The sequence below is a fragment of the Gopherus evgoodei genome, unplaced genomic scaffold (assembly GCF_007399415.2).
Source record: "Gopherus evgoodei ecotype Sinaloan lineage unplaced genomic scaffold, rGopEvg1_v1.p scaffold_33_arrow_ctg1, whole genome shotgun sequence".
Classification (NCBI taxonomy): Eukaryota; Metazoa; Chordata; order Testudines; family Testudinidae; genus Gopherus; species Gopherus evgoodei.
Window position 1 is genome coordinate 25,829 of NW_022060005.1, and position 71,778 is coordinate 97,606.

Consider the following 71,778-nt stretch of genomic DNA (forward strand, 5'->3'; position numbering starts at 1 on the left):
AGGCTCACCTTCAGCTGCTCTGTAGACATACTCTTCAGTGGCTCAACTACTCTCATTCCTTCAATTAGTTCCTGTGTATTAATTTGAATCAGAGGCCTAAGGATTAAAGTACTATTCAATGGGTAGAATTTTAAAAAACGTTCCCCTTTCAGAAGGACCTAAGGATGGGGGAATCTGTGCATCATTGAAAGTCAACGAGATTTATGCTTTTAAGTCAATTAGACAGTTTTGGAAAATTCACCCAATGTGCTTAAGGATGAAAGATGCTGGCATTTTTCAAATATGCCATGAGTAGCATTTCCTCCACACCTACCCGCTGTTTTTTTTAATTGACATCGATTTTGTTGTTGCTGTAGCAAAGAGGTTGTGTCACCAGAAATCATTCACATAATTTATTCTATTTTGATAGCAAATCTATTTAGAGACTGATGCACTGGGTCTTAGGGAATGTGTACACTGCAATGTAAGCCTAAACTCAGACTCAGGCTTGAGGATTTCAGTCTGACAAATGCACATTCAACCACCATTCTACACCTACTGGGAATATAATTAAGCCTTCTTTTGCCATGGCCTCTGAGATCAGGATACTGTTTCATAAGCCCAGGCAAAAGGGATACATCCAGTTGACTTTCCAACCCCAAACTGGTAGCAACAGACCTGTAGGACTCTGGGGTAAAGCAAACTACCTTTGAACAGGAATGGCTTTCCTTATATATGGGTCGTGGTGCTGAAGGGTCTGGGAAACGTGCTAACAAGGCTCCAGAAATGCAGCTTTCCTCATGAGCAAGTTCTGGTCATCCCAGGTCTGTATGACAAGGGGGTCCCACCAGTTTGTGCTCGTGGCCCTGGTCCAGAAGCACCAGTCTACCCAGGGAGCAAGAGCCATGAGAAGCAGCATCCAGGTTCAGTCTGTCAGGTTTGTATCACCCTCCTCCTGCTCCAACAGATGTCTTCTTCTACAGGTCAGAAAATACCCTTGAAATGTCCACCAGCACCTCATGGAAGCTCTGCCCATTGCCTGAAACAGGAGTGAAAGAACAAGCAAGCAAGTGCTTCAAACAGTGACTCCTCCTTTTTGCTGGCTCCAGCTACCAGGCATGTGCAGACTCAAAAGACAACTTGGTCCGATACCTTGGCAGGCTGCAATAGCTTCTGGTAAAGTGCTGTGGGATGGACAGTCAAGTTTTCCCTCAGGGTACCACAAACAAAGGGCGAGAATGGCTACCCACTTGGAAAGTTGCTAGGAAATCTGGCACAGACTGGCTTGACTTAGGTCTGTGTAGTGCAGCGTAGATGCCTGAGTGCTGGTGTGAGGTCCGGGTCCAGAAATTCTAAACCAAGTGTTAATATTCAGTGTGGACACTCAAGCCTAGGTTTACACTCACTGAGCCTATGGGTTCAAGTCCTACAGACCCTAGGCTTACATTGCAGTATAGGCACACGCTTACACTCCTTCTACCCATTGCAAAATGATATGTAGTACAACAAATGGGAACTGCTGTACAGTCTTCCCAGATATAAACTTATGGAGCTTTTGAGAATCCAGGACATCAAGGAGAGAGAAATATTTGAACCAACTACTTTCACCCACAGGTATCTGAGGCCAGTGCCAAGTAGAATGTGGTATTTTCCCAACTCAGAGAGAACAGAGAAATAGATGAAACATGTATCTGAAATCTCAAATGTCACCATGTGGAGTGTAGAGCTCAAGACAGTCAGGTTTCCAATTAAGGCAGTAGCAAGTATCAGCTTTAGCCATGAATGGGGATGTCATCAACCTAAAACATAGCATGTCCACATGTTCTCCAAAGCACTTCCCATTGATTTGAGCTAGGGCCCTACTAGATGTAAACTTTCTTGCTCATTAAGCCAGATGGATTCCTTCACAGATCAAATTTCAGAGTAGCAGCTGTGTTAGTCTGTATCTGCAAAAAGAACAGGAGTACTTGTGGCACCTTAGAGAGTAACAAATTTATTTCAGCATAAGATTTCGTGAGCTACAGCTCACTTCTTTGGATAGGCATTGGAGAAGTGAGCTGTAGCTCACGAAATCTTATGCTGAAATAAATTTGTTAATCTCTAAGGTGCCATAAGTACTCCTGTTCTTCACAGATCAGTGACTCCATCTGAATTCATTTGAGAAACATATATTTACGGATGACTTTTCTCAGGACCTCCTTCACCTCTTTGTTTTGCAGGCTGTAGGTGAGGGGATTGAGCATGGGAGTCAGAACTGTGTAGAAGACAGAGAACACTTTGTTCAGGGCTTTCAGTGTATTGGTTTTTGGTAGCAGATACACAGTCATTAGGGTCCTATAGAAAACTGTAACCACAATGAGGTGAGAGGAGCAGGTGGAAAAGGCCTTCTGCCTCCTGGTGGTGGAAGGGATTCTCAGTATAGTAGCAATGATATAAACATAGGATGTCACAGTTAATAGAAATGGGCAAGGAGAGTCTAGGGAGGTGAGTATTACACTAACCAGTGTGATCATGCTGGTGTCACTGCAGGAGAGTTTTAGCATTGGGGAAAAATCACAAAAGAAATGGTCAATTTCACTGGAGCCACAGAATGTTAATTCTGACATAAAAGACGTTATTATTACACAAAATAGAAATCCAATTATCCAAGAACCCGCTGCTAGTTGGAAGCACAACCTGCCATTCATCAGGGCTGCATAACGTAGGGGCTTGCATATCGCTAAATACCGACCATAAGACATCGCTGCTAGGAGATAACATTATGTAGCTGCCAGAGAACCAAAGCAATAAAGCTGTGCAAAACAGCCACTGACAGAAATGGTTCTGTCTCCAGTCAGGAGACTGACCAGTAACCTGGGCAGGATGGTGGAGGTGTAGCAGGTCTCCAAGCAGGACAAGTTCCCCAAGAAGAAGTACATGGGGGTGTGAAGGTGCTGATCAGCCACAACTAGCGCAAGGATGAGAATGTTCCCAGACATGGTCACAATGTAGATCACCAGGAAAACCAGGAAGAGAAGGACCTGCAGTTCAGGGAGATTCCCGAAACCCAGGAGGATGAATTCTGTGATGACCGTTCGATTGTCCTCTTCTGCTTTGTCTACGAGCTGCATCTAGGTACAAAGAAATGTACTAAAACTCAGAGATGGGACTTTCAAAAGGACAAACATCCCAGCTTTAGCCATGAATGGGAATGTCATCGTCCCAAAACATAGCATCTCCTCACATTCCTCAGAGCAGTTCCCATTGGTGAGAGCTAGGGGCCCTACCAGATGTACACTTTCTTGCTCATTAAGTCAGAAGTTAGATCTCATGGATTTATTCATTTATTCTCTAACAGGGGTCGCCGCTTGTGTAGGGAAAGCCCCTGGCGTGCCGGACCCAGTTTGTTTACCTGCTCCGTCTGTAGGTCTGGCCGATCGAGGCTCCCACTGGCTGCGGATCACTGCTTCGGGTCAATGGGAGCTGCTGGAAGTGGTGCTGGCTGAGGGTCTTACTGGCCATCGCATCCAGCAGCTCCCATTGGCCCAGAGTAGTGATCCACGGCCAGTAGGAGCCGCGATCAGCCAGACCTGCGGAGGGCGCAGGTAAACACACCAGTCCGGAATGCCAGGGGATTTCTCTACACAAGCAGCAACACCTGTTTAAGAAACCCTGCCTGAATCCTTTTGAAAATGGAATTTAGGATCCTCAGTCAGTTAGGTATTGTTGCAACACTAAGCTCAGCAACCCCTAAATAGCTTTAAAAATCTGGGCCTGAGGGCTTTGCTTTATCAGGATCTTAATTCAAGCTATGCAGAACCACAAAGGATCTGCTGTTCCTCAAAGGATGCTAGCCACTGGAATGTTTTAGCCCACACTAAAAATGGTCAGCGGAGCTAAGAGAGAGTAAAGGAATGGCTTTAACAATAACTATCTCACAGTCTTTCCTCACATGAATAAATCCATGAGATCTAACTCTGATCTCACAAACTGTTTTTTGCAATATTAACTTCTGCTGGAGATCCTCCCACTTTACAGCTGCCCAAGTGAGGTTAGAACCAGGAGCTGTAACTTCTGAGTGCATGTTCATCCTACATGCTATGTATTTTTAAGTGGGATAGACAGAGCAGTAGGTCTGGTTGATCTACCTTGTAATCTCAAAGAACATTGCAAAGAGATGATGCAGTGCTCAGTGCCTCCTGACAGCTGCTGAGAGCTCTCAGCTGACATGCCGATCAGTGGAGGAAAGGCTCTGCTGGAGACAACTAGCAGTTACCGGGTCAGGAACATGCACAGAGCTTCCACTTTAAGGGAAAATCCAGAGGGACATTGTAGAAACAACTGAGGAAAGAAGTGAGAATCCATGTGAAAGAGGTGAGTTGTCAGGAAGATAGAAAGGCATTCAACCCCTTTCTAAAGGGCTGGGGGATGGGAGATAAAGGCTATGGTATCGCCCTGGGTACTGTTATGCTCACAGGATACAAACAGTGAAGTTAGATTAAAACATCAAATACTCTCTCTAAAGGTTGCAGTGTAAAATGACATTATTGCATAAAATCCAAAACCCCAGTGTACAAAACCCAAAACCAGAGAGAGAAAAGCAGGCTGCTCTGTAAGGCAGAGACATCAAACTCACCCCACATTGCTCCAGGCTGGCTCTTTTCAGACTGACTTCTGAAAGACACTGATCTCATGCTTCCCTACAGAGCCCCTTGGTCTGCAAGCAGAACCTGGAAAACCCTTAAGAATTTAAAGTGATAGCCTATAACAGTTTTCAATATACCACAGATGCCTTAGAAAGAGAGAAAAAGACACAGGCAAACAGAGAAACAGACAGACAGGCACAGAGAGACATACGCAGACAGGCAGAGAAATTAGACAGATAGAGGGAGATGTGTGAAACAGCTCTATTTAACATTAGAGTTGACTGGAATTTTTTTTCTTCACAGAAATTTTTGACTTTTTGTGAAAAATATTGACAATCAAAATTTTGTGGCTGGAAACTGAAACTTTTTCACCAGAGGCAGAAAGCTTTTGATTTTTGACCCAATATTTTTCAGTTTTTGGCTGAAAAGTTTTTGGGTTTTGGCCAAATTTTTTTTTCAGTAAAAACATGCCATTTTCCAGGGAAAGTAGACAGTTTTCATGAAAAAAATTCATTTAATATGAAAACCCAATTTTACATAAAAAATAATAAAAAACAGTTTTGACAAGAAATTTCCCACAAGCTCTCTTTATCAAAAGAAATGTAACACATCCGAAAAGGCAATATAAAAAAAACCCTCTGTATTCCCGTGTTAGAGAAATAAAGAAACAAAGGAGTAATACACTAGATCAGTAATGTATCACTGTAACCAGTTTCACTCAAATGATCTCTGAAACACCAAGTGAGCTGAAATGTGTCTACGTTATCAGTTAAGTTAGAGAAGGTATATCAAGAAACAGCCTGGTCGTGAGCCACCTGAGGACAAGGTTTTGTTTTCCTTATGGAAGTACAAAGCAGCTGATTTTGCTTGCTACATGAGACACCATTCCCACCCAGTCACTATATCTCATCCACAACATAAAAAGTAGCTTGGAAAACAACAGTGGGCTGAAAAGCAAGGGCAAATTTTCATAGAGAGGAATCAAATGCAGGCAATCAAAGAAACACTGAAACACCTTGTCTGGGACAGGATAGAATGGGAAATGCTCAGAAACCAAGAGAGACAGACACAGACCAACAGATAGAGCCTTTGTAGTTTAATTGTTTTCCTAGTAGTAATCTGCATGGTCTAAGGCCCTAAATCAGCCTTCACTCTGTGAAAATTCCCATATACCCAGAGCAATGGAAGTGTTTTGGTTACAGACTGAGCAAAAAGTGAATAAAGACTCCCAGGATTTTCCCCAATAATTACATCAACTAGATCTGGTTGGAAGTCCCCCATCCCCTTAATGTGAATTGTCAACTTTTCATCAAAAAACCTGAAAACTGAAAAATTTGTGCTGAAAGTTGCTGAAAACCAGAAGAATTCCATCAGAAAACAAAATATGTTTGGGTTTTCTGAAGAAAACTTTTTTTAAAAAAATGGAGGAAAACAGACAGTTTCCATGAGGAACTACATTAAAAAAAAAGGTTCTGGTGGAAAATTTCCACTCAGCCCTAACATTTACCTTTAATTGTGAGTATGAAGGAGTGGTCAATGTACTGGTATGCGAGAAGTGACCAGTGTACCAATGGTGGCCGGTCTGGGGAATCATGATGTAGTTTCCACCATCAATCACTCTCCCGTCCTCATTTTCTTTATGCACTTTCACTTGCTCTCTGTAAAGACCTGTCCATTTTCTTGATGGGTCCTGCGACCCTGCTAGTTCCAGTAAGCAAAACCTTCATTACACTTTCTCTGGTTATTGTGGGCTTTATAGAAGAAACCAGCCTCTCCTGTATGTTGCTGACAGAGGAATGACCCTGGAGACTGCTTGTGGTGATCATATCTAAAGCAATGTGATGGGGGAATTGTTTATTTTTTGCATTTCCAAACAGAGCACTGAACAAGACTAAAGAAAACAACATTCTAACACTACTAAGAATTGTACGCAGTGATTATTGCATCAAGACCACATCAGGTTGAACTAGCTTACTGGACTCACTCAACTATTTGAGATCTAGGCTGGAATTTTTAGTTTAGTCTAAGAGTATTAGGCACCCAACTCCTACTGCATTCAATAGACTCATAGATTTTAGGGTCAGAAGGGACCAATATGATCATCTAGTCTGACCTCCTGCACAAAGCAGGCCACAGAATCCTACCCATCCACTTCTATAACAAACCCCTAACCGATGTCTGAGTTATTGAAGTCTTCAGAATTGTGGTTTGAAGACCTCAAGCTGCAGAGAATACACCAGCAAGTGACCCATGCTCCACGCTGCAGAGGAAGGTGAAAAACCTCCAGAGCCTCTGCCAATGTGCACCAGAGGAAAATTCCTTCCTGACCCCAAATATGGCGATCAGCTAAACCCTGAGCATGTGGGCAAGAGTCACCAGACAGCACTCAGGAAAGAATTCTCTGCAGTAACTCAGATCCCATCCCATCCAACATCCCGTCACAGACCACTGGGCATACTTACCTGCTGATAATCAAAGATCAGTTGCCAAAATTAGGCTATCCCATCATACCATCCCTTCCATAAACTTATCAAGCTTAGTCTTAAAGCCAGATATGCCTTTTGCCCCCACTACTCCCCTTGGAAGGCTGTTCCAGAACTTCATTCCTCTAATGGATAGAAACCTTCATCTAATTTCAAGTCTAAACTTCCTGGTGTCCAGCTTATACCCATTTGTTCTTGTGTCTACATTGGTACTAAGCTTAAATAATTCCTCTCTCTCCCTAATATTAATCCCTCTGATATATTTATAAAGAGCAAGCATATCCCCCCTCAACCTTCTTTTGGTTAGGCTAAACAAGCCAAGCTCTTTGAGTCTCCTTTCATAAGACAGGTTTTCCATTCCTCGGATCATCCTAGTAGCCCGTCTCTGAACCTGTTCCAGTTTGAATTCATCCTTCTTAAACATGGGAGAGCAGAACTGCGCACAGTATTCCAGATGAGGTCTCACCAGTGCCTTATATAACTGTACTAACACCTCCTTATCTTTGCTGGAAATACCTCGCCTGATGCATCCTTAACTGCATTAGCTTTTTTAACGGCCATATCACATTGGCGGCTCATAGTCATCCTGTGATCAACCAATACTCCAAGGTCCTTCTCCTCCTCTGTTGCTTCCAACTGATGTGTCCCCAATTTATAACTAAAATTCTTATTATTAATCTCTAACTGCATGACCTTGCACTTTTCACTATTAAATTTCATCCTATTACTATTACTCCAGTTTACAAGGTCATCCAGATCTTCCTGTATGATATCCCAGTCCTTCTCTGTGTTAGCAATACCTCCCAGCTTTGTGTCATCCGCAAACTTTATTAGCATATTCCCGCTTTTTGTGCCAAGGTCAATAATAAAAAGGTTAAATTAGATTGGTCCCAAAACTGATCCTTGAGGAACTCTACTAGTAACTTCCTTCCAGCCTGACAGTTCACCCTTCAGTACAACCCATTGTAGTCTCCACTTTAACCAGTTCCTTATCCACCTTTCAATTTTCATATTGATCCCTATCTTTTCCTATTTAACTAATAATTCCCCATGTGGAACAGTGTCAAACGCCTTACTTAAATCGAGGTAAATTAGATCTACTGCATTTCCTTTGTCTAATTAATCTGTCACCTTCTCAAAGAAGGAGATCAGGTTGGTTTGGCATCATCTACCTTTTGTAAAACCATGTTGTAATTTGTCCCAATTACCATTGACCTCAATGTCCTTAACTACTTTCCCCTTCAAAAATTTTTACAAGACCTTACATACTACAGATGTCAAACTAACAGGCCTATAGTTACTCGGGTCACTTTTTTTCTCTTTCTTAAAATAGGAACAATGTTAGCAATTCTCCAGTCGTACGGTACAACCCCTGAGTTTACCGATGTATTAAAAATTCTTGCTAATGGGCTTGCAATTTCATGTGCCAGTTCCTTTAATATTCTTGGATGAAGATTATCTGGGCCCTCTGATTTTGTCCCATTAAGATGTTCAAGTTTGGCTTCTACCTCAGATGTGGTAATATCCACCTCCATATCCTCATTCCCATTTGTTATCCTTCCATTATCCCTAAGCTCCTCATTAGCCTTATTAAAGACTGATGCAAAGTATTTGTTTAGATATTGGGCCATGCCTAGGTTATCATTAACCTCCATTCCATCCTCAGTGTTTAGCAGTCCCACTTCTTTCTTTGTTTTCTTCTTTTTTATATGGCTATAGAACCTTTTACTATTGGTTTTAATTCCCTCTGCAAGGTCCAACTCTACATGGCTTTTAGCCTTTCTCACTTTATCCCTACATGTTCTGACCTCACTAAGGTAGCTTTTCTTGCTAACCATCTTCCACTTCTTGTAGGCTTTCTGCTTTGTCTTAATCACCTCTCTGAGATGCTTGCTCATCCAGCTTGGTCTGCAACTCCTGCCTATGGCTTTTTCCCCCTTTCTTGGGATGCAGGCTTCTGATAGTTTCTGCAGCTTCGACTTAAAGTAATTCCAGGCCTTCTCCACATTTAGATCCACAAGTTCTTCAATCCAATCCACTTCCCTAGCTAATTTCCTTAATTCTTTAAAGTTAGCCCTTTTGAAGTAAAAACCCCTAGTCCCAGATCTATTTTTGTTTAAGCGACAGTCAGATCTGGTCTACACTACACAACTATAACTACATCCCTCAGGAATGTGAAAAATCCACATGCATAGGCGATGTAGTTATACTAACCTAACCCCCCGGTGTACACAGCGCTAGGTTGGCGGAAGAGCTTCTCCCATCGACATAGCTATTGCTTCTTGGGAAGATGGATTAACTACACTGATGGGAGAGTTCTCTCCCGTCGACGTAGGAGCATCTTCACTTAAGCGCTACAGTGGCGCAGCTGAGTCGGTGCAGCATTTTATGTGTAGGCCTCCCCTCAGACAGCTAACTCCCACAGGCTTCTCTGAAAATCCCAGACTGTGTTGATAGGAGCACAGACTGTTTCAAGAAAAAGAGAAAACTTAAACATTTTCTAGACTGTCAAGGCTCTTATGTTTGCAGGATTTTTGGTGAAAGGACTCTGAGAATGCTCCATAGTTGCCTTGATAATCAATGGTAGACAAATATAATCACCACAGCACTTAAAGGAGGATAGGCAGCGTTCTGATGACTTCCTCTTTTTTGTCCATCTCTTTTCATTTAATTTTCTAATTTAGTGCTCCTTTAGGCCACTTTGAAAGTCCCCATTTATGAGCCTATTTAGACTCCCGTAATTGAAAGTCTGGGCCACAGAATTACTTCCCTTAAAGAAATGTCTGTCTAACAATCCCTGTTTGTGTTAATCCATCTCCGAATTTCTCTCTCTCTCTCCACACACCTGTACTCTCTGTCTCTGTCTCTCGCTTTCCCTCAAGGCAAGTACATCAGAAAGAAAAAGAACAAGTTTTGAGCAGAAGGTGTGATTTTGGAGAGAGATAAATGATTAATAGATTCCAAGGCCAGAAGGGACCATTGTGGTCTTTCAGTCTGACCTCAAGTATAATACAGGCCCTAGAACTTCCCCAAAATAATTCCCTGGGCAGATCTTTTAGGAAAAACATCCATCTTGAGTTAAAAATGGTCGGTGAGGGAAAATCCAACACAAATTTTATTAAAGTGTTTCAATGATTAGTTGCCTTCACTGTTAAATATTTATGACTTATTTCTAATTTTATTTTTTAAATGAAGGATCAAAAACTAAAAGAAAGATAAGGAAAAAAATGTATTGAATGATTTTTAATAGCTTCAGAGATTTTGAGGCCAGAAGGAACCATTATGCTAGAAAATTGGAGGGGGTTCAGAGAAGTGCCATGACAATGATTGAAGGGTTGGAAAACATGCCTGATAATGATAGATTGATCTGTATAAGTCTATTTAGATTAACAGAGAAAAGGTTAAGGGTTGGCTGGACCACAGTCTATAAATACATACATGGGGAACAGAAAGGTGTAACAATAACCAATGACTGGAAGTTGAAGCTAGACAAATTCAGACTAGAAAGCAGGTGGAAATTTTTGACAGGGAGGGTAACAGACCATTGGAACAACTTGCCAAAGGTTGTGGTGGAGTCTCCATCACTGGAATTATTTAAACCAAATATTTCTACAAGATCTTCTCCAGTTCAATCACAGCTATTGTATTTGAAGTAGTAATTAATCCACGGAAGTCCTGTGGCCTGCACAATGCAGGAAGTCAGACTAGATCACAATGGTCCCTTCTGGCCTTTAAATCTATAAATCATCTAATTTGATCCTCTCTAGAGCATATCTGCTTATCAGAGACTCCAATATTGTTCTAAAGATTCAAAGAGATGAAGAATGTACCACATTCCACGGGACCTTGTTCAGATCAGCTACAAGAATGATTTGTGAGATGAAAAAGTTACCTTGCAGTAACAGACTTAAAAACCACAAATTATTTAACTTAACACAGAGGAGGTTACGAAACTTAACAAAGAGTTGATTTGGTCACAGTCTGGCTGTACCTACCTGGGGAAGAGATGTCTGATAGCAGAGGGCTCTTTAATCTTATAGACAAGGGCATAACAAGAGACAGTGGCTGGAAGGTGAAGCAAGATAAATACAGACTAGAAAGAAGGTGCACATTTTTAACACTGAAGGCAACTATCCCCTGGGACAATTTACGTAGGGCTGTGGTGGATTCTCCATCACTTGGAGTCTTGAAATAAAGAGCAGAGGTCTCTTTCTAAAAGAACCACTCTAGCTCAATGACAAGTGAGGGGTCTGGTGACGGAATCGTTGGGTAAAATTTCTTTGGCCTGTATTATGCAGGAGGCCAGACTAGATGATCACAATGGACTTTTTCTACTTTCAAAATCTACAAGCTCACTTTTCCCAGGAAAAATGGGTTAAAGGGAAAGTGTGACACTTGCAGGGTCAAGTATCTGGTGAGCAAGTCTGCAAGCAGAAGGTTTGTGAAACCACGGCCATCTCTCCCTCCAGCTCCCCCGCTCAGCTGAGTAGAAAAAAAAGACCCACAGTATAAACCACTGTGACCTCCTTGAGGCACAGACCATTCCGTCTGTCTTCTCTGGAAAGAGACAATTTATTATCAATCTTTTTGGATGTTTTTCTACATTTTCAAATATATCGATTTCAAGTCCAACACAGAATACAAAGCATACAGTGCTCACTTTATATTATTATTTTGTTTACAAATTTTTGCACTGTAAAAAGGATAAAAGAAATAGTATTTTTCAATTCACCTCATACAAGTACTGTAGTGCAATCTCTTTATTGTGAAAATACAACTTATAATTCCATATTTGTTTTTGTTTTTTTACATAACTGCACTAAAAACCAAAACAATGTAAAACTTTAGAGCCCATAAGTCCACTCAGTTCTACTTCTTGTTCAGCCAGTGGCTAAGAGAAACAAGTTTTTCACCTCTAGGGGAGATAATGCGGCCTGCTTCTTATTTACAATGTTACCTGAAAGTGAGACCAGGCATTCCCACAGAACTGCTATAATGTAAAGTGAGCACTCCACACTTTGTATTCTGGGTTGCAATGGAAATCAACATATTTGAAAATGTAGAAAAACATTCAAAAATATTTATAATACATTTAAATTGGTATTCTATGCTTGTTTAACAGTGCGATTAAAACTGCTATTAACCATAACTTTTTTTTTAAATCTAGTTAATTTGTTTTGCATTAATTGCTTGATTTAGCTGCGACTGACAGTCCTAGTTTTTAAATTAAAAAAAAAATAAAAAATTGAAATTGAACCAGACTTGCTGTGTGAGAGTCACAGGGACTTGTGCTCCTCTCATCACACTTTAGGAACTTCTGAGTGCCCCAGTCCCCCAAGGACAAGTCTAGAGAGCAGTCTCACTCTGGCTATGCACCCAGCCCAGCCCGCATTAGCGATGAACTGTGAGATCCTGTAGGTTAAGGACATTAGACAGCCAAAACCCATTAAAATCCGAGCCCTATTGAAAGTTAATGGGGGAACTTGCGGTCCTAAGGCACTTTGAGAACTGCCCCATGCAACTCTGTCGTCTACACGTGGGTCTGTCCAGACGCGCGGGATTGGTTTGGTTCTGTTGAAAGTTGAGCTGACGATAGAATTTTAACTTGCGCAAATTAACATGATGAGAGTCTCAATCTACGTGATGGTGGGGTGACTTCAGAATGACACGGGGGTGGCTGGGTAGCGGAGATCAGAATCTGACCCCAGTGTCTTGTACAGCAGAGCTGCTCGGATAATGGCCAGTGGAAGAGTTTTCCACCTGACTTCATAGCACCAGTTTCAGAAGGGGGAGGTTCTGCTTTGAGCTTTTAGTTCAGTCCATTCGGAGCCAGCCAGATGGTGCCAATAATCCCCACATCGGGGACAGGGTGGAGCTGCCGCACCGTGACTGGATAAAACTTAACTCCATTGCCATCGAGCAGCCTCAGGCTCCAGCTTACCACCAGCTCTGTATTGATCTGTGTGGACAATACATTGAGTGGGTGGCAGCTGTCAAATATTTGAGCAGCATCATAGACTGGGCTGGAGGATGCTCAAAAGGTGTGGGCACTCGTATGGCAGCAGCTGCTACCATGTTTTGGGCCTTTCAGTCACATCTGTGGGGATGACAGGACATCCCGCTTCCTACATAGCTGCAGATCTATCTTTTCCAGCCCCTGAGTTGCTGACACCAACTCTACCATGTGACCCTGAAACGTGGGCTCTGAGGAAGGCTGAAGAGTGGTGAGAGATTTTTTTTTATTCTTGTCATCTTCATCCGGCCACTGGACCGGGACTGTTCCCAGCTCTGCTACTGGACTGCTGGATGATCATGGGAAGTCATGTTACCTCTGTGCCTCAGTTTCCCATCTGTAAAATGGGGATAATGATGTTAAGCTCTTGGAGAGCTGCTGATGAAAAGCCCAATATAAAAACTAGGTCTTTTGATTACTACCAAACTGCAGTAGCCCATAAACTGTGAACCTAGATGAGAATGACAGCTGTCTAAACTGCCAATAACTCCTACCAACAGACATTGCTCCTTCTGTTAGAAAAACTAGGAAACAAAATGTAAAAAAAATAAATTGTTAATGTTGAGTTTAGGTGCCCAGTGGTAGCTTGGGCCCTTCCCAAAGGCTGAATTCAGCAAAATTCTGACTTCTGAGAGCCAGGAAATTCACAGAGGAGATAAATGCCCACAGAACCTTAACTCTGCCCTATTTGTGCAATAACCTAAAATACCCACACCACACATTCCCATTCTGCCTTGTCACTGCAATGGACAAGCGCTTCCTGCCCTGGCCTTATGGGCAAACACTGATCTTACTCTCCTGACAGGATACCACACTTATAAAGTGTAAAGGCCACTTCACACCCTTTTCCAGACACTGAGTTGCTGAAGACAGGGGAGAGTATTGTCACATTAAAAGAAGTAAAGAGTCCTGTGGCATCTTATAGACTAACAGACATATTGGAGCATGAGCTTTCCTGGGTGAATACCCACTTCATCGGATGTGGCAGCACAGGCTTTTCAAGACCACCTGGCTCACTCATGCCATCCCCGATGACAGGGGAAGAAGGGCTGGCAGCCTGACTGGAGTGGCTGAAGACCATGGGTACCAACCTCAGGGCAGACTGTTCAGAAGCAGGGCACAAACCCCTCATTGACTGTGAGGTCTAGACTTGGATTTCACCAACCAAGTATCAAGTGGGACCTCCTCAAGCACTACAACAGCCTTAACATGGAGTCACAGACAGTCCCCTTGGGCACTCAAGTCTGTCTTGCCACCCCAGTAAGCTTGCCTTTGTGATAGATGGTCCCTTACACCAAAAATCACAATAATATTCAGGGAGCTGACCCCTGGCAGGCACAGACTTGGCTTCCCCATGCTAAGGGGAGGTGGCAGTGGGTGCCGTATGGTTCCGGGCACTGCAAGAACATCACAAGGATATACAATAAATTTAAAAGATGGCCAATTCTGAACCAATAAATACCTTTTTCCACGATGTGTGATTAGACTGTAGTCATCAAAGTGGGACTGGATATTTGTATGGCTAACAAGAATAACCAGAGTTATCGTGGCAATGAGAATAATTCCTATTACTCTAAGCAGCAGGTTGTTTTTCTCTGGGAACCAGACAGAGACACAAACACTCAGACACTCTCAGCTATTCTGCTGAAAAAACAAGACAATCATGAATAGATACTAAGGGCATTAGGGTTCAAACCTCCACACACACAATGTGTATCTCCATGCCGGGGAGAGACTGCATATTGTTATCCATTTTTGACCCAAGTGGCTAGTCACAGTTTGGAGCCATAGGGATGTCCCAGTTGGAAGTAAAAATTGATGGAGTCTGATATTTTCTTTGATCCAATCTCATTTATTGAAAAGGAATGTACAAAGTCCGTCTTCTCTGAATGCATGAGAAACCAAGAACAAAAGGAGCAGCTTCTTTGCTTACCACCCCAAGTCTGATTCCCCACCTCGTGCGACCCAAATGCTCACTTTTTCCTGACTTGCACTGGGCTACTGCTTGGCTTCCTTGCTTTTTTCCCTCAGGCTCTCTCTCTCTGTTCTGTGTGTTCTCTCTCCTCTCTCTTCTCTCACACACCAAGCAATGCCCAGCCAAACTCTTCTGCCCACTCAGTCCAAATTCTTGGGCAGGTTCACACACCTCTTTGTCTTAGGAGGGGGAAGGGGCGTCTGATAAACTCATCCTGACAGTTATGTGAATAGAAGCGGGTATTCAACCATCAGTTAAAATAAGTTTTTTAACTCAACCATAACAAGGTTTGGTCCACGTCATAATGACATCCCTCACCTCAGGAGAAGCTCAGACTAGTCACCCAGTCTTGGCCCCACCCTACAATGTCCACAAAACTATTTTTAGCATGTTAGCACAAGCCCTGCTAGCACGAGGCTGCCTACCCAGGCTGAAAGGCTCACCTTTAGCTGCCGTGTAGATAACCTTCAACGGCTCAACTACTGTCATGCCTTCAGTTAGTTCCTGTGTATTAATTTGAATCAGAGGCCTATGGATTAAAGTACTATTTAATGGGTAGAATTTTCAAAAGCACCAGAGTGGCTTCAGAGCCAGAGCTCCTCTTTCAGAAGGACCTAAGGACAGGGGAATCTGTGTCTCATTGAGAGTCAATGAGATTTATGCTTCTAAGTCAGCTAGACATTTTTTGAAACTTTACCCAATGTGCTCCAGGATGAAAGATGCTGGCACTTTTCAAATGTGTCATGAGTATCATTTCCTCCACACCTACCTGCTGCTTTTTTATTTGACATTGATTTTGTTGTTGTTGCTGTTGTAGGAATGAGGTTGTGTCAACAGAAATCATTCACATCATTTATTTTATTTTGATGGCCACTAATCTGTTTTGGGTCTGACGCACTGGGTCTTAGGGAATGTCCACACTGCAATATAAGCCTAAACTCAGACTCAAGCTTGAGGATTTCAATCTGACAAACACACATTCAACCACCATTCTACACCTTTTGAGAAGATAATTAAGCCTCCTTTTTCCATAGCTTCTGTGATCAGGACACTGTTTCATAAGCCCAGGCAAAAGAGGGAACATGGGGTCCCCTAGAATAACCATGGGAACAGTGATTCCACTTATGACATTGTCATTTGGAATAGTGTTCCAGGCTGTCCATGAAGGTAGACGCCTGACTGACAGAAAACCCTGGAATCTTGAACTTTTCCAGGGCAGCCCATGATGGCATTCATAACTTGACCTCTGTGGTCCCCAAGGGCCTGCATACCCATGGAGTAGTACCTTTGCAGTGTCTGTACTCCACCTCCTTGAGTACATACAATCATGGCCCTAGTGAAGTGGGTAAACCCCATTGTCTCCAAGCCAGCACTTACTTTGGAGATATTGTTTATGCCCCCACCTTTGGATAAACCACACACCTAACTGTCTCAAAAACCTCAGCCACTGCTTCACCTTCCAGTCGACTATCCAACCTCAAACTGGTTAGCAATGGACCTGTAGGCTGGGGTATAGTAACCTATTTTTGAATAGGAATGGCTTCCCTTCCATATGTTTCGTGGTGCTGAAGGGTCCGGGCAAGCTGCTAACAAGGCTCCAGAAATGTAGCTTTCTTCATGAGCAAGGTCTGGTCATACCAGGTCTGCGTGACGATGGGGTCCTACCAGTCTGTGCTTCTGGCCCTGCTGCAGAAACACTGGTCTACACAGGGGGCATTAGTGACTCTCCCGAGAGCCATGAGCAGCATCAGCCAGTTTGAGTCTGCCAGGTCTGTATCACACTCATCCTCCTCCAACAGGTGCCTTCATCTGAAGGTCAGAAAATGCCCCTGAAACATCCACCAGCGCCTCATGGAAGCTCTCCCCATTGCCTGAAACAGGAGTGCAAGCACATGCAAGACAAGTTCTTCAAACGCTGACTGTGATGGGTTGGATCACAGAAACCCCCCTGAGAACTGCGACCTGAGTGCCCAGACTACTTCTACCCCTGCTTTCCCTACCAGCTTGGGACTCCACTACACTGTCTTGCTGAGCCAGCCTTTCCCGTCTGCTCCAACAAAGACCCAGGGTCTGAATTACTTGCCCCAAAGTTGCAGGTTCACTTGAAAGCAGCTAACAGAAGTGTGCTTGTCTTTAGTACTCAGATGCCCAAATCTCAATGGGGTCTAGACCCAAATAAATCCATTTTACCCTGTATAAACTTTATGCAGGGTAAACTCATACATTATTCACCCTCTATAACACTGACAGAGAGATATGCACGGTTGTTTGCTCCCCCGGGTATTAATACATAATCAGAGTTAATTAATAAGTAAAAAGTGATTTTATTAAATACAGAAAGTAGGATTTAAGTGATTCCAAGTAGTTACAGATAGAACAAAGTAAGTCACCAAGCAAAATAAAATAAAATGTGCCAATCTATGTCTAATCAAACTGAATACATATAAGATCCACACCAATTCCAGAATGCTCCCTTTTACAGACTAATCTCTTTTTAGCCCGGGTCCAGCAATTGCTCACACACCTTGCAGTCATTGTCATTTGTTCCAGTTTCTTTCACGTATCCTGGGCAGTGGAGAGGCTCTCTCTTTAGCCAGCTGAAGACTTGGCACAGACTGGTTTGACTTAGGGCTGCATAGTAGAGCCTAGATGCCTGAGCACTGGTGTGAGGCCCGAGTCAGGAAATTCTAAACCTAGTGTTAATATTCAGTGTGGACACTCAAGCCTTGGTTTACACTCACTGAGCCTACGGGTTCAAGTCCCACAGACCCTAAGCTTACATTGCTGTATAGGCACACGCTTACACCCCTTCTACCCATTGCAAGATGACACACAGTATAACAAATGGGAAGACCAGTACAATCTTCCCAGATATAAAGTTATGGAGCTTTTGTGAATCCAGGACATCAAAGAGATAGAAAATATTTGAACCAGCTAATTCCACCCAAAGGGATCTGAGGCCAGTGCCAAGTAGAATGTGGCATTTTCCCAACTCAGAGAGAACAGAGAAATAGATGAAACACTTATCTGAAATCTCACATGTCACCATGTGGAGTGTAGAGCACAAGACAGTCAGGTCTCCAATTAAGGCAGTAGCAAGTATCAGCTTTAGACGCAAATGGGAATGTCATCAATCCAAGACATAGTATGTCCTCCCATTCCCCAAAGAAGTGCCTATTGGCATGATCTAGGACCCTACTAGATGTAAACTTTCTTGCTCATTAAGCCAGATAAATTCCTTCACAGATGAGTGACTCCATATGAATTCATTTGAGCAACATATATTAACTGATGACTTTTCTCAGAGCCTCCTTCACCTCTTTGTTTCTTAGGCTGTAGATGAGGGGGTTGAGCATGGGAGTCAGGACTGTGTAGAAGACAGAGAACACTTTGTTCAGGGCTTTCAGTGTATTGGTTTTTGGTAGCAGATACACAGTCATTAGGGTCCCATAGAAAACTGCAACCACAATGAGGTGAGAGGAGCAGGTGGAAAAGGCCTTTTGTCTCACAGTGATGGAAGGGATTCTCAGTATAGTAGCAATGATACAAACATAGGATGTCACAGTTAATAGAAATGGGCAAGGTGCGTTTATGGAGGCGAATATGAAACTAATCAATGTGATCATGCTGGTGTCACTGCAGGAGAGTTTTAGCATTGGAGAAAAATCACAAAAGAAATGGTCAATTTCATTGGGGCCACAGAATGTTAATTGCAACATAAAACACATCATTATTACACAAGATAGAAATCCGCTTATCCAAGACCCCACCACTAGCTGGAGGCACAACCTGTTGTTCATCAGGGCTGCATAATGCAGGGGTTTGCATATCGCTAGATACCGATCATAAGACATCACTGCTAGGAGATAACATTCTGTAGTGATAAAACAAACAAAGCAATGAAACTGTGCAAAACAGCCACTGACAGAAATGGTTCTGTCTCCAGTCAGGAGACTGGCCAGTAACCTGGGCAGGATCGTCAAGATATAGCAGGTCTCCAAGCAGGACAAGTTCCCCAGAAAGAAGTACATGGGGGTGTGAAGGTGCTGATCAGTGACAACTAGTGCAATGATGAGGGTGTTCCCAGACATGGTCACAATATAGATCACCAGGAAAACCAGGAAGAGAAGGACCTGCAGTCCAGGGAGATTCCCAAATCCCAGGAGGATGAATTCTGTGATGATTGTTCGATTGTCCTCTTCTGCTTTGTCTATGAGGTGCATCTAGGTACAAAGAAAAATACTAAAACTCAGAGAAGAGATTTTCAAAGGCACTAACATCCCATCAACTTAAGCAAGTGCAGAAGGACAGATATCCAGAGGCATTTAGGCACCCAAAGTTGCAGGTAGGTGCCTAGTGGGATTTTCAAAAGTACTTAGGCAACCAATGTGCCTTAAGGCCAGATTTTTAAAGTTATTTAGGTGCTACAGCACACAGCATCACAATGCCCAAGCCTAAATTTTATTTTTCCAGATGCATGCACCAAGGACTCTACATTCTATTGACAGCCAATGGGATTTAGACTCCTCCATGCCTAAATTCATTTTGAAAATGGAATTTAGGCTCCTCAGTCAGTTAGGCATTATTGCAACACTGAGCTCAGCAACCCCTAAATAGCTTTAAAAATCTGGTCCTCAGGGCTTTGCTGAATCAGGACCTTAATTCAAGCTATGCAGAGCCACAAAGGATGTGCTGTTCCTCAAAGGATGCTAGTCACTGGCAAGTTTTAGCCCACACTAAAAATGGTCAGCGGCGTTAAGAGAGAGTAAAGGAATGGCTTTAACAAGAACGATCTCACAGCCTTTCAACACATGAATAAATCTATGAGGTCTATTTCTGATCTCCCAAACTGTTTTTTGCAATATTAACTTCTGCCAGAGATCCTCCCATTTTACAGCTGCCCAGGTAAGTTCAGAGCCAGGAGCTGTAAATTCTGAGTAGTCAGACAGACAGAGCCTTTGTAGTTCAATTGTTTTCCTAGTAGCACATTGCATGGTCTAAGGTCCTTAATTAGCCTTCACTCAGTGACTATTCCCAAATACCCAGAACAATGGAAGTGTGCTGGTTACAGACCGAGCAACATCATAGTATTTGAGCACCTCACAGTCCTTAATGGACTGGTCCCCAACGCGGTGCCCGTGGGCTCCAAGGCGCCCGCTGGGGCATTTATGTGCGCCCACCTGGTGCTCAACAGGGGAAAGAAGCCGCAGCTCTGTGGTTGCTGGGGACAGAGAACTCTCGGGCTGCGGGCGCTGCTTCTCTCTGTCCCCAGGAGGCGCAGGGCTGCGGCTTCTTCTGGCTCTGTGCCTGCCAGAGACAGAGAACTCCAGGGCTGCGGGCGCCGGTGCTCTCTGTCCCCGGCAGGTGCAGGGCCGCGGCTTCTCTCCAGCTTCAAGAAGAGAAGCTGCGACCCTGCGCCTGCCAGGCACAGAGAACTGGGGGCTGCAGAGAAGCCGCAGCCTCACGCCTGCTGGGCACAGAGAACTCCGAGGCCTGTCTAGTGCCCCTCAGGGGAGAGATTCCAGGGCCCCCTGCCAGGCACCTTCTTGTTCCACTGGTCCCTGGAGCTGGCCCTGTATGTGAGTATTCTTCCTGCACTGATACTGCTGTTTTCTTGTGCTTTGCAATTTATTATTTTTTTAACATTTTACTCCAAAATGAGTGGTTCAAATAAGAGACAATGTATGTATTATTTCAGCCTGGAGTGGGAAGAATATTAAATATGATGTTTTTCGTATTATTTAATGTAAAAATACAAAATAAGCCTTGAAAAAATGTTGGCGCCCATCACACTCTTCTGAAAACAGGAATGTGCTTCTGGCCACAAAAAGGTTGGGGCCACTGCCTTAATACATTTATCCTCACAAAGCCATAGTGAGATTGGAAAAGGTTTCTGTGCCCATTGTACAGATGGAGAACTGAGGCCCAGCGGGTCAGTTTGATAAGGTACTTAGTGCCTAAAAATGCAGAGCAGTGCCCAGTGGGATTTCACAAAGTCCTTCATCAAGCTCAGTGCCTCACTTCCATTCAAGACAAAGGATATTAGATGCCTAACCTGCTTAGATGCTTTTCAGCATTCCACTTGGTGCCCATCTACATCATTTGGTGCCTCAAGTCCTTTAAGATCTGGCTTAAGCAATTCCTCCAAAGGGCCCCAGCCAGCCTGCTGGATAACAGAGAATTGACCCCACATGTCCAACATCCCAGGTTAGCCCCCTACCCAAAACCATCCAGAGCTATCGCTTGCCACACTATTGAGTTTCCTGAATTACTCAATGATCTCTTATGACAGTGAGTTCCAGGAGACAACGACACATTGTGTAAAGAGAAAATTGTTTCATGTCTGAGTGCTAAAGGTGCTGTCTGTTAAGTTGATGGGGTCACTCTTGATTTGTAGGTGCACCTGATGGAGTTTCTCTATCCCATTCATTAGTCCTTAACCTCTCACATGTCCTATTTTGTTCATCGCCTCTTTCAGTGAAACTCCCTGAGTCTTTTCTGAGGCTGGGATATTCAAAGGGACCTAAGGAAATTAGACATCGTTGAAAAATCAAGGGGAGTTGGTCACCTGACCCCCCTGAAATTCCCAGCCCCATTAAACTCTGCTCATCCATGCATCTGCTTCTCTTCTCACCCTCTGCTCCATTCCCAGCCCCATGCTGTAAATGGGAAAAGAAGAGACGCTCTCTCCTCTCTTCCCCCAGCTCTGAGTCAGCAGGTGCAGCTCAGGAGCCAGCATGTCAGCACCAGCAGAGCAGGGCGTGAGCATGCTCTCCTCATGCTAATGCCTGAGACACTGAGAGCAGGACCTTGACTAGCAGCGCAGCTGGGAAACTCCCTCTGCCCAGTGCCCTTCCCCATGCACAAAGGGAATCTCCCGAGCAGGCACATAAAGACCCCTCTCCCTTTCCTCTCCTCCTTGGCACCCTGAGACACACTCTACCCCAGCTGCACTCTGCTGCCCACCTGAAGAGTGAGAGTGTCTGGGCCTGGATTTTGTGCAGCATCCCGGGTGCAACAGAACAGCTGGAACTCAATGCTCCCAGCCACACTATGCAGTGTTACAGTTCAGCCCTGTTCAGGGTGGGGGAGGATGAGACCTATCAAGGGCAGAATAGGAAGAGTGAGGGAGCAGGATATGCACAACTACGGTGTGCGCCTGAGAGACAGCTCCTGCTGTGCTCCTTCCCACTACTGCACCGTTTCCTCCCTATGTGAGATCCTCAGGATCTGACCACGGGCTTGTCTAAAGAGAGAGTTAGATCGTGACAAGCTGGGGTGTGAATCTGCAGAGCACTAGCCTGCCACATACTAACACGCTGTGTGGACCCTGCTCCAGTGCACTAAATATTCCCTAATGCGCATTGATCTACCGCCATTTCAAACAGCACTAGGGAAAAATCCACTACGGGACTTTTAGTGTGTGATAGCTGGATCCGTGTGGCCTCTTACTGCACAGCAGCTTACCACACTCTAGATTTCCACTCCAGCTTGCCACGCACTGACTCCTTGTGTGGACAAACCCCAGGAAGGTTCAGATTTACCTTTAATCCTCAGCAAGAAGCAGCGACCTCTGTGTCGATGCTGAGTGGGTGTGGGGATCTGGTTTCCACTTCCGTGCTGCTCCCCTCCATGTCTCCTGCTCTCAGAGTTTGCCTACAGGGTGGGGTAGTGCTCTTAAGAGCAATGGGATTTCTAAAGGGCACCAACGTCCGGCATGTGAACCGGCTCATGTAGATTCTTGCTGGTGCCCACTGAAAGTTCCTTTGTGCACAACACATTGAGGCACTTTAGAATTAACACCCTGCTGTGGTGCACCATCACCCCATATGGACAAGCCCTTATTCACTCTGCCAAGACACCTACCTTCCACTGCTGCACTGGGCTGGCTCTTGATTTCTTGCCTGATGCACACACCCCTGTATAATACAAGGATCCTCCATGCCTCCTGCTCTGGAGCCTTCTAGGGTTTATAGGGGAAAGCAGCCTCACGCTGGCTCAGGCAGCTCTTGAGATCTCCACTGAGTATGCTGCTAAGGATCCCTGCTTTGAAAGTGCCCTCAGGAGGGAATTCAGTGCTATGGTGCTTGTTAAGACAGTGTAAACATCAAGGCCATTGACTACTGAGGTCTGGTCTCCACTACAGAGTTAGGCTGACTCAAGACATCTTACGCCGACCTAACTATGGAAGCGTTTACACTTAAATTTAGCTCCTGCTGATGTAACTACCCCACTGCGCCAACTTAATAACCCCACCTCCACGAGCGGCGTAGAGTAAAGGTTGATGTAGTTAGTCTCAATGTAGACACTGTATTGCTTATGTCGAATGTTATTGGCTTTCAGGAGCCTTCCCACGATGCCCCACACTGTCAGTGCAATCGTTGTGAGTGCTCCTGGTGAGATCATGCAGTGCCGACACAAGGGTCTAAGTGCAGATACGCACGAGCAATGTAGTTACTGGGGTGACTATCTGGTGGCGTAAGACTTAATTTTGTCTGTAGATATGGCCTGAGTTAGAGAAGAATGAGTTCCTTAGGATTTGGCCCATAGAAGTTATTCTTTGCTGATTGTCTGGGCTGGCTTGCCCATTCCAGGGTGAATTAACAGGTGTGTTGTATGTAAGACCTGGGAGGTAATTGTTCTGCTCTACTCGGCACTGGTGAGGCCTCAGCTGGAGTAGTATGTCAAGTTCTGGGCACTGCACTTTAAGAGGTATGGGAAAAAAATTGACACAGTCCAGAGGAGAGAAACAAAAATGATAAAGAGACTTAGAAAACCTGACCTGTTAGGAAAGTAGAAAGAATTGGACGTGTTTAGTCTGGAGAAAAGAAGAGTGAGGGGGGATGTGGTAACAGTCTTCAGAGACGTACCAGGTAATTAGAAAGAGGATGATGATCCATTGTTTTCCACATGCACTGAGGGCAGGACAAGAAGGAAACTATAACAAAACATGCAGAGGAGTGGGAGGAACACTGTGGAATCACAGAGCAACTGTGTGGCCCAGTGGAGAAGCCGCTGGATTGGGATTATTCCCAGCTCTGCAACTGGCCTGTTGGATGATCATGTGCCTCAGTGTCCCATCTGTAAAATGGGAATAATGATCTCAAGCTCTTGGAGATGTATTGACGGAAAGTACAATATAAAAACTAGGTCCTTTGATTATTACTGAGCCCCAGTTGCGCATCCACTGCAAACCTAGTTGAGAACGACATTTTTCTAAACGGCCAGTAACTCCCACCAACAAACATTCCTCCTTCTGTTTAAAAAACTAGGAAATAAAAGATCACAAAAACTCTTTGTTAATGCACAGTTAAGGTGTCCAGTGATAGCTCAGGCCCTTCCCAAAGGCTGAGTTCAGCAAAACTCTGACGTCTGAGAACCAGAAAATAGAGAGAAAAGATAAATGCTCACACAACCTGTAGCAAAGAGGTTGTCTCAACACAAATCATTCACATCATTTATTTTATTTTGATAGCCATTAATCTGTTTTGGGTCTGACACACTGGGTCTTAGGGAATGTGTACAATGAAATGTTAGCCCAAACGCAGGCTCAAGGATTTCAAACTGACATATGCACATTCAACCACCGTTCTACACCTTTTGAGAATATATTTAAGCCTCCTTTTGGCATGGCCTCTGATCAGGATATGGTTTCATATGCCCCGGCAGAAGAAGGTACATGGGATCCCATAGAATAACCATGGGAACAGTAATTCCATGTATGACATTGTCATTTGGAATAGTGTTCCGGCCTGTCCATGAAAGGAGATGCCTGACTGACAGAAAACCCTGGCATCATGAACTTTTCCAGGGCAGGCCACACTGGTGTCCATAACTTTGCCTCTGTGGTCACCCAGGGCCTGCATACCCATGGAGTAATACCTTTTGCAGTGTCTGTATTCTGGCTCCTTGTGTACATACAATCATGGCCCCAGTTCAAATTCTGGTCATGCCAGGTCTGCATGACGATGGGTTCCCCCCAGTCTGTGCTTGTGGCCCTGCTGCAGAAACACTGGTCTACACAGGGGGCATCAGAGACTTTCCCAAGACCCATGAGCAATATCAGCCAGTTTGAATCTGCCAGGTCAGTATCATCCTCATCCTCCTCCAACAGGTGCCTTCTTTTGCAGGTCAAAAAATGCCCCCGAAATGCCCACCAGTGCCTCATGAAAGCTGTGCCCATTGCATGAAACAGGAGTGAAAGCACAAGCAAGACAAGTGCTTCAAACATTGACTGTAATGGGTTAGAGCAAAGAAACCCTTCTGGGAGCTGTGACCTGAGTTCCCAGACTACTTCTACCCCTGCTTTCCCTGACAGCTCAGGACTCCAGCATCTGTCTTGCTGAGCCAGACATTCCCGTCTGCTCCAACAAAGACCCAGGGTCTGAATTACTTGCCCTAAAGCTGCAGGTTTACCTGAAAGCAGCTAACAGAAGTGTGCTTTGCTTTAGCACTCAGATGCCCAACTCCCAATGGGGTCTAAACCCAAATAAATCAGTTTTACCCTGTATAAAGCTTATGCAGGACAAACTCATGCATTGTTCACTCTCTATAACACTGACAGAGAGCTATGCACAGTTGATTGCCCTCCAGGTATTAATATATACTCTGAGTTAATTAAAAAGTAAAAAGTGATTTTATTCAATACAGAAAGTAGGATTTAAGTGGTCCCAAGTAGTAACAGACAGAACAGAGTAAGTCACTGAGCAAAATAAAATAAGAGGCACAAATCTATGTCTAATCCATCTGAATACAGATAAGATCCTCACCAATTCCAGAACGCTCCCTTTTACAGACTAAACTCCTTTTAGGCAGTAGCAAGTATCCACTTTAGCCATGGATGGGAATGTCATCAACCCATAATGTAACATGTCCTCACATTCCACAAAGCGGTTCCCATTGGTGTGAGATTGGGCCCTACTAGATGTAAACTTTCTTGCTCGTTAAGCCAGATGGATTCTTTCACAGATCAGTGACTCGTTCTGAATTGATTTGAGCAACATATATTACCGGATGACTTTTCTCAGGGCCTCCTTCACCTCTTTGTTTCGCAGGCTGTAGATGAGAGGGCTGAGCATGGGAGTCAGGACTGTGTAGAAGACAGAGAACACTTTGTTCAGGGCTTTCAGTGTATTGGTTTTTGGTAGCAGACACACAGTCATTAGGGTCCCATAGAAAACTGTAACCACAATGAGGTGAGAGGAGCAGGTGGAAAAGGCCTTTTGCCTCCCAGTGGTGGAAGGGATTCTCAGTATAGTAGCAATGATACAAACATAGGATGTCACAGTTAATTGAAATGGGCAAGGCAGGTCTAGGGAGGTGAGTATTACACTAACCAGTGCGATCATGCTGGTGTCACTGAAGGAGAGTTTTAGCATTGGAGAAAACTCACAAAAGAAATGGTCAATTTCACTGAGGCCACAGAATGTTAATTGTGACATCAAACATATCATTATTACACAAATTAGAAATCCACTTATCCATGACCCCACTGCTAGCTGAAGGCACCACCTGCCATTCATCAGGGCTGCATAATGCAGGGGTTTGCATATCGCTACATATCGATCATAAGACATTACTGCTAGGAGATAACATTCTGTAGTTGCCAGAGAACCAAAGCAATAAAACTGTGCAAAACAGCCACTGACAGAAATGGTTCTGTCTCCAGTCAGGAGACAGGTGAGTAACCTGGGCCGGATGGTTGAGATGTAGCAAGTCTCCAGGCAGGACAAATTCACCAGGAAGTAGTACATGGGGCTGTGAAGGTGCTGATCACTGATAACTAGCGCAATGATGAGGATGTTCCCAGACATGGTCACAATGTAGATCACTAGGAAAAACAGGAGGAGAAGGACCTGCAGTTCAGGGAGATTCCCAAATCCCCGGAGGATGAATTCTGTGATGATTGTTTGATTGTCTTCTTTTGCTTTCTCTATGAGGTGCATCTAGGTACAAAGAAAAATACTAAAACTCAGAAGTGGGACTTTGAAAAGGACAAACATCCCATTAGCTTAAGCAAGTGTAGAAGGACAGATATCCAGAGGCATTTAAGCACCCAAACTTGCAGGTAGGCACCTAGTGGGATTTTCAAAAGTGCTTAGGCAACCAATGTGCCTTAAGGTCAGATTTTTAAAGCTATTTAAGTGCTGCAGCACACAGCATCGAAATGCCCAAGCCTAAGTCTCATTTTCTCACATTTAAGCACTGAGGAGTCTACAGTCTTCTGACAGCCAATGGGATTTAGACTCTTTCATGCCTAAATCCATTTTGAAAATGGAATTTAAGCTCCTAAATCAATTGAGTGTTGTTGCAACACAGAACTCAGCAACCTCTAAATAGCTTTATAAATCTGGTCCTCAGGGCTTTGCTGAATCAGGACCTGAATTCAAGCTATGCAGAGCCACAAAGGATCTGCTGTTCCTCAAAGGACGCTAGCCACTGGCAAGTTTTAGCCCACACTAAAAATGGTCAGCGGAACTAAGAGAGAGTAAAAGAATGGCTTTAACAAGAATGATCTCACAGCCTTTCCTCACATAAATAAATCTGAGGTCTAATTCTGATCTCCCAAATTGTTTTTTGCAATATTAACTTCTGCCAGAGTTCTTCCCATTTTACAGCTGCCCAGATGAGGTCAGAGCCATGAGCTGTAAATTCTGAGTAGACAGACAGACAGATAGAGCCTTTGTAGTTCAATTGTTTTTCTAGTAGTACACTCCATGGTCTAAGGTCCTTAATCAGCCTTCACTTAATGAATATTCCCAAATACCCAGAACAATGAAAGTTTGTTGGTCACAGACCCAGCAAAATTGTAGTATCTGAGTATTTTACAGTCCTTAATGTATTTATCCTAACAATGCCACAGTGAGATTGGAAAAGGTTTCTGTGCCCATTGTACAGATGGAGAATTGAGGCCCAGAGGGTCAGTTTGATAAGATACTTAGTGCCTAAAAATGCAGATCAGTTCCCAGTCGGATTACACAAAGTCCTTGGTCAGGCTCAGTGCCTAACTCCCATTCAGGCCAAAGGATATTAGATGCCTAACCTGCTTAGATGCTTTTCAGCATTCCTCTCGAGGCCCATCTACATCATTTGGTGCCTCAAGACCTTTAAAATCTGTCCTAAGCAATTCCCCCAAAGGGCCCCAGCGAGCCTGCTGCAGAACAGAGAATTGGCCCCATATGTCCAACATCTTAGGTTAGCCTCCTACCCAAATCCATCCAGAGCTATAGCTTGCTACATTATTCAATTTTCTGAATTACTCAATGATCTCTTATGACAGTGAGTTCCAGGAGGCAATGACACATTGTGTAAAAGAGAAAAATTTTTCATGTCTGAGTGCTAAACGTGTTGTCTGTTAAGTTGATTGGGTCACTCTTGATTTGTAGGTGCACATGATGGAGTTTCTCTGTCCCATTCATTAGTCCTTAACCTCTCACATGTCCCATCTTGTTCATCTCCTCTTTCAGTGAAACTCCCTGAGTCTTTTCTGAGGCTGGGATATTCAAAGGAACCTAAATAAATTAGACACTGTTGAAAAATTAAGGGGAGTTGGTCACCTACCTCCCCTGAAATTCCCAGGCCCATTAAATTCTGCCCATCCATGCATCTGCTTCTCTTCTCACCCTCTGCTTCCCAGCCCCATGCAATAAATTGAAAAAGAAGAGATGCTCTCTCCTCTCTTCCCCCAGCTCTGAGACAGCAGGTGCAGGTCAGGAGCCTGCATGTGAGCACCAGCAGAGGAGGGCATAAGCATGTTCTCCTCATGCTAGTGTCTGAGACACTGAGAGCACAACACTGACTAGCAGTACAGCTGGGAATTTCCCTCTGCCCAGTATCAGACGGATAGATGTGTTAGTCTGGATCCGTAAAAGCAGCAAAGAATCCTGTGGCACCTTATAGACTAACACACATTTTGGAATATGAACTTTCATGGGTGAATACCCACTTCGTCGGATGTATCCCTCTGCCCAGTACCCTGCCCCGTGCACAAAAGGAATGCCCCGAGCAAGCACATACAGACCCCTCTTCCCCTCCTCCCCTTCTTGGAACCCTGAGACACACTCTACCACAGCTGCACTCTGCTGCCCAGCTAAAGAGTTAGAGGGTCTGGGCCTGGATTTTGTTCAGCATCCTGGGTGCAACAGAACAGCTGGAACTCAATGCTCCCAGCCACACTCTGCAGTGTTGCAGTTCAGCCCTGTTCAGGGTGGGGGAGGATGAGACATATCAGGGCAGAATAGGAAGAGTGAGGGAGCAGGATATGCACAACTACGGTGTGTGCCTGAGAGACAGCTCCTGCTGTGCTCCTTCCCACTACTGCACCGTTTCCTCCCTATGTGAGATCCCCAGGATCTGACCACGGGCTTGTCTAAAGAGAGAGTTAGATCGTGACAAGCTGGGGTGTGAATCTGCAGAGCACTAGCCTGCCACATACTAACACGCTGTGTGGACCCTGCGCCAGTGCACTAAACATTCCCTGGTGCGTATTGACCTACCCTCATTTCAAACAGCACTAGGGCAAAATCCACTAGGGGACATCTAATGTGTGATAGCTGCATCTGCATGGCCCCTTACTGCACAACAACCTACTGCACTGTAGGTTTCCACCCCAGCTTGCCACGCACTGACTCCTTGTGTGAACAAACCCCAGGAAGGTTCAGATTTACCTTTAATCCTCAGCAAGAAGCAGCGACCTCTGTGTCGATGCTGAGTGGGTGTGGGAATCTGGTCTCCACTTCCTTGCTGCTCCCCTCTATGTCTCCTGCTCTCAGAGTTTGTCTACAGGGTGGGTTAGTGCTCTCAAGAGCAATGGGATTTCTAAAGGGCACCAACGTCTGGCTTGCGAACTGGCTCATGTAGACTTGCTGGTGCCCACTGAAAGTTCCTTTGTGCACAACACATTGGGACACTTTAGAATTAACACTCCACTGTGGTGCACCACCGCCCCATATGGACAAGCCCTTATTCACTCTGCAAAGACACCTACCTTCCACTTCTGCACTGGTCTGGCTTTTGTTTTCTTGCCTGATGCGCACACCTGTGTATATTACAAGAGACCTCCATGCCTCCTGCTCTGGAGCCTTCCAGGGTTTATAGGGGAAAGAAGCCTCATGTTGGCACAGGCAGCTCTTAGGATCTCCACTGAGGCTGCTGCTAAGGATCCCTGCTTTGAAAGTGCCCTCAGGAGGGAATTCAATGCTATGATGCTTGTTAAGACAGTGTAAACCTCAAGGCCATTGACTACTGAGGCGTGGTCTCCACTACAGAGTTAGGCTGACTCAAGGCATCTTACGTCAACCTAACTATGGAAGCGTTTACACTTAAATTTCACTCCCCCTGATGTTACTGCTCCACTACGCTGACTAAATAACCTCACCTCCACGAGCGGAGTTGAGTCAAGAATGATGTAGTTAGTGTCAATGTAGACACTGCGTTGCTTATGTTGAATGTTATTGGCTTTCAGGAGCCCTCCAACAATGCCCCACACTGGCAGTGCAAGGGGGAGAGTGCTCCTGGTGAGGTTACGCACCACCGACACGAGGAGCAAAGTGCAGACACGCACGAGCAATGTAATTACTGCGGTGACTGCCGACATAAGTTAGGTCGACTTAATTTTGTCTGTAGACATGGTCTAAGTTAGAGAAGAATGAGTTCCTTAGGATTTGGCCTATAGAAGTCATTCTTTGCTGATTGTCTGGGCTAGCTTGCCCATTCCTGGGTGAATTAACAGGTGTGTTGTATGTAAGACCTGGGAGGTAATTGTTGTGCTCTACTTGGTACTGGTGAGGCCTCAGCTGGAGTAGCATGTCCAGTTCTGGGCACCAAACTTTAAGAGGTATGGGGAAAAATTAGACACAGTCTAGAGGAGAGCAACAAAAATGATAAAGAGGTTTAGAAAACCTGAGTTTTGAGTAAAGGTAGAAAGAATTGGGTGTGTTTAGTCTGGAAAAGAGAAGGGTGAGGGGGGATGTGGTAACAGTCTTCAGAGATGTACCAGGTTGTTAGAAAGAGGATGATGATCCATTGTTCTCCACATGCACCGAGGGTAGGACAAGAAAGTAGCTATAACAAAACATGGAGAGGAGTGGAAGGAGCACTGTGGAATCACAGAGCAACTGTGTGGCCCAGTAGAAGCCACTGGATTGGGACTACCCGTTGCTCTGCGACTGGCTTATTGAATGACCATGGGCAAGTCACATCACCGCTCTATGCTTCAGTTTCCCATCTGTAAAATGGGGAATATGATGTCAAGCTCTTGGAGAGCTGCTGATAAAAAGCACAATATAAAAACAAGGTATTTTGATTATTACTGATCCCCATGCTAAGGGGAGGCTGCAGTGGGTGCTGCACAATTCCGGGCACCGCAAGAAACATCACCGGTATATACAATAAAATTAAAAGATGGCAAATTCTGGACCAATAAATACCTTTTTTCACTATGTTATCATAGGCAATTACTCTAAGCAACAGGTTGTTTTTCTCTAGGGACCGGACAGAAACACAAACACTCAGACACTCTCATGTATTCTACTGCATAAACATACTCTGCTTTTGTCTGTCGTATATGTAGTGTACACAACCATGCACAAAGATGATCTTCTAATACTAATGAAAGGTCAACTTCTGAGATCCTTCCTCAGTGTGGACGTGAGTAGATCTACACGGTTGGCGTGTGGAACACCAGAGCAGTGCACTTACACCAGGGCTAGAACAAAATGACCCCAGACAAGAAACTTACACCAGTGTTTATGTCACTACTGAGTGTAGCCCAGAGACTTTGGACCACAACATCATCAGTACTAAACTGGTGATGTCACTGGTTCTACTCTGCATTGGTGCTAGTCTAGCTGATTTGGGAAATTCATTTAGGTTAAAATAATAAATGACAGCTACTTGAGGCTTTTTGTTCCCTAACATATAATTAATAATACAATAATATCCCAACAGTATACACATAATCATTTCAGAAGGAACTAAGCCATGCAGAAACCTCTTTTGCTCTCTTTTTCATTGTGAGGAGGAAACCTTCAGTTTGCTCTGAAAACCCCATCAAAGAGATGACATATGGGCAGTCCCAAGACAGGACAAACATTGAAAATCCTATATCACCGAACACTCACCATGTCATCAAGCCTTTCCACCTCCAAAACCTCCTAAAACAAAGAAAAAAACCAAACCACCAAACAATCTGTTAAGCAAAAATAAGCTAACAATCTAACAAACACACACACAAACCAAAAACACAAAAAACAAATGCACTGATACCTCAATCTGAGTTTTTATCCCAAAATATAAGATGAGCCAGAGACTTCACTAGGGACTTTGCTATGGCTACTGATTTTATAGGCAATGGTCTCAGATAGTACAAGTCTGTCGCCTCTTATGCGCATTTAACATGCACAATATCAACTTTACGCGGTTGGCAAAAACAAAAACAAAAAAAAGAGAAAAACAACCATTTTAACACTATACCTGTAGTGCGGACGATTCCACCCGCCATTGAACTCAATGGAATTTTGACTATATGCGATTTTTGCTTTACGCGCTAACCACGGAACAGAACTCCTGCCTAAGATGAGACAGACCTTTATGGTAATTGGTAGCAGTATATGATAGATAGATTCCGATCTTATTTACATTGGTGTGAACCTAGAGAAACTCCTTTTTTTCTTGAGTCATGTTTGTCTGTATTTTTACTAGTGGAAATACCTATCTCAACATAAACAGATAGCATAGTATTTTCTAATGAAGGCAATAATGCCATCAGCTGATTCTATTTATAAAGAAACATAGAATGAAATTGCTACTGAAGGAGAAATATGGACATTTTGTTCTTAGTGAATAACCTCCAACCTCTCTATTTACTCAGAGCGTCTTTGATCTCTTTGTTTCTCATGCTGTAGATGATTGGATTCATCATTGGTGGCAACACAGAATAGAGAACAGCCACCACGAGATACAGACCTGACATTGAGCTGGAGGTGGGTTTCAGGTAGGGAAACGCAGAAGTACAAAACAACAAGGAGACCACAAAGAGGTGAGGGAGGCAGGTGGAGAAGGCTTTATGCCTGCCCTGCCCAGAGGGGATTCTCAGCACTGCTTTGAAGATCTGAACATATGACACAATTATAAAAACAAAGCAGCTTGAGGCTAAGCACACACTAAAGATGAGAAACCCGACTTCAAAGTGGTACGAGTCAGAGCAGGCAAGCTTGAGGAGCTGGGGATTTCACAGAAGAACTGATCCACCATGTTGCCTCTCTCGGAGAAAAACTTAGTTCTCGCTTTTAGTTTGGGTGCAGCAAAATCAAATACTTTATTATTTCTCAAGCAATATTAATTGAGGGAGGGAGTGCCCTAGGACACTGGGTTGCCCCAGTCCCGGACAGGTCTCTCCACAGGTAAACAATTACAGCAAGGATTTATACCTTTGTTACAGACAATAGCAAGCAATATTACAGACATGATGAGCAACAGATGCATTTTGTTTATGCATAGGCTATCCTGCTATCTTATTTTTCTCAGCTTCTGGGCGTCAGCCTACAGATTTAATTATCAGTGCAAGGTCGTAATAACTTCTCACACAGTTCTTTTCTGCTCGCCTCACACAATCCTCGCTTCTACAAGTCTCACGTCATTAGGGTTACAGCTGGCCTAACTCTTGTTAACAAACTGACATGCATTAAGATCCCCTACAAATTCTTGTCAATTCTTTCCCTTCTTCCTCACCTCCACAGAAAGATATTGCAAACGTGTTCCCAGTGTGCAGTGCAGAGTAGATCATACCACTGATCCAGGCACTGGCTGCCATTTGGACAAAAGCTCTCCTGTTCATCACTGTCTCATAGTGCAATGGCTGGCAAATGGCAACATATCGGTCATATGCCATGATGATCAGTATGGCAAAATCTGCTGAAGCAAAGAAGAAGAAGAAAAAGACTTGGGTGACACATCCAGAATAAGGAATCGATCTTGTGTTCATGAGAGAATTGGCCATGGATTTGGGGATGGTGACAGAGATGGAGCCGAGGTCTAGGATGGACAGATTCATCAGGAAGAAGTACATAGGGGTGTGAAGATGGTGGTCAAGGGCTATGGCTGTGATGATGATAAGGTTTCCCAGCAAGGATGACAGGTAAAGCATTAGAAACACCACAAAGTGTAAAATCTGCAGCTCCTTAATGTCAGAGAATCCCAGGAGAAGAAATTCAGTCACGGTGGTTTGGATGGACATTGTCTTCCTCAGTACATTGTGTGATGGCTGTGGATGGAATGAGAAGGACAATGGTTTAGAGCGACAGAAGGAATGTCCTTGATTCTCCTTTCCCTAATATCTCATTATATGAATGTCAAAGGTTCACAGAACTCACCACTTACAATGACAAGGTGTTGTTACTGCTCCTCGCCTCTGACAATCAATGAGTTGTGTTATCACAGTAGTGTAAATTGTGTCACCTGCTTTAAAGTCAATGGAGCTTCATCACTTTTGCCATCTGAGGATTTTGCCCATGGTGTGGCTGGATAAAATGCAGTATGAAGGATGGATAAAAGCACACTCCACATACAACAATTCTTGCAAAGAAGATCCCTGTATTGCGACCATCACCAAGCTCACAATTTGGGAACGAAACTCATAAAGTCATATGCTAACACAGCCTTATTCCCACTTTTCAGGGCAATATGACATAGACTCGGAAATGGCAAAGATGCTTAATGACTTCTTTGTTTTGGTCTTCACTGAGAAGTCTGAAGGAATGTCTAGTATAGTGAATGCTTACGGGAAGAGGGTAGGTTTAGAAGAGAAAATAAGGAAAGAGCAAGTAAAAAAGCACTTAGAAAAGTTAGATGCCTGCAAGTCACCAGGGCCTGATGAAATGCATCCTAGAATACTCAAGGAGTTAATAGAGGAGGTATCTGAGCCTCTAGCTATTATCTTTGGGAAATCATGGGAGACGGGGGAGATTCCAGAAGACTGGAAGGGGGCAAATATAGTGCCCATCTATAAAAAGGGAAACAAAAACAACCCAGGAAACTACAGACCAGTTAGTTTAACTTCTGTGCCAGGGAAGATAATGGAGCAGGTAATCAAAGAAATCATCTGCAAACACTTGGAAGGTGGTAAGGTGATAGGGAATAGCCAGCATGGATTTGTAAAGAACAAATCGTGTCAAACTAATCTGATAACGTTCTTTGATAGGATAACGAGCCTTGTGGATAAGGGAGAAGCGGTGGATGTGATATACCTAGACTTTAGTAAGGCATTTGATACAGTTTCGCATGATATTCTTATAGATAAGCTAGGAAAGTACAATTCAGATGGGGCTACTATAAGGTGGGTGCATAACTGGCTGGATAACCGTACTCAGAGAGTAGTTGTTAATGGCTCCCAATCCTGCTGGAAAGGTATAACAAGTGGGGTTCCGCAGGGGTCTGTTTTGGGACCGGTTCTGTTCAATATCTTCATCAACGATTTAGATGTTGGCATAGAAAGTACGCTTATTAAGTTTGCGGACGATACCAAACTGGGAGGGATTGCAACTGCTCTGGAGGACAGGGTCAAAATTCAAAATGATCTGGACAAATTGGAGAAATGGTCTGAGGTAAACAGGATGAAGTTCAATAAAGATAAATGCAAAGTGCTCCACTTAGGAAGGAACAATCAGTTTCACACATACAGAATGGGAAGAGACTGTCTAGGAAGGAGTATGGCAGAAAGAGATCTAGGGGTCATAGTAGACCACAAGCTTAATATGAGTCAACAGTGTGATACTGTTGCAAAAAAAGCAAACGTGATTCTGAGATGCATTAACAGGTGTGTTGTAAACAAGACACGAGAAGTCATTCTTCCGCTTTACTCTGCGCTGGTTAGGCCTCAACTGGAGTATTGTGTCCAGTTCTGGGCACCGCATTTCAAGAAAGATGTGGAGAAATTGGAGAGGGTCCAGAGAAGAGCAACAAGAATGATTAAAGGTCTTGAGAACATGACCTATGAAGGAAGGCTGAAGGAATTGGGTTTGTTTAGTTTGGAAAAGAGAAGACTGAGAGGGGACCTGATATCAGTTTTCAGGTATCTAAAAGGGTGTCATCAGGAGGAGGGAGAAAACTTGTTCACCTTAGCCTCCAATGATAGAACAAGAAGCAATGGGCTTAAACTGCAGCAAGGGAGATTTAGGTTGGACATTAGGAAAAAGTTCCTAACTGTCAGGGTAGTTAAACACTGGAATAGATTGCCTAGGGAAGTTGTGGAATCTCCATCGCTGGAGATATTTAAGAGTTGGTTAGATAAATGTCTATTAGGGATGGTTTAGACAGTATTTGGTCCTGCCATGAGGGCAGGGGACTGGACTCGATGACCTCTCGAGGTCCCTTCCAGTCCTAGAGTCTATGAGTCTATGAGTCTATAAAGGCACCTTTCTTCTTCTTTAGGTGCTTAAACCCTTTGTAATCCTGGTCCTGTGTCTATCCTGTCAACTTCCAAGGCCTGGAAATAGGGATTCTAGTCCCATTTACCTCCTGTATGTCCTTTGGCAGCACTGAGCTAGACTGGCTTTAACTGGTGGGTCAACTCTGAGCCAAAAGCTGCTAGTGCACAGAAAACAAACTGTGGCTATCAGGTCTGCTACTCAGTCAATTTTTCCCGTTCAGTAACTGTCCCTTTTACACAGAAACTAACCTAGTTTCAAGAGAAAAAATGGTTTTGAAACTATGGTATTATTGAACAGGACTAATGTTCCCCACCCTTGTTCAAAGCCCCATTTCAGATTAGAGAGGGTTGGAAATTTAGAATTTTTTTTATAGTAGTAGGAAAATGAATTTTTGAACTACACAAAGATGTTCAAGGAAAGTATCTCCTCTTCTCAGGTGTTTTGTTTGGTTTTGTTGAAATCTGAAAATTCCAACATTCTTTGGTTTGCAATGTACAATTTCCAGTTTACAGTAGTTTTTAGCTGAAAATAAATTAGTTTTTGGTTGCCAAACCCTGCAAACATTTCTGATTTCTGATGCAAAGTCAAAATTATTCACCTTCTTTTCTTCTAACTGGATCTAGATGTCTGACAAGACAGAGTTAAATCCTTAGAATTCAAATTGTAACTTAAATTTACTTTCTGCTGGAAAGAAATCTGACAGGCTCTAGATGTTTGATAATAAAAGTCTTAAAGAGTTTGAATTACAATTCATATATCTAGTATTAAATTTGTCTCTATATAATACCTTCACGTATATCATTGAAAGCAAAATTGATTCTCCAGCGCCAGGATTCTTTGGTCATCTCTTTCTCATGCCCCCATTACTGTATTTTCCAGTGGCAGTTTCCATCTCAATTCGCTGGATTTCCTGAGTCTCTCTGCAGTCCCTAGCAGACAGGGATCCACACTCCACAGAGGAGTGCTTCCTGCTCAACTCCTTGGACAGGCTTGGCTGAGAGACGAAGGACTAAATGGGATCAGAGACTGAAAACTCCTCCCAGCTTCCCTCTTGTGCAGGGTTCAGACATGTCACAGCCCAGGATGTTCCTGCTCCCGGGCAAAATATTTGAATCCAGTCTCCAAGGCTTTAAGCCCAGCTCTGATATCACCTCTGGAGCAAATCACCCTGACAACCTGCCCCACTCTAACCCCACAGAAGGAGAACAGCACCCGCCCTGGATCTCACATCATGGTAGCACCCCCAGAAGGACCCTTGGCTAAAAACCAGGCAGAGCAGAAGCCCAAAGCATGTCCCAAGGTGTTTGCAAAATAAAACTGGGATTTCTAACGCAAACACATGATCTACAATAACTAAGAGCCTAGTGGCACCAGAATCTCAGGTGGTCTGGAATAGGCTGTTCCTTCACCATGTAATCACTTCTGGGTGAGCAGAGATTTTTTTTTCCCCTCCTGCATTGTGTCAGCAGCTCTTGGGATGCTTCTGCTAGAGCAACACACAGCCTGTATGCTTGAAGTCAGTCACCCAGAAGTACCCAGAGGTGAAGATTTAAAACAAAAGGCCAGGTCATGAGCTTGTGTAAATTGTTACATTTTCATTGAGTTCGTGGTAGTTTGGACCTTTTATGCCAACTGGGAATCTGGGCCTTTGATTTCTGTCATCGGTGGCAAATTACATCAGCTGGGGATCTAGCCCATTGCACAGTTTAAATCCCTATTTTTTGCCTGCCAATCTGATCTGAAGCTGATTCAAAAGTTCTGAACCTGTCTGCATTTTCTTAGCTCTTTGCCCCATGGGTTTAATTACAAGTGTAACTTTTATTGGTGATGGAGAATGGTTCAGTCCCACTAGGGATAGAACCTTGGAGGAATTCAGTGTTGCACTTTTCAAGTATCTGATCTTCAACTTCTGTTGGAATGAATGGCCCAGAATCTCTCTTTCTTTCTTTCTCAGTCATTACATTTTTTATTTTTTTTTACTACAGACAGAATTAAACTAAAAAGTTCAGTGAGGACACGTTTTCTAGGAACTGCACAAAGACCTCCAGTCCATTTCTTAAGGCCACCATGAAGCTATCACAAGGCACGAATTTTGATGCTTATGCCAACATAGTAAGTAATGGCCTGGCGGGGGAATGGTTCCTGTGCGCCCCTAGGCAGTGATGAATGCAAGGCTGGATGCTGAACACTGCAAAGCTCAGGGATGGATGTTTCTGTTTCGCCAGGATGAAGAGAGGGGCCAATTGTGAAATCTGATAATAGATAAGTTTCCACTTGACAGACCCTTCAGCTGGCATTTTCAAAGCAACCTCATTTTCAAAGCTGTCCACCTACTACTGACTGTCAGATACCCAATAATAACAGCCTTTTACTTATACTCATCTGGCATCAGATTGTTCTGCATGATGTAGAGGTGAGATGGTCTCCGCTGAGATGGGAGCAGCCCTATATTTTAAATGCTCAAACGCATGAGTGTTTGGTCCCGGGGTCTGTGTTCAGCTCATATTAAAGAGACAGGGCCATTTGTAGAACCCATTTCTGGATATGGCTGCAGTTTACAAAGTCCTTCAGTGTCAGGAAGGGCTCAAAGATAGTGTTTTTGGATCTGTCTCCAGCCTTCTGGGATGATATTGTTAAAGCCTCGTAGGGGATCTCGGACACTCAGGGCTAGATTCACAGAAGGAATTAGGCCCTGATTTTTTAAGGTATTTAAGCATCTAGTGGGACTTTCAAAACACCCTTGATTTCAATTGGATTTAGGTGCCTAAATGCTTTTGAAAATCCCACCAGGACACCTAAATGCCTTTAAAAATCTTGCCCTTTGGTATTCTAACTCTTAGCATTGCATACCTAACTTTTAGGCACTTAGAAAATCACCATGATTCACAAAGCCTTTGTTCGGAGCCCAGGCTCCCTGTTCAATGAATGGGGAGAGGTAAACCCTAAATTGGATCCACAATTGCCAGCATGAGGTGCGGAGGTGCCTAACTTAATCAATGGGAGATGATGACTAGATGAGTGTGTGCTAAGCCAAACCCCCTCACAGAGATAGTTACCTACGTCGAGCTGGTGGGTGGCACCAATCCCTGTTAGTGATCCATAACTGGGAACCCTCTCCTTGGGTCTGGCACCTATGGTGTTTTGTGTGACTAGGAGAAGGCCCTCCTGTTTAACTGTTAGCCCATTGGTTATGGTACTTATCTGGCATGGGGAACATCCCGATACAAGTCCCCCTTCTGCCCGAGGAGAAGAGATTTGAAGGAGGATCTGCCACCCAGTGTCCTAATAACTGAGCTGTGGGATATTCTGATGTGGGGCTCCCTCAATCCGTTCAAGCAGTTCCACTTTGGATTAAATAATTAAAGAATCATTGGGTCACAGAGGGAGAGGGAGAACATGAGAATTACCCTGTAGCCTAATGGTCAGAGCACTCACCTGGGAGACCCAGTGTCCAGTTCCCCTGCTCCAATAACTCTTTAATTATTTTTCCAGAGTGGAACAGTTTCAACCTGAGTGACTATTGGAGCCTCACATCAGAATATCCCTAACACTGATGACATGGAGAGTGGCACTGCATCCTTTCTCTGTGCAAGTCCTTGTCAATCTTGATCTCTCTCTCTACTCCATTCATCAGTGTGGTGCCTAAAGTCACTGACACATCAGGTCTCAGAATCCTAATGATTGAAAGAAGCCAGAAGGGGAGAGTAATTCCAGTGCACCAATTGCAGGGCTTTATTTAACTCGGAAAGAAGAGAAATGGAGACAGTGTCAGAGTCTAGTACCACTTTGGTTTTAGCCTTAAGCCCTATCCATATCTCTAACTCATATACAACTGGGATTAGAGTATGAGTTTACCTTTAAACCTTCAATGGGGCCACTCATAAGATTAAAGTTAAGAACATGCTGAAGTGGCTGCGGAATCAGGACCATTGTACAGAATATACAAAGGAAGTGAGTTTTAAATTCACAATCGTGAGCAGATCTTCAGCTGGTATAAATTCTCAGAGATCTATTGACTTCAATAGAGCTATGACAATTTAAATCAGCTGAGGATAGGCCTAAGGATCCTGACTGCGATACTTCCATTTGCTCTGAGAAGCAAACCAGAGCACGTTAAAAACGTATCCGGTCAAAACAGCTCAAAGTTCAAACACTAAGTGCCTTAGAATGAGCTGTTTGTAAATAAGTAATGGAGTAAGATATAGTCATATAAATCTTTGCTAAATAATGTTTAATAAGGAGTTCTTTTAAGAAAATCATGATCTGGACATAGACAATGGAAAAGACGCACAATAATTTGCACAATAATTTCCATAGATTATTCATTATCTAGCTAGCTAGCTTCTACAATTCACAATCAAATAGAAATCTATCATTATGACTAAAAGAGGTTGTGTGTTAGGACAAGGAACGGTCCTGTCTATCTGTCTCTCTATCTAATCTAATGCTTTTGTCTGTCATATATGTAGTGTATACAACCATGCACAAAGATGATATTCATGCATGCATCTGACGAAGTGCGTATTCACCCACGAAAGCTCATGCTCCAAAACGTCTGTTAGTCTATAAGGTGCCACAGGACACTTTGCTACTTTTACAGATCCAGACTAACACAGCTACCTCTCTGATACTAGACAAATTAGAGGATTGAGCTAAAATTAATCTGAAGAGGTTCAACAAAAACTAGTGCAGAGTCCTGAAGTTAGGACGGCAGAATCCCATGCACTGTTACTGACTAGGGACCAAGTGGCAAGGCAGCAGTCCTGCAGAAAAGGACCTAGGGGTTACAGTGGACGAGAAGCTGGCTATGTGTCAACAGTGTGCCCTTGTTGCCAAGAAGGCTAATGACATTTTGGGCTGTATAAGTAGGAGCATTGCCAGCAGATGGAGGGATGTTCTCAGTGGTTCTCGTTCCCCTCTATTCAGCGTTGGTGAGGCCTCATCTGGAGTACTGTGTCCAGTTTTGGATACCACACTACAAGAAGGATGTGGAAAAATTGGAAAGACTCCAGAGGAGGGCAACCAAAATGTTTAGGAGGCTGGAGCACATGATTTATGAGAAGAGGCTGAAGTAACCGGGATTATTTAGTCTACAGAAGGGAAGAATGAGGGAGGATTTGATAGCTGCTTTCAACTACCTGAAAGGGGGTTCCAAATAGGATTGATCTAGACTGTTCTCAGTGGTAGCAGATGACAGAACAAGGAGTAATGGTCTCAAGTTGCAGTGTGGGAGGTTTAGGTTGGATGTTAGAAAAACTTTTTCATTAGGAGGGTGGTGAAGCACTGGAATGGGTTACCTAGGGAGGTGGTGGTATCTCCTTCCTTGGAGGTTTTAAGGTCAGGCTTGACAAAGCCCCGGCTGGGATGATTTAGTTGGGGATTGGTCCTGCTTGGATCAGGGGGTTGGACTAGATTACCTCCTGAGGTCCCTTCCAATGCTAATAGTCTATGATTCTATGATTTATGAATCCAAATTTGGCCTCATTATTCCGAGTCAGAATTTCTTTAGGAAACTCTGGAAAATGTTTTTCTTTAAAACAGCCTTTCCACTATAGCAAGAATGACAGTTTTTATATATTCATGTAGGTTAAAATAATAAAAAGATGCATAACATATAATTAATTACACAATAATACCCCAACAGTATACACATAATCATTTCAGTAGGACCTAAGCCATGCAGAAATCTCTTTTGCACATTATGCGGAGCAAACTTTCTGTTCACTCAGAAAACCATATCAACGAGAAGACATATGGACAGTCCCAAGAAAGGACAAACATTGAAAACCCTGTCTCACCAAACACTCACCATCTCCTCAGGCCTTTCCATCTTCAAAACCTCCTAAAAAGAAAGAAACAAACCACCAAGCAGTTAGGCAAAAATAAGCTAAAAATCTTTCAAACAAACAAATCATCCTGTATACAATACTATAAAATAAAATACAATACAATTAAAATACAATAACAACCCTCCTGTATACAATACTATAAAATCCCTCCTAGCCAGAGGCACCAAAATCCTTTTGACTGTAAAGTGTTAAGAAGCTCAGGTAACCTGGCTAACCCCTGACCCAAAGGACCAATAAGGGGACAAGATACTTTCAAATCTGGGAGTGGGGGAAGGCTTTTGTTTGTGCTCTTTGTTTTGGTGGTGTTCGCTCTTGGGACTAAGAGGGACCGGACAACAACCCGTGTTCTCCAAATCTTTTTGAATCAGTCTCTCATATTTCAAACTTGTAAGTAACAGTCAGGCAAGGAGTATTAATTTATTGTTGTTTTCTCAACTTGTGAATTTTACCTTTGCTAGAGGGAAGTTTATCCCTGTTTTATTGTAACTTTGAAACTAAGGCTACAGGGGTTCCTCTGGGCTCTTTGAATCTGATTACCCTGTAAAGTTATTTTCCATCCTGATTTTATAAAGATGATTTTTACATTATCTTTTTAATAAAATCCTTCTTTTAAGAACCTGACTGATTTTTCCATTGTCCAAAGACCCAGGGGTTTGGGTCTTTGATCACTTTGTAATCAAGCCTCCCTAGGAAAGGGTGTGTAAGGGCTTGGGGGGATATTTTGAGGGAAGAGGAACTCCAAGTGTTCCTTTCCCTGTTTCTTGTTAAGTCACTTAGTGGTGGCAGGGTACCAGGTTTTAACCTATGCTGGTAGAAATAAGATAAGGGGGCTTTCATGCGGGTCCCTACATCTGTACCCTAGAGATCAGAGTGGGGAAGGAACACTGACTATGATTACTTATTTTATAGGCAATGATCTCAGATACTATGGTAAATGGTAGCAATACACGACAGATAGATTACAATCTTATTAACATTGCTGTGTAAACATACAGAAACTCCTTTTATTCTTGAGTCATGTTTGTTTGTATTTTTACTAGTGGAAATATCCAATTCTGCATAAACTGCACAGTATTTTCTCATGGAGGTAATAAGATCATCAGCTGATTATATTTATAAAGAAACAATGAAATTGCTATCAAAGGAGAAATATGGACATTTTGTTCTTAGTGAATAACCTCCAACCTATCCATTTACTCAAAGCATCTTTGATCTCTTTGTTTCTCATGCTGTAGATAATCGGATTCATCATGGGTGGCAACACGGAATAGAGAACAGCCACTATGAGATTCAGAACTGATGTTGAGCTGGAGGTGGGTTTCAGGTAGGCAAAGGCAGAAGTACAGAGGAACAACAAGACTACAAAAAGGTGAGGGAGGCAGGTGGAGAAGGCTTTATGCCGGCCCTGCTTAGAAGGGATTCTCAGCACTGCTTTGAAGATCTGAACATATGACACAATTACGGAAACAAAGCAGCTGGAGGCTAAGCACATACTAAAGATAAGAAACCCGACTTCAAAGCGATATGAGTCAGAGCAGGCGAACTTGAGTATCTGGGGGATTTCACAGAAGAACTGATCCACCATGTTTTCTCCACAGAAAGACATTGCAAACGTGTTCCTTGTGTGCAGTGCAGAGTAGAGAATACCACTGATCCAGGCACTGGCTGCCATTTGGACACAAGCTCTCCTGTTCATCACGATCTCATAGTGCAGTGGTTGGCAGATGGCGACATATCGGTCATATACCATGACAGTCAGTATGGCAAAACCTGCTGAAACAAAGACAACAACTAGAAAAATTTGAGTGACACATCCAGAATACGAAATTGATCTGGTGTTCATGAGGGAATTGGCCATGGATTTGGGGATGGTGACAGAGATGGAGCCGAGGTCTAGGATAGACAGATTCATCAGGAAGAAATACATGGGGATGTGAAGGTGGTGGTCAAGGGCTATGGCTGTGATGATGAGAAGGTTCCCGAGCAGGGATATTAGGTAAAGCAGTAGAAACACCACAAAGTGTAAAATCTGCAGCTCCTGAATGTCAGAGAATCCCAGGAGAAGAAATTCAGTCACGGTGGTTTGGTTGGACATTGTCTTCCTTAGTACATTATGTGATGGCTGTGGAGGGAATGAGAAGGACAATGGTCAGGATTACACTGACAAAGGGAATGTCCCTGATTCCCCTTTCTCTAATATCTCATTATATGAATGTCAAAGGTGCACAGTACTCATCACTTACAATGACAAGGTGTTGTTACTGCTCCTCGCCTCTGACAATCAATGAGTTGTGTTATCACAGTAGTGTAAATTGTGTCACCCGCTTTAAAGTCAATGGAGCTTCATCACTTTATCCCATCTGAGAATTTTGCCCATGGTGCGGCTTGATAAAATGCAATATAAAGGATGGAACAAAGCACACTCCAAATCCAACAATTTTTGCAAAGAAGGTCCCTCCATTGCGACCATCACCAAGCTCACAAGTTGGGAATGAAACTCATAAACTCAAATGTGAACACAGCCTTATTCCCACTTTGCAGGGCAATATGACAGACTCACCCAGAATCATAAGTGACAGCTCCTCTTTAAAGTTTCTATCCCAAATTCTGTGCTTAGATGGTCAGTTGCCTGCTTCCAAATTGATTTATGGCACAAAATCCCAGCTGCACAGCTGCCTGGGTGTAACAATGGGATAGTAGTATCCCTCCGTCATCGTTATATCATTTACTCTATGCATTGTGGTGCAGTGGTTGTCAGGACACCTGGACTCTGTTCTTGTTTCTGCCAGTGACCTGCTCTGTAACCTTGGGCCAGTCATTTCCCCTCTTTCTGCCTCTGTTTCAACCCCCCCTCACCGCCCACTTCCGTATCTACTAGGACTGTAAGGGCTTTCGGAGAGAGGTTGTGGGACAGATTTTTAAAGGTATTGAGACAGAAAGTGGGATTCGCAAAAGAATCAAGCCCCCTTGAAATCAAAGAGTTGTGAGCTCCTGGGTGCTTCTGAAAATACCACTAGGCATATCTTTGGAAATGTAGCCCTTTGTCTTACTCTAATTATGTTCTGCACACTCATTTACAACATTTATACTTAGCTGACAGCAGTGTGGAGCTATGCCAGGAGGTCTGGCTTCTACTCCCAGTGAGCTCCCGTATGTCCTCGAACAGGATCAGGATAGAAAGGCTTTGGCTGCTTTGTTCAACTCTAAACCAGGGTTTAAAGAGGCTCTTCAGTATAAAACATTGTGTGTGCTGCCAATTTTACTGTTTATTCACTTGTTACCTCATCACAACTATCCCTTTGAAAGAGAAATCACACAGCTCCAATAGAATAAATGGGTTTGAAATCAGGCTCTTTTCAGGTCATATTAATGTTCCCCAGTTCATGTAAAGTTTAGAGCCAGATGGAAATTTTCAGCTGTGTTCTTTTTAATGGAGATTGGTTTTTCAACTAAACAACAACAAATCTCAGGATCTGTCTGCTTTTCTCAAACATTTTGGGATTGTTCGTAAAAAAACTGAAAACTTAAAACATTTTTGCTTTTTTTCAAAACCGAAATATCAGCTTTCACCTGAAAGCTTTCATATGCTAAAAACTCAAGGGGGAAATGGATTTAGGGTTTTCCCACCTACTGAGATTTATCAATGCTCCTAAGTCAGCCAGGTGGCTAAATCCTATGAACATTCAGTGGCAGTTAGGTACCTGACCTGCTCAGATGCTGTTGTAACTCCCCAAAGGCACCTTTCTTTTTCTTTAGGTGCTTAAACCCTTTGTAATCCTGGTCTTGTGTCTATCCTGTTAACTTCCAAGGCCTGGAAATACGGATTCTAGTCCCATTTACCTCCTATATGTCATTTGGCAGCACTGAGCTAGACTGGCTTTAACTGGCGTGTCAACTCTGAGCCAAAAGCTGCTAGTGCACAGAAAACAAACTGTGGCTATCAGCTCTGCTGCTCAGTCAATTTTTCCCGTTCAGTAACTGTCCCTTTTACACAGAAACTAATCTAGTTTCAAGAGAAAAAATGGTTTTGAAACTATGGTATTATTGAACAGGACTAATGTTCCCCACCCCTGTTCAAAGCCCCATTTCAGATTAGAGAGGGTTGGAAATTTAGATTTTTTTTTATAGTCGTAGGAATATGAATTTTTGAACTACACAAAGATGTTCAAGGAAAGTATCTCCTATACTCAGGTGTTTTGTTTGGTTTTGTTGAAATCTGAAAATTCCAACATTCTTTGGTTTGCAATGTACAATTTCCAGTTTACAGTAGTTTTTAGCTGAAAATAAATTAGTTTTTGGTTGCCAAACCCTGCAAACATTTCTGATTTCTGATGCAAAGTCAAAATTATTCACCTTCTTTTTTTCTAACTCGATCTAGATGTCTGACAAGACTGAGAGTTAAATCCTTAGAGTTCAAATTGTAACTTAAATTTAGGTTCTTACTTTCTGCTGGAAAGAAATTTGACAGGCTCTAGATGTTTGATAATAAAAGTCTTAAAGAGTTTGAATTACAATTCATATATCTAGTATTAAATTTGTCTCTATATTAATACCTTCACGTATATCATTGAAAGCAAAATTGATCCTCCAGCGCCAGGATTCTTTGGTCACCTCTCTCTCACGCCCCCATCACTGTATTATCCAGTGGCAGTTTCCATCTCACTTCGCTGGATATCCTGAGTCTCTCTGCAGTCCTTAGCAGACAGGGATCCACTCCACAGAGGAGTGCTTCCTGCTCAACTCCTTGGACAGGCTTGGCTGAGAGACGAAGGACTAAATGGGATCAGAGACTGAAAACTCCTCCCAGCTTCCCTCTTGTGCAGGGTTCAGACATGTCACAGCCCAGGATGTTCCTGCTCCCGGGCAAAATATTTGAATCCAGTCTCCAAGGCTTTAAGCCCAGCTCTGATATCACCTCTGGAGCAAATCACCCTGACAACCTGCCCCACTCTAACCCCACAGAAGGAGAACAGCACCCGCCCTGGATCTCACATCATGGTAGCACCCCCAGAAGGACCCTTGGCTAAAAACCAGGCAGAGCAGAAGCCCAAAGCATGTCCCAAGGTGTTTGCAAAATAAAACTGGGATTTCTAACGCAGACATATGATCTACAATAGCTAAGAGCCTAGTAGCACCAGAATCTCAGGTGGTCTGGAATAGGCTGTTCCTTCACCATGTAATCACTTCTGGGTGAGCAGAGATTTTTTTTTCCCTCCTGCATTGTGTCAGCAGCTCTTGGGATGCATCTGCTAGAGCAACCCACAGCCTGTCTGCTTGAAGTCAGTCACCCAGAAGTACCCAGAGGTGAAAATTTAAAACAAAAGGCCAGGTCATGAGCTTGTGTTAATTGTTACATTTTCATTGAGTTCGTGGTAATTTGGACCATTTATGCGAACTGGGAATCTGGGCCTTTGAATTCTGTCGTTGGGGGCAATTTACATCAGCTGGGGATCTAGCCCATTGCACAGTTTAAATCCCTATTTTTTGCCTGCCAATTTGATCTGAAACTGATTCAAACGTTCTGAACCCGTCCGCATTTTCTTAGCTCTTTGCCCCATGGGTTTAATTACAAGTGTAACTTTTATTGGTGATGGAGAATGGTTCAGTCCCACTAGGGATAGAACTTTGGAAGAATTCAGTGTTGCACAGTTTTTAAGTATCTGATCTTCCACTTCTGTTGAGATGAATGGCCCAGAATTTCATTCATTCTGTCTCAACCATTACATTATTTTTTCTCTTACTCATACAGCACTAAACTAAAAAGTTCAGTAGGGACACGTCTTCTAGGAAGTGCACAAAGATCCCTAGTCCCTTTCTTAAGACCACCATGTAGCTATCACAAGGCACAAACTTTGATGCTTATGCCAACATAGTAAGTAGAGGCCTGGCAGGGGAATGGTCCCTCTGTGCCCCTAGGCAGTGATGAATGAAAGGCTGGATGTTGAACACTGCAAAGCTCAGAGATGGATGTTTCTGTTTGGCCAAGGATGAAGAGAGGGGCCATTTGTAAAATCTGACAATAGATAAGTTTTCACTTGACAAAGCCTCAGCTGGCATTTTCAAAGAAGCCTCATTTTCAAAGCTGTCCACCTACCACTGACTGTCAGATACCCAATGAATAACAACCTTTGACTTATGCCCTGCTGGCAGCGGATTGTTCTGCATGATGTAGAGGTGAGATGGTCCCCGCTGAGATGGGAGAAGTCCTATATTTTAAAACCTCAAATTCATGAGTGTTTGGTCCCGGGGTCTGTGTTCGGCTCATATTAAAGAGACAGGGCCATTTGTAGAAACCATTTCTGGATATGGCTGCAGTTTACAAAGTCCTTCAGTGTCAGGAAGGGCTCAAAGATAGCGTTTTTGGATCTGTCTCCAGCCTTCTGGGATGATATTGTTAAAGCCTCTTAGGGGATATGAGACATTCAGGACTAGATTCACAGAAAGAATTAGGCTCTGATTTTTAAGGTATTTAAGCATCTAATGGGACTTTCAAAACACCTTTTGATTTCAATCAGATTTAGGTACCTTAATGCTTTTGAAAATCCCACCAGGACACCTAAATGCCTTTTAAAATCTTTCCTTTTGGTATTCTAACTCTTAGCATTGCACACCTAACTTTTAGGCACTCAGAAAATCACCATGATTCACAAAGCCTGTGTTCAGAGACCAGGATCCCTGTTCAATGAATAGGGAGAGGTAAACACCTAAATGGGATAAACAGTTGCCAGCATGTGGTGTTGAGGTGCCTAAACTAACCCATGAGAGATGACAAGATGGGTGTGTGCCAAGCCCCACCCCCTCACAGAGATAATTGCCTAGGTAGAGCTAGTGGGTGTCACCTATCCCTGTTTGTGATCCATAACTGGGAATCCTCTCCTTGAGGTCAGGCACCTATGGTGTTGTGTGAAAAGGAGAGGGCCCTCCTGTTTAACTTTTAGCCCAGTGGTTAGGGTACTTACCTGGCATGGGGAACAACCACAGTACAAGTTCCCCCTCTGCCTGAGGAGAAGGGATTTGAAGGGGGAACTGCAACCCAGTGCCCTAATCACTGGGCTGTGGGATATTCCAATATAGGACTCCCTCAATCCGTTCAAGCAGTTCCACTTTGGATTAAAATAATTAAAGAATTGTTGGGTCGGAGAGGGAGAGAGAGAGAGAACATGAGAATTACCTTGTAGCCTAGTGGTCAGTGCACTCATCTGGGAGACCTAATGTCCAGTTCCCCTGCTCCAATAACTCTTTAATGATTTTTCCAGAGTGGAACAGCTTCAACTGGAGTGACTGTGAGAGCCTCACATCTGAATACCCCTAACACTGATGACATGGACAGTGACACTGCATCCTTTCTCTGTGCAAGTCCTTGTCAATGTTGATCTCTCTCTCTACTCCATTCATCGGTGTGGTGCCGAAAGTCATTGACACGTCAGGTCCCAGAATCCTAATTATTGAAAGAAGCCAGAAGGGGAGAGTAATTCCAATGCAGCAATTGTAAGGCTTTAGTTGACTGACAAAGGAGAGAAATGGAGACAGTGTCAGAGTCTGGCACCGAGTACTTTTGATGAGCTGTTTGTAAATGAGCGATGGGGTAAGAAAAAATCATTGTTAATTAATGGTTTAATAAGGAGTGCTTATAAGAAAATTATCATTAACAGGAAAAGAAGAATGAATAATCTATGGAAATTATTGTTATCTAGCTAGCTAACATAATTCACAATCAAAGAGACATCTATCGTTATGACTAAATGAGGTTGTGTGTTAAGACAAGGAACGGTCCTGTCTGTCTGTTTACTTAATCACATACTCTGCTTTTGTCTGTAATATATGTAGTGTACACAGCCATGATCAAAAATGATCTTCTAATACTAATAACTGGCCAACTTCTGAGATCCTCTCTCAGCTTAGATGTGAATAGATCCACACAGGATGGCGTATGAAACATCAAAGCAGTGCATCTTTTTATTATTTTAACCTAACATCTTTAATAATACAATAATATCCCAACACTATACACATAATCATTTCAGCAGGAATGTAGCCACCCAGAAACCCCTTTCGCACTCTTATCATTGTGGGGAGTAAACCTTCATTTCGCTCAGAAAACTCCATCAAAGAGATGACATATTGACACTCCCAAGAGAGGACAAACATTAAAAATCCTGTCTCACCAAACACTCAATCTCCTCAGGCTTTTCCACCTTCAAAACCTCCTAAAACAAAGAAACAAACCAAACAACCAACCAGTTGAGTAAAAATCAGCTAAAAATGAGACAAACACATAAATAACTAAACAAATAAATTAAAAACACAAAGAACAAATGCATTGGATACCTCAATCTGTCTTATTATCCCAAAAAAAAGACGAGCCAGAGACTTCACTACGGAATTAAATGGCTACTGATTTTATAGGCAACGGTCTCAGATACTATGGTAAGTGGTAGCAGTACACGATAGACAGATTATGATCTTATTTACATTGCTGTGTAAACATATAGAAACTCCTTTATTCTTGAGTCATGTTTGTCTGTATTTTTACTAGTGGAAATACCCAATTCTTCATAAACCGACTGCACAGTATTTTCTCATGGAGGTAATAATGTCAACAGCTGATTATATTTATAAAGAAATATAGAATGAAATTGCTATCGAAGGAGAAATATGGACATTTTGTTCTTAGTGATTAACCTCCAACCTATCCACTTACTCAGAGCATCCTTGATCTCTGTTTCTCATGCTGTAGATGATCGGATTCATTACTGGTTGCAACACAGAATAGAGAACAGTCACCATGAGATCCAGACCTGATGTTGAACTGGAGGTGGGTTTCAGGTAGGCAAGGGCAGAAGTACAGAGGAACAATGAGACCACAAAGAGGTGAGGGAGGCAGGTGGAAAAGGCTTTATGCCGGCCCTGCTTAGAGGGGATTCTCAGCACTGCTCTGAAGATCTGAACATATGACAATTATGAAAATAAAGCAGCTGGAGGCTAAGCACATACTAAAGATGAGAAACATGACTTCAAAGCGGTATGAGTCAGAGCAGGTGAGCTTGAGTATCTGGGGGATTTCACAGAAGAACTAATCCACCATGTTTCCTCCACAGAAAGATACTGCAAATGTGTTCCCAGTGTGCAGTGCAGAGTAGAGAATACCACTGATCCAGGCACTGGCTGCCATTTGGACACAAGCTCTCCTGTTCATCACTGTCTCATAGTGCAGTGGTTGGTAGATGGCGACGTATCGGTCATACGCCATGACAGTCAGTATGGCAAAATCTGCTGAAACAAAGACAACAACTAGAAAAATTTGAGTGACACATCCTGAATACGAAATTTATCTTGTGTTCATGAGGGAATTGGCCATGGATTTGGGGATGGTGACAGAGATGGAGTCGAGGTCTAGGATGGACAGATTCATTAGGAAGAACTACATGGGGGTGTGAAGGGGGTGGTCAAGGGCTATGGCTGTGATGGTGAGAAGGTTTCCCAGCAGGGATATCAGGTAAAGCAGTAGAAACACCACAAAGTGTAAAATCTGCAGTTCTGGAACATCAGAGAATCCCAGGAGAAGGAATTTGGTCGTGATGGTTTGGTTGGACATTTTCTTCCACAGTACACTGTGTGATGGCTGTGGAGGGAATGAGAAGGATAATGGTCAGGATGAGAGTGACAGAGGGAATGTCCCTGATCCCCCTTTCCCTAATATCTCATTATATGAATGTCAAAGGTGCACAGAACTCATCCCTTACAATGAGTAGGTGTTGTTAGTGCTCCATGCCTCTGACAATCAATAAGTCATTTTACCACACTACTGTAAATTCAGTCAGCTCCTTTAAAGTCAATGGAGCTGCATCACTTTATCCCATTTGAGAATTTTGCCCATGGGGTTGCTTGATAAAATGCAATATGAAGGATGGAACAAAGCACACTCCAAATTCAGCAATTTTTGTAAAGAAGGTCCTTCTATTGTGACAATCAACAAGCTCAAAACTTGGGATAAAACAAACTAAAATTCTAACAGCTTGATTCCCCCTTTGCAGGGCAATATGACATAGACTCAACCACAATCATGAATAGCAGCTCATTTGTAATTTTTCTACCCCAAGCTCTATGCCTAGATGGCTGACTACATGTTCCCAAATTGATTTATGGCACCAGCTCCCAGCAGCACTTCTGCCTGCGTCTAACAATGGACTGGTAGTAAACGTTGTATCATTTACTCTCTGCTGTGTGATGCACTGCCTGTTAGGACACCTGGGCTCTGTTCTTGTCTCTGTCAGTGACCGGCTCTGTGACCTTGGACCCGTCATTTCCCCTCTTTCTGCCTCTGTTTCAATCCCGTCCCCCTCCCCCCCGCCCGCCGTGTCTACTAGGACTGTAAGGGCTTTCGGAGAGGAGCTTTGGGGCAGATTTTTAAAGGTATTGAGGCCCTATTAGGATTCTCAAAAGCATCAGGGCCCCAACACCCCTTGGAATCAATAAGGTGTGAGCTCCTATGTGCTTCTGAAAAGCTCACTAGGCACCTAAATATCTTTGGAAATGTAGCCCCGTGTCTTACTCTGTTTCTCTTCTGCACACTCATTTACACCATTTATACTCAGCCAGCTGCAGTTTGGAGCTAGGCCAGGAGTTCTGGGTTCTACTCTCTGTGAGATCCCATATGTCCTTGAACAGTTGCAGGCTAGACAGGCTTTGGCCGCTTGGTTCAACTCTAACCCAGGGTTTAAAGGGGCTCTTCTCTATAAAATATCCTGTGTTCTGCCAACTTTACTGTTTATTCAATTGTTTCCTCCTCACAACTATCCCTTTGAAAGAGAAATCACACAGATGCAATAGAATAAATGGGTTTGAAATCAGGCTCTTATCAGGCAATATTAATGTTCCCCAATTCATTTAAAGTTTAAGGCTGGTTGGAAATTTTCAGCTTTTTTTTTTTTTTAAATGGAGAGTGGTTTTTCAGCTGAACAACAACAAATCTCAGAATCTGTCTGCTGTTCTCAAACCTTCTGGGATTGTTTTGTAAAAAAACTTAAAAGTTAAAAAACAAACTGTTTTGGTTTTGAGATTTTAAAAAAATCAGTTTTTAGCTGAAAGTTTTCATTTGCCAATAACTGGGGGGAATATGGATTTATGGTTTTCAGTGAAAAATAAAAAAAATCCTGATGGGAGGAAAAATTCCAATCAGCAATAGGTATTTGATTACACTCATAGTAAAGATCTTAAGTAGTTCGCATTGTAATTCATATTTATCATCTTAATTTTCCCCTGTATGTTGATCCCCCAACATATTTAAGTGAAATAGCAAACTTCCTGTACTAGTCTTTGTGGATTTCCCCCCCCCCCAACAGAAGACACATTTAGTCTTCCAGCACTAGGATGTTTTGGTCAATATCTATAGACCAGAATCTAGAAGCTAATGGCACAGGTATCTGAGAATCCTCTCACCTCTCATTCTGCAATTGAACTAGACTCAAACCTGTTGCTCTCTGCAGATGAGCTGTGTGTAGTTGGCTTTGAGCTGCACTGGCATTAAAGGACTGATGCTGCGGGAAGGTGATTTATTCATGTCTATTTCCTAAGGGCTAGCAGGACTCACGCCCTGGAGACCAGCACAGCTCAGAAGCAGAGACCCAGAGGCCAGGGCACAGAAACAAAGGTTTTAAAGCCAAAAGGTGATAAAGCCATTCTGACCCTCTAGTCTGACCCCAGCATAACACAGAGCATATGATCTACAGCAGGGTTCCCTGATTCCAGCCCAACTTCTATGTTATCTGTGGGCCAGGATTAAAAGATGGCGACAGGCACCTACTGGGATTTATCAACGGCCCGAAGTGAGCCAGGTGGCTAAATCCTATAAATGTACAGTGAGAGCTGGTACCTGACCTGCTCAGGTGCTATTGTAAATCCCACAAGGTACCTTTCTCCTTCTTTAGGTGCTTAAACCTTTTGTAATCCTGGTCTTGTGTCTATCACAGGTAAAGTCACAGTAACAGTAGCAGGTGACTGGCATGAAAAGGCCACGTGATGGCAACAGAGGCTGCAAAGTGGCCAAGCGCTGCTTGGCTTGACATTGATATGTCCCTGGCTCTGCTCACTCAGGGGGTGTCCACACTGCAATGAAGATGTGACAGCACCATGTGTAGACACACTCAGGCTACCTTTGTCCTAGCTAGCTTGGACACTGATAGGCATGAAGCCGTAGCAGCATGGGCTGTATACGCCCACCCAGACCCCTGGGTGTTATTCAGTGACTAGCCTGCAGTTATCTGTTTGTGCCATGTAGATGCAGATTGGGCAGATTTTCCACAGAGTTCCACACCCACAACTGGATTTGATGTTCAGAAGAGCTCAGCTCCCAGCATGGCCCCAGCCCAGCCAGCTGAGTGACTCTGAACTTCACCCATGGGGGCAAATCATCCTCCCAGCTCCAGTGTCTGTGGGTGCAGAGTGAGGAGGAACATCTGTTTCCTCCAGGCTGCAGAGAGGCTGCAGAGTTTTGTCATGGAGGGCACTGAAGACCGATGGCTGTAGCAGCCAACACCATCCCCATCTGCAGGAGGGAAACAGGATCCACGGAATAGTGAAAACACTGCACCCAATATTGAGAATTTGCCCCTCTCAGAGATCTCAGGGGTGAGTCTGTACCACTGTACAAGGGCCAGAAACTGCCCCTCCTCCTCTGCCTGCAGGAGCTGCTGTGCTGAGATCCCCACCAGAGAGACAGCCTGATGCTGCCAGCACCCTGGCTGGGAGGTACTAGCTGCAGCATTAAGAGAAACACCAGCTAGTGAAGGAGTCAGGGTGAAACCAGGAAAGCTTGTGACAAACCCAATGTGATGCTCTTGTGATTTAATGTGGACAGGAAACAGCTGCACTCCTAGCTATTGCAGGTCCTTACCTGGCCCCCATTCCCACACTGTCTGAGCAACTCACAAACTTCCAGGTGCTTAAACTCATCAGACTGCTGTGCAGAGACACCTGTACCTGCCAGTAGTGTGGGGGCAGAGTCAGGGCAGCACCTTCAGCTGATGTTACTGAGCATGCTCAGTCTGTGTGAGTATGGTCACTACAAGCCAAGCAGCAAGTCGGTGGGGGAACAGGCAAAGGCAGCACATGGGTTCATTTGTTCCCCTCCTCTCCACACAATGTCTCTGCTGCTGTGCGATGCGGAAGGGCTGTTACCCCCATTTAGAAGAGGGGAAAGTCAGGCCCAAACAAAATAAATGACTTACCTGATCTCACGCAGAGCAAAACCTGGATCTGTGCAGGCTAACTTAGCACCTTAACTACTGGGCAAACCTTTCACTCTGCAGCCAGAACCTGGGAGAAGAGGATAAGGAGATGGATGGACGTACCCAGGCACAGAGTTTGTCTGATAATCATCTCACTAACCCTCCCCACAGGCACTAGGCCAGTCTGTGCAGAGTCAGGTGATAATGGTGAGATCACCAGTCCCTGATGTGGGCTTTCAGGGGGCTCTGCTATCCCCTGATTAGCTTCCTTTGATTGGCCCTGGCATCTAATTAGGCTTAGCCATCTGCTTCAGTGCCTTTGGGCTGTGTCTCTAGAGGCAGCCTGACACAAGGGTTTTACTTTTTTACACACCCAACCCTAAATTTTCTATCCCTTTCCCCAAGGCTGGGCTCTCTCCTTTTATCCCAGGCCTTGTTTCCCCAGCTGGTTGCAGCTGTGGGTGCCTGTCTCCATGATTGGCAGCTGAGGCAGCTGTATGGGGGCGTGGTCAGGCTGCTTCCCTGCAGGCCGGAGAGGCACCCCTCCCCCTACAAAACTCTGCTCAGTATGGGCCCGGGGGGGTGTAGACCCCATTACAGGTGGACAGGAGTGAAAGTGAATCATTTTTCAGGCCTGCTCTGAAATGCTCAGGCTGTGTCTGAATACATAGTTGCTTTCTGTGCTCAGCTACCCACAGCCCCATCTCCCCTGTTAAATAGAGTTAAAGGATTTAAATACAGGCCTCTCCGTTGTAAGCAACAGAACAACTGTCATGCTAAGTCTTAGCCTAATCTTGTGGGACCTGTTGAAGCAGGGCTCACATTAGAAGCAGATGGGAAGACGGCAGAGTAGAGTCAGCATGACCCAGCCTTGAGATAGTGATGTTTTGAGAACTGAAGTGAGAAAATACAGGAATGGGCAGGACATAACATAAACAGACTGCAGATATTTTTTAATTAAGGCAGGCTACTAAAATGTATAAATGCTTGTGTGATATTGTTTGTACTTTGGAGAAACTGAGGCAGAGATGCTCTCTGCCAGCTGTATTCTTCCCTTGCAATTGCTCAAATAAAGCTGGATTTTTTGCTTCCAAACTGAGAGTGGAGTTTGTTTCTTTCACACACTCCAGTTCTGTTTTCATTCCCTAGACAAGATTTCCACTCGGAATCCCCCATTTCTGAACAGATCCGTGTGGAGGAAGGGATGAGAAACAGAAACACAAACATCTTTCCCTCACCCACAGTCTCTGCCAGTCCCTGTTCCTCATTTGGTGCAAAGCTAAATTTAAAACCAGCCCACTGGGGCTATGAGCAGCTAAATCTCCTCCTTCCACCAGCAGCTTCCCCCAGGGCAATATCCCAATGCCTCCCCCCACCACAGGGACAGAAGTGGACAGTCCATCTGATAGCAGCTCAGGGGCCTGTGGAATGTGCTGGGATCTCAGCCTGGGCCCTAGTGGAGCAGGTGACATCTCACATAACCAGCAAAGTCTGCCTCCATTTTTTCCCTCCTTATCAATCCCAGCACCAAGGCCAGGGATTAAATGGTGTTTGGAGACCAAGCTCCTCCCCACCAGGTGAGGGCTGAGGCCCTATGGCCAAGGGAATCTGGGGAGTGGCCTTCTGGAGCCAAAAAAGGAGCTGCAGCTGTGATGGGAAAGGCCTGCTGAGCAGAGATGCTGCTGGGGAAGCGGCTGGTTACTTCATAAGCAACTAGATAGGCTCAAGCAGAGGATCTCACTGCTACTGGTTTGTTTATTTTTTGCTGATGAATTGCAGTCATCAGTCAAACACATATGACAAGCAGTTATTTTTGGCCAAAAGAAGTGGCTTCCAGGAGCTGTGAGAGGGAGGCTGGAGAGATGAGTCCCTCAGCCCATATCACTTGCAGCTGACTGTGCCAATGAGACAATCCCCAGACTGCTGAGCGGAACAGTGGGATGGAGGAGTGGGGACGCTCTTCAACAGCTAGGTCAAAAATCATGGGCCGGGATAAAGTGAAACAAGCCAGAGGACATGAGCATGGGTGGACAGTTCTATGGGCCCATGGTGCCTGGGCACCAGGAATATTCCTGGCCCAGGCCCAGCTCCAGCAGTGTCTGAGCCCGGGTCTCCCCCTTGGCCCTGTCTTCCAGCCCGGGTACCCACCAGGCCATTTAAAACAGCCTAGGACCACCACTACAGAGCTGAGCAACTTCCTGCCTACTTGCTCCACCTGGCTGCCGGCCCCTCCCTGTAACCTCTGGGAGGGGTGGGTTTGTGTCCTGCCCCAAGTGCCCCTGTGGCCAACAGGAAGCTGTGGGGGCAGTGCTTGGGGTAGCAGCACATGGAGAGTCCTGGCCTGTCCTGCCGAGGAGCCCCACGTAAGTGCTGCACCCCCCCCCAGCCTACACCCCCCCCCTTTGGCCCCCAAACTCTCTCCTAGAGTCTGCACCCCTCACCCCCTCCTGCACCCCCAAAGCCTGCACACAAACTCCATCCTAGAGCCTGCCCCCCAGATCCCCTTCCCCACCCAAACTCCCTCCCAGAGCCCAACCTCTCCTCTGTCCTGCATCCCAATCCCCTGCTGCAGCCCAGGGCCTGCACCCCAGACCTCCTCCCCCAACTCAAACTCCCTTCCAGAGCCTTAGGCAGGTGGGGGGCAGAATTGCAGGGGGAGGGGGCAGGTTCTGGGCACCACCAAAATTTCTACTAACTTGTCACTCCTGGCCATGAGGGCAATTCTCACTTTACCTTCCCAGCCCTAGCAGGCAGTCTAGTATTGGACACCTTTGCAGCCCATTTTACTCCTAATTTACCAGAGAAGTTTCACAAGGTCACTGAAGTTAAAATGGGGCATAGAACCAGGGTCTCCATGTTCTAGCTACTTAGCCCCACTGGCTTTAGTCTGAGAGTGTCAAGAATCTGTTCTTTGGCTCTCCTGTCAATAACCGTTACACCACACCAGAGCCAGCCAGAGGAGCCCACCGTTCTGAGCACAGATGTTTGACTGATGACTTGCAAATTTTTGTGTAACCCACCTGCAAAGCATTGGCCATGCCTGTGCTAGGGCTGGTCCACATACAGCACAGCAGTTATTCCTGGAGCGGGGCTGGTGGGGATCTGAAGTGATGTGGCTCAAGCCCTGTAGCAGAGCCAGGCAGGGGAAGGTTGTAGTTCAGTGTGTTTTGTGTTTTGTTTTTTGTTTTTAAATCTTTGTTTTTAATGGTTTGTTTAATTCATACAATAAGGGGAAAAAACGTTTAAAACAGGCTTATGGTTTCTAAACGTTTTTTATCTAAAAGTTATGAGCAATGTGCAACAACACACTGATGTGCCACATTTCAGCCATTCATCTCATAAGCTGTTTGCTAGTCTCACATCCTGGCATGTTTGAAGGTTGTCAGGCACTGGCACCAGCCAGTGGCCTCCAGAGCTCCCTGAACAGTTCCTGAGGTACATGGTTATATGCAGTGAACACCCAGGCAGGCTGGAAGGGAACATGTTACACTACTTGGCAGTGCTGGATTCCCCTCTTCCATGGGGCACTGGGGCTGCTTCCCCTCCCTGCAGCCCGAAGTTTGGGGTTAAGTCAGGGTGGGGGTTGCACTGGCTCTTGAGGATGTGGGTGGATTTGACCGAGAGGGGCAAAGCAGGAACATTACCCAGGGGATCCTTTGTCCTGTGCTCAGGTCGCTACAGAGCACAGACTCTGCTTAGCCACAGGCCCAAGGGAGAGGGGAGATGGGAGAACTCTTTAGGTACCTCCTGAATATGCTAGAATCTCCTTATAGTTACAGGTTCCTTGGGAGTTACAGTCAAACCAGAAGTTGCCTTTTCAGTGAATTCTTTCAATTTTTACCCTAAGCGGCAAATTTTCTCCTCTGTCCAGTGTCCATCTGTGCTAAGTAATTTTAACTCTAAAGACTTGAATCAGGCAGCAGGTGAGGGTGAATGTGAAAAAGCAGAGTTATCGAATGATGGTCCTGGTATGAAGGGAAAGAATCAGCCATCTTCCTAGACATGAAGGTCTGCTCTACACCACAGAGTTCGGTTGACACAAGGCAGCTTACGCTGAGTGAACTATGGAAGTGTCTACACTTCAATCTCTGTCTTGCTGACATAACTACCCTGCAATGATGACTTAATAACTCCATCTCCACGAGAGGCACAGAATCAGGGTGAATGTAGTTAGGTCAAGGCAGTGTCAGTGTAGACACCAGGAGCACTGGAATCTTGGCAGAAGTGGGGTGAGCGGCACAAAACTCCACCTCTCTCTGTGATTCCACTCCTGCTCCTCCTCTTCCCCTTGAGGTCTGACCCCCTGGCAGGCCAGAAGCAAGAGCCAGACATTGGTAAGAGCTGCCCCGGGAATCTGGGCTGCTGTGGGGAGCCCCAGACCCTCCAACTCCCTTGGCAGGAGGCTCAAGAGCAGAGTGGGCCACTCGGAGCAGGCCAGGGGACAGGACTTGAGGGAGAGGAGGAGCAGCAGTGGTGAGGCCACTGAGAGGGACCAGGCCTCATGGCAAGGGGGGGAGGCTAAGGCCAGCTTCAGCTCCCACATCACCTTATCAGCTCCCCTGCCACGAAGTACCACCCCTGTCAGTGCCATTCCATGTCTACCCAAGGCTTGCATTTTGAGGGTTGATGTGGCTCCTTGCCCCTCAAACAATGCCCATGTTAAAAAGTGGGGGGCCCTTGGCCCCTCTGGATCCGGTGCCCCAGTAGACACTGCATTGCTTACATCCACTGTTATTGGCTTTCAGGTGCCATCCCACAATGGCCCGACACTGACAGTACAATTGATACAAGCACTTCTGGTGAGGACACACACCATTGACACAAGGAGCAAAGTGCAGACAGGCACAAGCGATGCAGTGACTTTGATGGCTGTGTGCAGATGGAAGTTAGGTCGACTTAATTCTGTAGTATAGACATGCACTGAGTAATAGTCTACTCGAGTCTCCTTGCCAGAATGATCAGCCTCACTCCCAGCCTGAGGGGAGCAGAATGGGACTCAGATCCAGAGTTACTTTATTTCACTGTCCCTCCTACAGAGTTTCTACTGCTTTTCTTCATTTCCCACCTCCCTCCTCCATTATTTTAGGGCAACAGAAATGACCTCCAGGAGCACTGGGGAGGAGACTGGAGAGATGAATTCCTAAGGCTGTGCCATTTGCAGCTATTGGTGCCAACAATGTGATTTCCAGAATGCTTTGAACAGCAGCAGCATTGGAGGGGAAAGGGCTCCATCCCCCTTGCACAGGAGAAAGAAAAAAAACAATCTGGGGCAGTTACTGAGCTGGACACTCCACCAAAGAAACCCAAAAGGGGCAAAAAGGAGGAGGAGCATAGGGAAAAGGGTGAGAATTGCACCTGCTGAGTGCAACAACGCCACGGCACTTGGCCTCAGATCCCTTTAGACCCTGGCTGGGGAGTTTGAGAAGCAGCTTCCTGAGCCTGAGAAAGTGAAGTTGACTATGGCAGGAAGGAAGCACTGACTGGAAATGCTCTTGGGAATGCAAGTAGATACACAGACTGCTCTGTAACTGGCCACATCTTCTACTCCTGGAGGGAATTCTTCACCACTACAGACACACACAGTTCATGTGTCCTGCAGAATTTTTTTCTGCAGAAAATACATTTGTGCCCAAGAAGTGCTGCAGTTCCATCTCTTTGCCACCAGAGGCTGCTGTGGCACAAGAATAGCCTGGAGCATGAACTCAGCGGGCTCTTCTCGCACCACAGCATCCTCTGTTGGGGAAAATGTGGAACTGCAGCACTTCTGAAGCAGAATGTATTTTCTGTGGGGGAAAAAAATTGTGTGCGTGCCCAGTGGTGCAGAATTCTACCAGGATTAGAAGTTCATCACAGCACCCTGCCCATGGAGCCAAGTTAGGACAGAGTGAGGCACATGGGGCCATAGGCACCAGCTTTTTCCTTTGCCCGGGAGTGCTAGCAATGCCCCTCTGCCATGTACATTGGCCAAACCAAACAGTCTCTACATAAAAAAAATAAATGGACACAAACCAGACATTAGGAATGGTAACAGGAAATCAAGCCTGGGGAGTGGAAGCAGAAACATCTAATACATGTTCCAGAAGACGGGGAGCTTGAGTGTTCAGACAGCTTCTTGTTCCTGCTGTTGATTTAAGGAGGTCCCGGGGGCCAATTAGCTGCTTTGGTACTCTGCCAATAGGCCTCAGGGATGGAGCCTCAAACAGGGTCTGGACTTCATAAGTCCTAGGTAAGCAGTTTTTAGTAGGCTTCCAGGTGGCCTGCTGGACTGTGGCTGCTCCCATGAACCCTGCAGACCTGGGTTAATGACCCATGGGTCATGACAGTGACTGATCTCTCCCCGCTCAAACCTCCTGCAGGAAACAGTCTCCAGGATCCTGGACACATCGTCTGAGAATAAAAAAACAAAGTCATGATGTCAACTAGGCTATGTAACAGGAGCCCCCTCTTTGTTGCAACAGCCTCAAGTGCCCAGAAGAGTGAACGGTTCTTACCTCCAGGGGATGCATGGGATCTTCCATCTAAGCCTCAATGGGATCCATGTTGCTTGGTTTGACAAGATGAGATCATCTCTCCCCACTGCTCTCTGAGCTGGGCTGGCTGCAGCATAAATCGGTGTAAGAGGCTGGGACAGAGACTGGAAGAGAGATGTTACAATCAGGGTCCAGGCACCCTAGAAGAAGAACAGAGGGTTTGAAACCGAAAGGCAAAGCAATCAAATCAGCAGATTCAACAGAGAATTTTTGTACCGTACGGGGGCATCAAAAGGTCTGTTAGGAAAGTTGAGATGTTAGTCTGGAAACTGCTAAGGCCAAGATGGTGACTCTTAAGATTCAGTTTTAGTCACTACAAAGTGTGTTTTGTTTTGTTTGTCTGTTTGAAATTTGTCTCTTTCTCTTGCTTAGTATCACTTAAATCTCTTCTTTGTCACTATGGACTTGGCTACACTCGAAACTTCAAAGCGCTGCCGCGGGAGTGCTGCCATGGCAGCGCTTTGAAGTGCGAGTGTGGTCGCATCGCCAGCGCTGGGGGAGAGCTCTCCCAGCACAGCACGTACTCCACCTCCTCATGGGGATTAGCTTGCAGCGCTGGGAGTGCTGCAGCACTGTTTACACTGGTGCTTTACAGCGCTATATCTTGCAGCGCTCAGGGGGGTGTTTTTTTCACACCCCTGAGCGAGAAAGTTGCAGCGCTGTAAAGCGTCAGTGTAGCCAAGGCCTATGCTTCCCAAAGCACTTCAGTGTTGTGTGTTTGAGTGAAGTGTGAGTGTCCAGCCTACCTAACAGGTTGAGCTGTGCCCTGTTTCTTTGAAGGTAGCGAATAATTTTGGAGTGATGCTGGACACAGAGTCCATGGGCAGTTCACCAGACATCTCCTGTGAAGCCCAAAGAGAACAAAGGTGCATGAGAGATCCAGGCCCCACTGACCCATGGGAACTTCTCATAGAAGAGGCTACACTGTGCTCCAGACACAGCCAGCAGGATCCCTCCCACAAGCTGGGCCATGTCCTTCCCATCCCAGCCCCACAGCTTCTTCCCCACCCCAGCCTCAGTAACCCCTCCCATCTCCCTGGTCTCCCCACCCACGCTCCAATACCAGGCTGTTTCCATAATGGAAGCAGCTTTGTACCAGAGTTCACTCACCGCTAGATCCTGGCCAGGCCTCTTCTCACAACTTTCTAGCTGGGCTAGCAACCCCATCGATAGTCACTCTTGTGGTTTGTTGGCTGGGAACTCAGCCCTCCAACCAGGAGACTGTCCTTTAGTCCACTCCTTCCCGGGTCATGCACCTTCCAAACAAAGTCCAAAAATGTCTTGAACAGAAACAAGGCTTTCAACCCTCGTGGGGAGCTCTTCCTCAGTCTGATTTCAGCCTCATCTGCCCTTCTTGGGTTTCTATGGTCTTCTATGTCCCCTTCCTTAGGGAGGGTGGGAGAACCCAGTCCTACCTGGACTCCAGGTTATGGCCCAAGGCCGTATACTGAACATCCAGGTCTGCTTCTGTACTTTTGCTGCTGTTTTCCCTTGTTTCCTCTCAGGTAGGGCTCACTTGGTCATCAATTTGGCCTAGCTCCAGGCTTTGCAGCCACAGGCCAAGCACCCTGTGAAATACCCTCCTCCATAAAATCCAGCCCAACCCGGGGGCAAGTTCTACTCTTGTCCAATCTTCATCCCTCACTATCTTGCCGCTGTCACTGGCTATGCACTCGTACAGCCTTATACTCACCAGAACTCAACAGCCATCCTTCTCTTCCTGCAGCCACTCATTCTCATTAACAACTGCTTGCACAGCCATGTTCTGAAGCCACTAGCTTCTTCTGTAGCCTTTTTTCTATTGCTGCTGCATCCCCTAAAACCTTTTCCATCAGGGTCTGAGCACACACCACTGCTCAACTCTCTTGCATGTTTCATCTCTGTGCCAACCATTTCATCCTTCACCTCCCTGCAGCACCCAGCAGGTGTGTTGGAAGAGGGTCTGCAAGGTGCATGGCCATCTCTGCCATCTCCAGCTAGCCTGCCTCATGTGCGTTTGTCCAAGAGGACACCTTCTCCTTTCTTTCTACCTTCTTAGGGGCCCTGGCCCCTCCGTTTGCCACTCAGGAATTTCCCGTTCAGGCCGAGTCTTTCGATATGGCCTGCTTCTATGCACCCAAACCAAAGAACATTTGTTCCCATCAGGCTATGCTTATACACTTTCTCATGCCCTGCTCTCCTGAGCTAACCTTCTCAGCACAGCCCCAGCATGCTCTCCAAGTCTGCTCTTTTTGTCCATAGGTATAGCAGGTTGATTTGCCTTTGCAGGATCTCTCACAGGTATTGCTGTTGCTCCCTCAAGATTACCAGCTGCATCTGTAGCTCTACCTGCACTTCCTTCTGCTTCTCTTGGGTTTCTAGGAGCTGCTGGAGAAACCAGAGCCCTGCTTTGGCTGCTTAACCAGTCCCTGGAACTCAAATGGGAAATCCCACCTGTGGGGACACACCTTCATTCAGTAACCAAGACTTCCATGAGCCTTCATGGATGATACGGGAAATTCAGTCCTGCTGAGTATGCCAATAATCAATGAATCTGCTCATTGTTAGGTGCCCTCTGATCCTCCATCGATGGTCACTCCAGCACCATGGCAGTCTCTCTGCCTGGTAATTCGGCCCTCTGGCCAGCTCACCACCTTTAGTCAACGCTTCTGGGGCTCAGCTTGTCACACACTGAAAGTCCAAAGAGGTCTTCCCAGAGAAAAAGTTCTGCTCTTGCTGGGGCTCCGGCTCAGCCTGCAGCTCCCTTGCTGGGCTTGGTAACCCTCTCTGGGTGTGTGTATGCCCCCTTCCATGGGTTCAGTGGAGGAACCCAGTCCCACCCTGACACTGGTAGCAGCTCAGGGCTCTGTACTCAACAGCTAGGTAGGCAGAGATGGAACAAGCTGCAGGTTGGATCCTTCCACCCACAGGATTACCCCTCCTTGGGGGATTTCTTTCACATGCCGTGTTTTGCCCAGCAGCCTAGCTTCCATCCATCGCAACTTGGCTGTTTTATCCTCTTCTGCCTACAAGGCCCTCTGCAGAGACCTGCTAAGCTCATGGATCAAAGATCCAGGTGTCATCAATCCTTGCTAATTGCCTGCAGTGGGATGTGAATGAGAGAGGCCAGGATATGTGTTTGGGAGTCTCACAGGTGCTTCCCAGAGACTCCTCTTCCCATCCTGTGGCAGGTGTAGGCCCAGTTTCCCTAACTTTGGCCCATGCTTTGCAGGCTCTGTACAAAGTCGTGCCAGAACTCCTGGATGGCATGCTGGGGAACCTGCTGGCAGAGTCCCCAGGCGCAGGCAGGCTTCACTCCATCTTGGAGGTGAGCCCCATAAGGAGGAGTGGGAACAAATTTTACCTTAACTCTTTGGGGGACTGGTAAGGAGAGACTGGAAGATCCATTTTCTACTCTGTCCTCCTAGCTGGGTCCCCAGTGGGGCGTCCTTGGTTGGGGAGGTCAGTGCAAAGCAATGTGAGGTCCTGCTTTCTTGAGGGACAGAGGAAGGAGCTGGGACTTCAAGCCAGAGCTCTGCCTGGTTCTGTTGAGCACTAACCACAGGGCCCCTGGCTGTCTTGGGGAGTGAGAGTCTGAAAACTCACCCTTCCCCACCCCAAGACACACACTCCATGAGATTCCGGAAATGGTTCTTAGAGAAGAGGCACACGCTCCTTCCTAGAGAAACAGGAGGACCCCAGGGAATCGGTCCTTCTCTCTGATATGCTCTGAAATTCCTGGGGGGATTGTGCTCTCAGTGACTCCCTACATCCCACCAAGGATTTTAGTAGCAGGGAAGGGCGAGGGTTCAGTCTCATTTCTGGTGAACTGTTCAGGAATCAGGAGTGCTGGGAGGATGGGACCAGCCCCGACACCGAACCTTGTCCCAATCTAGAGAGACTCTGACAAGTTGTGACCTGCAGGATACAAGCTGCATTCTGGAAGAAAGAATCCCCTTCTAAAGCTCTGTCATCAATGACTCAGCTCTTCCCCTCTGTGCATAATCTCTCAAGCCCCTTGGCTGGGGGGTGGGGCTCATTTGCCAAGCACCACCTGCCCATTGATCCTGATCTGCCTCCTTTCCCCACAGCATGTCAGCCTCTTGATCATGTCCAGCATGTCCTAGAAGAGAGCCAGGACCATTAGGAGCAGCACGGCCCTGCTCAGATACGCAGTCACTCTCGCTGTGTTTGATGTAAGTGACCTCTGACCCCAGCTTCCTGACTCCAGGCGTAGGTGGGCTGGCCCCAACGGGCTGTAGGATCTGGTGCTGCAGGGGCTGTGGGTTCGGAGAGTTCTTCTTGGGGAGGCAGAGTCAGAGCAGGGAATGAGACAGGCTTGAGTCAAGTTCTTGTCCTGATTAAGTGTTGTTCCTGGGCCTTTAAGGAGACCATGCTCCAGCCCCTGCTTGGCATCCCAAAGCAGCTCCTGGCTCTCTTGGCAGCAGAGCAAATGAAGGGTCTAGCTCAGGCTCCTCTCCAGCAGCATCTCCTGCAGAGGGGCTAAGGGGAAGGAGCCTTCTGGCCCAGCGGGGACAGGGAGCTGACAGGAAAATGCTGGTGGAGTCCCCTCTCCTCTCCCTTCCATTAGATCTCAGCAGAGTTCCCTAGGATGGGTCACCATGTGGCACAGCTGGCTCTGTTTGTCATTGACCCAGACAAGGACATCAGCCAGCAGGCCAGGGAGGGGATTTACTGGCTCTACCAGCTGCTGCTCCAACAGAGGGGTAAGGAACCCACTGGGACACAGAACCCAATAAGGGATTGAGAGTGACCACAGGTGGATAATGGGGACCCCAGACAATTTCTCTCAGCCTGACCCCAGCTGGAGGACAAATCTCTCTCTGCCTCTGTTCTTCTCCACTCCACTGTGCAGCCACCAATGGGATTGGAAGGACACAGAAACTGCAACCAGAATGATAAAAGTGTGTGTGTGTGTGTCTCTCTCTCTCTCTTCCAGGGCTGACTATACATGAGGCAGAAGATCTGTGGTGCCATGACTGGCACCAGGACAGCAGGCTCCTGGGCTATAAGAACACAGCCAGGGTGGGGGAGGTAAGGACACTGTGACAGGGTATGACACAGCTCAGGGAGTGGGGCTGGCTGGGGTCTCTGCAGTGGATGTCTCCTGGAGACAGAACAAGAGCCCACTCCTTATTTCCAGCTCAGAGTTCCTCATCCAGCACCCAGTGGGACAGGCTGGTGCTAAAGGTCCCACATTGGAACCTCGCTAGTTGCCGTGATTTGAGTGTCTTACATGGAGCCATTGCTACGTGGCATAAGGAGAATCCCCAGGTGGGTGAGTTAATAGAGGATTATGGCTCTGGGTGTCTCTCTGCTCATTGTCCCCCTGGCTGATCCCCAAGTGTCTGAGAGGAAAGCACTGCGTCAGTCAGTCACTATTGCTTGATCAGACCCTTGTTTAATTCCCTGCACCCTGTAGAAGCAGAGAAAGGAGGTGGGGTTTGCCCAATTCCGTTGCCAGTCAGGAAGCAGAATGCCCCAACCTGGGAACTGGGTAGAGGACACAGTGAGCTCCAGAGCCAATATGGACCACATGCGCCCCCCTCATGTCTCCAGACCAGGCCAGGGAATGGCAGAGTGTCTGGACCCCAGTCACTGTTCCAAAGAAGCACATTGTCACTGACCCAAGTTGTGACTACTTGCTGCACAAATAGAAAATCAGAGACCACCCCTAAACCCCATCTCACAACTGTGGTGAGAACATCCAAACCTTGGAACACACCATAACTCAGTGCCCCCAGACTAGAGTCAACATCACAGAGGAAACCTTAGAATGGCTCCTGGATCTACAAGAGCATCTACAGATGCCACATGAGAGAGACTGTGTGAGCTTGTCCTGCCTCCCACAAGCTGAATTGCTGCAGCAGAAGAAAAGTTTCCTAGGAGTGTCTGTGATGGGGACAGGGACATGAGTCTCCTTATCCTTGTCAGGTTGCAGATTGGATTCCCTTTGGAAGAAACCAAGGAGCTGCAGAGGCCATACCCAGCTACTAGAGAAATCACTAATTTGGGGGGAATAAAACTTTGGTTTGTCAGCTCCAACCCTCACCCCGCACACACACTCCTCTAGCCACTGAGGTGCAGGAGATCTCTCTGCTGGAAGCAATACAGGGTCCCCTACTATCTCTGTGCGCTGCACAGCAGAGTGGGCCCTGCTCACCCACATTAGAGATCCATTTCCAGCCCATCATGGCCCCTGCAATAAATTGCTCTCCAGAAAGAGCCGCTGGAGGCTTTGGTCCCTAAGCATCTGCCACTTTTTAATAAAGGGACTTCCCTGAGCCATGGGACCCTGAAAGCCTCCTGGGGAATGAACTGCCTTGGCTACAGCAGCTCTCTTACCCTCCCTTTGGGGCACCAGACAGTGAGGCCATTCTATCTCTAGGACTTGGAGGCTGGCTCTGGACAATCTGCTAAAGCCTTGTGTCCTGTTGGTTTTAGGTCTTTGGAAAATTCTTCTCTGAGGGGCAAAGAAAATACTTCCTCCAGACAGCAATGCTGGCACTCCATGACCCCCTGCTGTGTGTCAGCCACATACTCCATCCTAGAGGAAGCCCAGCAGCTGATGGGGGACAAGGTAAGCAGCTGCATTAGACTCAGGAGCTTGGGGCTGGGCCCAGGCCTCATTCCCATCCTATCACCATTCACTGGCCTGGGAGTAAGGAGCCTAGTGGGGACTTGTGGTCTTCATGGACTTGTGTTCTTTGGATGGGATGCTCTGCTATCACTCCTGGTAAGGGCAGGAGAGTCCCTTAAGTGCCTTCTGTGAACCTTTCCTGCCCCACAGAGCTGCACCCATTTTCCCATGACCTAGTGTCCAGGTCACCCGAGCCACCACCCAGAATTGCTCCCATCACTGGCAGCCTGGGAGGCCAAGGACTGATGGGTGATGGCGACTGGCCAGGCAGTTCTGAGGCACATGGGTGGAGGAAGCTTGTCCTGCTGCTGGCAGAGTTGGACCCACTCTTGAGAGAACGGGATGATTCAGTCATAAGGAGCTGCTGACTTGCTCCATTCACCGGGGCTGCCATCCTGTGGCTTCAGCATTTGTCACTGGGGTGACTTGGGGAAAGGTCTCAACCTCCCCCCGTCCCACTTCACTACTGCCAGAATCCCTCCTGCCCCACTCCCTGCCCTACATGGGTGGGGCTGGAGGTCAGGGTGGAGGAGAGGATTCTACAAACTTGAGCAGTGAGCCCAGGTGGGTTGGAGGTGGAACAGCTGTCAGGGGCACTGAGGGAGAGATGGCAGGAACTAACCCTACAAGGAGGAGGGTTGGCACTGGAGATCACTAGAGAGGACAAGAAGCCTCCATCCTGGGGATCAGGAGGGTGAATCCACCACTCAGACATGAGCAGCTGCTGGGTGGAAATGGTGCTGGTTCCAGGTGCTCTTAATCCTCTCTAATTCCTGGGCAGTGTTTCAGTCTCTGACATGTTCTCGTTCCCCTGCAGCTGGAGGATGTCACAGCCAAGGTGATGTGCCAGTTCCATATCATCCGGCACTTGCACCAGGTGCCTGAGGCGCTGCAAGGGCTGCGCCTCATCTGATGCCCTTAAAGGTTCCCCTCCCAAGTTCAGCAACTCCCGTTCCCTGCTGCAGGTACTGCAGGGCCGGCGCTACCATTTAGGCAGCCTAGGCAATTGCCTAGGGCGCCAGGATTATTCGGGGGGCAGCATTTTGCCGGAGGGGCGGCAGGCAGCTCCGGTGGAGCTGCCGCAGTCATCCTTGTGGAGGGTCCGTTGGTCCGCGGCTCCGGTAGAGCTGCCGCAGTCTTGCCTGCGGATGGTCGGCTGCTTGCGCGGCTTTGGTGGACCACCCACATGCCTGCGGCAGCTCCACTGGAGCCACGGGATCAGTGCCGGGGACGGCGAAATGGCCGTGCGCCTAGGGCGCAAGAAACCCTAGTGCCGGACCTGAGGTACTGCTCTGTCTCACTGTAAATGGGGCGCTAGTGGAAGGGGAAATGGAGGCCCCTGTCACGGACAGAAAACTCTCTCCTCTTTCTGTGGACCAGGCTCCTTCCTTCTGACCCCAAACTTCCTTCATCTGGGGCATGAGCTCTTCCCCTCACTCCCATACCCCTCCCCTCTTTCCTTGCTTTGACCCCCATCCCATTCCCCATGCTCCCAGGCAGAGATCTCCCTGCCCCATATGGTGTAGAAGGACCTTTGTGTCAGGGCTACAGACTGTCTGCTCAACTGAAGCTCAGGAAGCTCCACATTTGAGGAGGTTGAGGATAAGACAGAGGCTTCACCTCCTGCCCTTTATTCTTCCTTTGGCCCTTCTGTGGGCTCTCAGAGGGTAACATGAATAGGAACCTCCTCTCCACCTGTCTTCTGGGCCCTGGGGTGTGTGACAGCCTCCCAGATGGGTGCAGTCAGAAGCTGAGCCACCTCAGGGAGCAGTGGGGACAGGTCACCTTATCCTATGAAACCAAGCAGTGCTAGTTCTCAAAGAGGCTGAGAGGGAAGACCTCGCTCCTTCATGGATGTAAGAGCTATTTACTTCTGTGGGCATATGGGTCTCCTGGGGGAGAAATGGGATCCCTGCTGCATAGCCTGGTTGGGAGTTTCCCCCATCCCTGGGACAGAGACATCTCCATCAATGTGCCACTCTTGTTTTTTTCCTAGCAAGAGGCTCTCCAGTGATGTCCTCAAACCTGTTCTCCCGGGAGCATTTCTGGGAGGAGGCTCCCGTCCCTCAGTCTCCAACTCCATCATGCAGTCTCATTCACATAACATCTCCGCTCTCCAGCTCCACTTCCCACAGCAGGACAAACAAACCTTCAGCTTTTAGAGACCTGGCTCTGACCTTGTTCTGACCAGCAATGGGGTTTCACCATCCCCTCAACAAACCTGTCAGCCTCTGAATGGTGAATATCAGAGTCGCGAGAACCAGCAAAACTCCAACTGCAGCCAGTTGAGCCTTTGTGAACTTAGCCCCTCTGGAAACCAGGTCTGAACTCATGGACTCATAGATTAAGGTCAGAAGGGACCATTATGATCCTCTAGTCTGACCTCCTGCACAATACAAGCAACAGAATCTCACCCATCCACTCTTGTAATAAACCCCTAACCCTATGTCTGAACTATTGAAGTTCTCAAATAATGCTTTAAAGACTTTAAGGTGCAGAGAAGCCTCCAGCAAGTGAACCACACATGCTCTATACTGCAGAGGAAGGTGAAAACCCCCCAGGAACTCTGTCAATCTGCCCTGGAGGAAAATTTTGTCCCGAGCCCAAATATGGCGATCAGCTAAACCCTGAGCATGTGGACAAGACTCACCTCAACCCAATAAGAGCAGGACTGGGCAGAGCAGGTGTTTAACAGTGAAAGAAGAGTGCTTTCCCCCAGGCTACAGAGCCTAGGGCTAAGCCAAACTGATTAGAGAATGAATCCTACCTCAGAGGGACCATGTATTGGCCCTAAAAGAATCAGACTTCAGCGGTGATAAAGTCCTGCTGGGCTATGAACTGGAATGAGAACTAGATAGGAATTGCGTTCTTCTGTGCCGCAGATGTAGCTAAGTGATAAGCATTCCGCAGCTTTTCTCTTAGTCAGGATACATATTGCTGATGAGTTTACACCAAAGCACAGGTCTGTGGGTAATCTTGATTCTCACCTGAACATCAAGAGATATGGGATGACTCCCGTAGCATCGTTCTTTG

At 45.5% G+C, this 71,778-nt stretch overlaps 3 protein-coding genes and 3 pseudogenes across 3 annotated transcripts; all 6 read right to left on the bottom strand.

Moving 5' to 3' along the window:
- Positions 1-2,132: 2,132 nt before the first annotated feature.
- LOC115641061 lies at positions 2,133-3,089 on the bottom strand (annotated as a pseudogene).
- Positions 3,090-18,359: 15,270 nt separating this feature from the next.
- Positions 18,360-19,298, bottom strand: LOC115641048 (olfactory receptor 10A7-like). Its single transcript, XM_030544157.1, has one exon. The coding sequence runs from the start codon at positions 19,296-19,298 to the stop codon at positions 18,360-18,362; it is 939 nt and encodes a 312-aa protein (XP_030400017.1).
- Positions 19,299-26,081: 6,783 nt separating this feature from the next.
- On the bottom strand, positions 26,082-27,020 carry LOC115641062 (olfactory receptor 11A1-like). The gene has a single exon (XM_030544173.1). The coding sequence runs from the start codon at positions 27,018-27,020 to the stop codon at positions 26,082-26,084; it is 939 nt and encodes a 312-aa protein (XP_030400033.1).
- Positions 27,021-32,878: 5,858 nt separating this feature from the next.
- Positions 32,879-34,309, bottom strand: LOC115641206 (annotated as a pseudogene).
- A 9,178-nt stretch (positions 34,310-43,487) lies between these two features.
- LOC115641236 (olfactory receptor 14A16-like) lies at positions 43,488-44,450 on the bottom strand. The gene has a single exon (XM_030544303.1). The coding sequence runs from the start codon at positions 44,442-44,444 to the stop codon at positions 43,488-43,490; it is 957 nt and encodes a 318-aa protein (XP_030400163.1). The 5' UTR covers positions 44,445-44,450.
- Positions 44,451-50,988: 6,538 nt separating this feature from the next.
- On the bottom strand, positions 50,989-51,944 carry LOC115641196 (annotated as a pseudogene).
- Between the last annotated feature and the right edge of the window lie 19,834 nt (positions 51,945-71,778).

Excerpts from the sequence above, each read along its gene's own strand:
- LOC115641062 (XM_030544173.1), bottom strand. The coding sequence starts at position 27,020 with ATGCACCTCATAGAGAAAGCAAAAGAAGACAATCAAACAATCATCACA.
- LOC115641236 (XM_030544303.1), bottom strand. The coding sequence starts at position 44,444 with ATGTCCAACCAAACCACCGTGACTGAATTTCTTCTCCTGGGATTCTCT.
- LOC115641048 (XM_030544157.1), bottom strand. The coding sequence starts at position 19,298 with ATGCACCTCATAGACAAAGCAGAAGAGGACAATCGAACAATCATCACA.